The sequence below is a fragment of the Musca vetustissima genome, unplaced genomic scaffold (assembly GCF_032173495.1).
Source record: "Musca vetustissima isolate MV318-11 ecotype Yass unplaced genomic scaffold, APGP_CSIRO_Mvet_v1 utg25509, whole genome shotgun sequence".
Classification (NCBI taxonomy): Eukaryota; Metazoa; Arthropoda; class Insecta; order Diptera; family Muscidae; genus Musca; species Musca vetustissima.
In genome coordinates, this window is record NW_026885149.1 from 167,911 (window position 1) to 239,999 (window position 72,089).

A 72,089-nucleotide genomic window follows, 5' to 3' on the forward strand; every position below is an offset into this window, starting at 1 on the left:
AAAAATTCAAATGAAAAACAAACAAAAAATTACGGCAACGAAGTTAAACTTATATCAAACTCGTTCTTATATAATGAGTCGTTATAATATCAACTCCCCCTATTGTATATCAAACAAATATCGCCTAATTATAGTAAGTAAAATATTTACGGTTGGATAGTGTAAATAGGCCCAGATATTTTTGAGAGTATAGCCGATTTTCACATGTTTAACATGTGTTGTTGTGGCTGGCTCTCCACACGCCATGTGAATATAAGCACGCTCCCTCACTTCTGAAATTTTGGACTGAATTTCATTATCTTTTCTTAAATATTGTCTGCCGGAAAATAGAAAAAATAAATAAATTAAACACATGGTATTTAATGTTTTCGTTTTTTTTTCTCTTACTCAAATTGTTTGTATAATTAACTATTGCTACCTGAGTTTCATGACAAATTTTTATTTTGTTCATTTTTTTTTTCTTGCGCTTCTAAATATTGTATTGTTTGCACATTTCGTGTCGTCACAGTCCCATCCAGCACTAAAAATAAAATAATTAAAAACAGAAAAACAAAAATCCGTACACTACTAAAAGATATAAAAACAATATGAAAGATATAGATATAAAAACAATATAAAAACAATATGAAAGTAATCCAAAAATAAAAAACATACATATATTTTTTAATTTGTCTCTGTTTTCATTTTTTACATTTTGAATTTTGATTTCCTTTGTGTCAATAAAAATTCCTCCAAGTAAGGTGATATTTTTTATCAATTTAATTATGGCCTGTTATCAACTTGTGGCTTGGAAGGAATATACAACGTTTAAAGGTTGTTTTTTTTTTCTCTACTTGTTCGATATAAAGATATCGACTGAAATAAATATTTGTCAAGTGGTCAAACGACCACCGCCGACCAACAACAAAGAGTGGATAATGATGTCCAAAGTATAAAGTGGGTGTGTCCGAATTTCAATGTACAATTGGTGATTGCAACCAAACTCAGATAATTTCTATAACGCCGATAACACTCTGCAACATTATTGAGGTGATCGAATGCAAAGACATACCTTTGTATATTTTTCAAATTTATATACATACATATATTTTATTTGCAAAAAAATTCTACAAATAAATGATTTGACATTTGTTAATAAATATACACACAACTATACATGGAATTTGATTATCTGGTATATTTCCAAAAAAAATATAGTGATCTAACTTTTTTACCAGTCCTGATTCAGATATTTATAAATATTACAGTTTTCTTTTCTAAATATTTTTTTTTACAAATACACTTTTCTTTACAACATTTATTAATCTTCATATAATCATCAAAATCGGAAAAAAATTCCCCAAGTCCTTAAGATACGTACAAATATTCGGAACTGATTTAAATAGTGTATCTACTTTCATTTTTAATAATATATCCTGATGTGGTCAATGCTTCATTCCTTAAATACTTTTATTAATTCTGTTGTTGTTATTAAAAATCATTTAAATGTTAGTAGAAAATTAAGATTAGGTACGTGTGACATTGTTTTCCCACCACGATAAGAACCCAATAATTAGCCAATTCAATTTTATTAGCATCATAAATGCCCAATTGTAATAGAACAAAACAACCACGAACGATGTCAGGCCGCTGGTCATCTGTCGGAGTTTTCTTTGCGGCCACCATCGTCGTTAACATTTAGTCGAGTGTTTGTTGTCATTCGACATTTAACTACAATTTCAACAACAAATAAAACAAAGGCAATAACATATGTTTAGCAAAACATATCTGAGAACATCGGGTAGATAACATTTATCGCATCGAACTATAATCTCTGCAAATTACGTTATACAACTACATACCAGTTCACAAATATACAGATATATATATATATAGATATATACGAGTACATATACAAACAAGATCATTAACGAAAACACAACTGATAACAACAATGTTGGTGGTGCTTTTGTATTGAGGGTCGTAATCGTAAATGTCATATTTTACCGATTTTTAATTACGCATCACAGAAATAAAGCCCAGTCCATGGTATCCATAAAGATCGACTGAGGGACGGTAGGAATTTTCCGCTTTCGTTCACGTTAACACAAATTCACTTTAGCTTTGGGAATGGTCAGCTCAACCACTATTTATACTGGCTAATAACTGTAATAAGTAATATTAGGAGCAGCAATTGACAACTGTCATAAGTCTCCTAAATGGGGACTAGATATTGAATATTCGACTTGTTCTAAAAAATAAGAACAATATGATCTATTACATCACGCTATGAAAATATTCATCATCAATGGGCAAAGTGCAGTTTTTAACATTTGTAGAAGTAAAAATTCTGTTATTCGCTTAGTGCCTTGATAACAAAGTCCACCATGTACTGGACATTCAAAATAGATAAAAACGGATGGGACTCTTATATGGAGACGATGTCAAACATTTTACCGTTTGCATTTAAGCATACCGGAAATTGACGGCTTTGAGCAATGGACGAAGGCTTTTATAACTTACCCATATAGAAACACCTAAATCAATAAAATCAAACATTTCAAAATGTTATCTCTTGTAGCGATTGAATATCACAACCAGAAGTATATTTTATTATATTTCGTTTCATACATCCACTGTTAATGACATCGCTTAGCATACTTTTAGGAGTAAAACTCACATTTATAATTATTAAAAAATGAAATAGATGGCGCTAGTAATAGTTCACCGATACATATTAAAATACATACATATTTATTTATATAAAAAATCGTATCATAAGCTGGTCGGAATATATCTGATTAAAGTAAGAGGCTTTTATTAAACTGATTTATTAATAAATAATTTTCTTAACAACTTAACCGACTTATTTGGACTTTATTGTATTTCAATCCATGTACAATTTTATGATTGAGAGAATTCTATTATATTATCATCATACGGAAAACTGAGCATATACAATACACAAAAACCTGAAATGAAAAATAAAATACAAATTAAAAATATATTTTTTAAGATAAGGAAGATGTTATAATTTTAAGTAAATATTTAACTAATATCGGTCGAACATATTTTAAACTATGCCGGAATAGCTTCATTTTAGCATTTATTTGTCGAGATGTAAGTGGATTAGGATTTGTTTGTATACCCGTTTGTCATTCCGTTTACTACACCTCGAAATATTCACTGAAAACCCCATAAAGTATACACTGGTGGCCATAAATAAACATATCGTGCTGATTTCTTCATTTTTAAATCATTTAAGAACAAAAATGCAAAATTCATTTTTAATTAAAGAATAATGTGTGAAAAACGAAATTGACCCAATTTTTGTATGGACAAGCAACTCTACTGTACAAAAACAGATGAGCTCTAAAAAATATTAATATATATATATATGTATATATAGAGGAAGTGATGCAAATGTGGTATAGGTTGGTAATGTAGTATAGTCACTTTTTTGTAAACTGAAAATTTTAGAATAACTGAAACATGTTCTATAGTTTGCTGTTCTCAAAAAAAATAAGATAGCAATGATCTGTTTAATTTATTTAACTCACGTTGGGAATCAGTATCAAAAATGAAAATTTTCATGAAATTGACTTTTTTCGGTTGAAGTTTAAAAATAATTTTTTGTTTTACAAATGTATTTTAATATTTATTATTAAAGCATTAAAACAATTAGTAAGTACTAAAAGTTAAATAATATGCGCGATTGCACCACATATTTACCAATTTAGGGGAAAAAACTACACGTTTATTCGGTAAACACAAGTGCAGGTAATGTGGTATACCTTGAGTCTGCATGAACAAAAGCCAGCACAAGACAAAATATCATTACTATTTGAAACATTTGTACTCTACGAGAGCCTACCATAAATCACAAGGATGAAAAACAATGGCTATGAGTTTTAACGACTTGCCCATACAAAAATTCAATATTGTCATGTGTAGACATTATTATATAATAAAATTAAAGTTCTACTCAACGTATCCGTCAAAAATCTCAACAGACATAAATCTCGAGCTAAATTGCATTCATTAAAAACAATAAATTATATAAGATATCAATTGGGAATGATAATTATACTATACCACATCAACATCATATGGTATACCACATTACCTGCACTTTTTTTTAAATCACTTTTTATGGAATTTCAAATATTTTCTCAAATATCTCTTAAATTGTTAGAATAATATTATTTTCAAATTGATACATGGAAAGACAACACACGTAGCATGTTAAGTGTAAAATTTCATTTTAATCGGGTAAAAAATAAAAATTTGGCAATCTAAAAACAAATGGGTATACCACATTTGCATCACCTCCTATATATATATATATATATATATATGGGTAGAAACAAATACAGTGCACCTATATAGCCGACAATTTTCATTGATTATAAAAATAATTTATCACAGAAAATTATTTCCGAGAAATATTCCCTGACTAAATCAGTGATTTCTCGAGTTATAAGTCGGTTTTATGCATCTAGATCAGTAGCGACAGTTCATCACGAAGGAAGGCTGCAAAGGTACATCAGAACGTACTAAACATCACATTGTCAGAGAAGTAAAAAAAAATACATTTATAAGTTCAACGGAATTGGTGTTTGATATAACCTTAGGAACAGAGCATCGACGAAGGAATCCGACTCAGTGGAGAAATATTATATTCTCGGTTGAATTAAAGTTTAATATTTAAGGCTCGACACGAACATTTTTTTCAGTGAGAAAGCTAAACGGCATATACATTAGAACTGTCGGTATTTTGGGGAGTTTGGGCACGTTTACAACCGAATTAAATGTATTTTGAATTCCACACACTCGGTAAAATTTTTCTAATGTAAATTTGAAATCAGAATATTTGTACGTACAAATGTTTAAAATTTCTACATCCAAAATTTGAGGGGAATTAACAATCCCACAAACTAAATACAATTTTATAATAAGCTGGTAGCATTGTTTGTCAAATCGATGTATTGGTAAAATTGACTGGTTCTCTTCTCTGAGCCATAAATAATTAAGAGACGAACCAACTAACGAAAATGCAGAGAGAAAACAACAACATAACAGCCATTGAAGAATGTTTATCTTAATATTGTTTACGAACAGTTCTGTGCGTATGTCTGTCTGTATGTTTGTTTGTTCGCTCGTTGTGTCGGTCGGATGGCTTGGCGTGCACCCAGAGTCCATATGTTTGGCGGAAGATAAAATAACAACCAGCTGGTTCTTTTCAAACAAAGTGAACACACCAGTAAATGTCTCTCGCAGCACCTAACATTCGATGTTTATAGAAGTGTGACTGTGTGCGAGTGGTTGTGTGTGCGTGGTTGTTGTTTTTGTTTTGTATCTACATTTGCTCATTTCGCTTTCCTTACTGCATTTTCACATTTCGATACATTTATTGTTGGTTCTTATAGAACGTTTGTGTAGATGTGTGTGTGAGGATGTGAGAATGGGTGGTGATGGTGGTGGGTAATCGTATGTGCCAGAGTGTGTGTATGTGTATAAATCTATGTGTTCAAGTGTTTTAAAGTATTTTTTAGCACTCTTCTGCTTTTGTTTGGTGGTTACTTTTCAATTATTTCAGTACAATTTTGCGCGTCGAAAGAGCTTAACAACAGGTGGTTGGTTGCTTTTTGTGTTTCAATACTGGTCGCTGTTCGTTCCTTTTATATTTTTGCACGAATTATTTAATTAAAGCAACAACAACAACGGACACAATAGATTTATTTTAGAAATTAGGCAAAAGTGAACAGTATAAGGAAAGGTCTGGATACTGCAGTCCTTTCATCACAATCTACCCCAAGTGACCAAATGTTATAACCAAAGTACAAAATTAAGGTGCCTCCTACAAACAAGTACAAACACAACAGCAGCAACAAGAAAAACAAAACCCGTTCTGGAAGTCAGTCAGCTGTTGGCTATTTTAGCAAAAAAAAACAAGACCCACACACACTCACACGCTTACGAGGAAGACGAAGAATCATTGACATTGATTTGTTGTTGGCTGTTGGTGCTACTGAAAATTTACTTGTGCGAAAGTGTATCCCAATACAAATATTTATTTGCCTGTCGACCTGGCTGAATTTGGCTTTTCCTAGCAGCGGGAAAAAAAGAAGTTACTCTCGCGCTCTCTTCTGTTTACTTTTGGACGATTGCCTGCCTGAATGGCTGTCTCTTCGTTGTGTTCTCATAGCCCCTTGCTGCTGCTGCTGCCGTTCCGACTTAATCGAATGTAAAGAAGTGTGAACGTGCGGATCGCCATCATATCAGCTGGTTGTTTGCCTGGTTTGCTGAACTCACTCTGCTCTGCAGTCTTGTTTGGAACCGTGACCATCGCGCACAATTTCACACTGGCACACGAAACGGGTTGTAAGCGAATTTTGAAGAACTGAAATAACAAATTTTGATGTAAAGAAGAACAAGTAAAACTAAAAAAACGAGAACAAGTATTTTTCCAAATAAAAATAATAAGTGATAAATTAACGAAAAAAAAAAAATATAAAAATATTCCATAAACCAAATATGGCTGCAAAAAATATTCATTTTAAATTGTCATAAAGAAATTAGCTGTGTTAGTTGTTTTTTTTTAAGAAAATTGAATTCTGACGTCATCGATCGCTGTATTAATTTAAAGTGTTGGAGTCACAAAGCCAGTAATGGCCAAATATGCCTTACGGAAGTAGACACTGAAGTGACACACGTCTCAACACCCGAAATCACAAAGAAAAAAAAAATAAATAAAAAATAAAAACCAAAGTCAACAAGAAATCCGATCGTTGTACAACCGACATCAATCAATACCGGAACACCGCCAGTAATTCCCCCCGCCGTCTAATTGTTAACAAATCCAAACAAATCCGATGAAAATGTAAATAAATGAAACGCAACAAAAACATTGGAATCAAATCGAAATGAAAATAATGTGTATACCAAGTGAAATTGTGTAAACGGCAATAGAACGACAACTGAAACAAAAGAACCAATCGACAGAGAACAAAAGTCGATATATTCATTTATTTTTTTCAAAACACTTCTAATATCAGTTCAAGTGCGTGAGTGCGGCTGTGAATTAATCGTTAATAGTAGTAGTACAACATAACAAAAACAACAACACGAACAAGAACAAGAAGAACAACTACAATCATTGTCTAATAATGAAGCCACAATCGACAACTAAGAAGGTAGCCCCCGATGGCGGCTGGGGATGGGTAGCCTGTTTTGGCGTAAGTTTGGTCAATGTAAGTAATCCACGTCTATCTCTCTCCCCCTCTCTTTCTGTCTGAAACGAAGCGAGAACAAAGAACAGCAAATCGCTTTGTCTGCGTTTTTTTTCTGTCATTTATGTATGTCTGCTACCGGTTCTTTCTCACCTAGTTATTGTTGCAATCACCATCGTCAGCAACAACAACAATGTTGCTTACCATGTTACCTGTCGCTCCTGGGTGATGGCAGCACAAGGGATTTCTTCTTCCAGTCTGTAATTGGGAAAGGGTGTCATTTCTCTTGAAGCAGTTATGATGATCACGCTCGTGAAACGTGATTTCAAAAATCAAATGGAAAAATTCCATTCTGTGTTTTGCTTTGTTCATTTATCCAAATTCATTTCAGTTTGTTCTTTCGTGTCTTCTTTGTATGAGGAACAATGATGAAAAAAGAACACAAATGAAACAAAACATTTGTATCCGTCATACAATAGCCAGAACCACCCAGTAAACATTTCCTCCAGCATATCGCATGTTCATAGAATTTTGGGAGTAATCCAATTCAGAATTGGTGTGATATACATACATATATTCTGCAAAAGATGTGTTTTATTTATGGCTGTTTTTGGTTTCATAGATTTATCCGTTTTTTGAAATGGAATGTGCAATTAAATATCCAAGAGATCGTGGATGCTCCATATAGAGGATGCACACGCAAATTGATGAAACATGCAGAAAAGAATGTCTGTCCGTGGGTCTGCAGCACATTGTTGTTTTAACTCAAATGTTAACAGGAAATCAAAAGTGAAACAATGGATTGCTTACGATTTTTTTATTTTTGTTTTGTTTTGACGACGTAGGTAACAATACACATATTTATATTTACACTTTCATACGAATTCTTTCAAGGACAATTCACCATCGAGTCTTTCTGCAATGTGCATCGATTTATTAGTCCCTATTCACTAATTGCTAAGCGAGAGAGTTCTTCTACCTACTTAAATGTTGTAAGAAATTCTAATAGACACTGTTGGAAATTTCAAAAAATGAATGCTAATGACAAATAAATTTGTAGTATTTGGAAAATAATTACAAAAGTGTTTTGTAGAAAAGATCCTAAAAATAATTTTCAGAGTGCGTCTATGTTTTAATTGTGCACATACATGGTAATCAAAGGGTTAAGGCCTATTAACTAAACGTTAGTCGCTCATTTATACGTTGCAGGATAATTCAATTGAGCTCTTGAAAAATCGATGGATATAACCTCAAGAACAGAGCGTAGACAAGCTATGGTAGCAGGCCTACATGCCCGAAAGCTATCAAGAAAGTCCTTTTATTCCTGAAAATAATCGAAAGGCGTATTGCCTCTCGCAAAAGCTCATATTCGACTCGGTGGGGAAATATTATGCTAAAATTAAATATTAAAAACTCTGAGAGGAAAAAATTGCCGTGAGAAACTCAAAAATTGAAAGGATCAAGCCACAGTATTGCAAGGGTACTGGGAAGCTTGTAGAAGGGCAATGGTGGTATTGGATTGTTCTTCATACTATGGAGTTCGATATATTTACAAGATTTAAAGGTAAAGGTTCGGATTGTTTATACAAATGTGTTGGAAAACGCTATGGTTCCCTTCGCTGAAGAAAATGTACCGTTTGATTTGGAAGGTTGTGGGAGTCATTTCTAAAAAAAAAACTTTCACTATATGTTTATTTTCAGTTTTTCAATTTCAGTTGTTTTAGCTTTGGCCACCAGTGTATATGTGTTTATGTATATTTATATATAATATGAACACAAAATTGATCTTAATATTTCAAAAGCTCCCTCGAACAAGTAATTACACTATGGAAAAGTTTCTGAATTTAATGACGTTGGCGATACCTATCTATTTTTTTTTTTCAATTTGGAAACATTTTATTAATTTATTCCTATTTCAGTTGGTGTTTTAATATTCCATTATTTAATAATAACACTGTGCTACAAAATAACAAAAAAAAATTTCAGGGGTTCTATTGTACCAATTCTGTTTAGTTGGAGTCCCTGGATCACGAAAATACCTTTGTTTTTTCTGGGTCACTTCGAAAATTAATTTTATAACGGTAAATATAGAGAAAAACGTGGTTTCATGGATTTTCCATTTGAAACTTGAATAACTTATTTACTTTATAACGGATTTATATTATTCTTTTTTTCTTTCGAAGAGTACAAATTTTCCTTTCAAACAAGATATATATTTGGTAAATCGGTTGAGGATTGGCTGAATTACAGCGCTTGACTGAGTTACAGCGGTTGAAATGTGAAAAAATACGCATAAAATGACAAAATTTATTTTTCTTCGGACTGTACGATGAAATTGTGATATCAAGCCATATAAGTTTTATTATATTGCGGGGAAGAAAATTAAATTAGCTTTCGAAAATGATAAAAATCAAAAAAAATCGGTTAAAAATGGATGACTTATACACATTTTTGTATTGATTATATGCATATTCTCTAAAGGAACTATGGGTCTATCTCGTTTCCTTTTGCCTGTTGCAAACATAACGGTTTCTAACAGGAGACGATAAAGACACATATTTCCTTTGAGAATATGCATAGAATCAATACAAAAATGTGTATAAGTCATCCATTTTTTAACCGATTTTTTTGATTTTTATCATTTTCGAAAGCTAATTTAATTTTCTTCCCCGCAATATAATAAAACTTATATGGCTTGATATCATAATTTCATCGTACAGTCCGAAGAAAAATAAATTTTGTCATTTTATGCGTATTTTTTCACATTTCAACCGCTGTAACTCAGTCAATCCTCAACCGATTTACCAAATATATATATTGTTTGAAAGGAAAAATTGTACTCTTCGAAAGAAAAAAAGAGTTATATAAATCCGTTATAAAGTAAATAAGTTATTCAAGTTTCAAATGGAAAATCCATGAAACCACGTTTTTCTCTATATTTACTAAAGGTATTTTCGTGGTCCAGGGACTCCAACTAAACAGAATTGGTACATTAGAACCCCTGAAAAATTTTCGTGTCGCACAGTGTAATAATAATAAAAAATGTTCGTATTTACCACAACACGTTTTTTTACCGATTTAAATGATTTCATCATCAATGTTTGACAATATCCCATAAGCACATTTGAAAAACGTGAGATTCTAAGATTTAAACCGGTCTTTTAATGGTAAATCAATAACAGTCTGGTATGCAGAAGTCCAAAATTTAAATGTCTGAAAACAAATAAAAAATACAATTAAATAAAAAAGTATGAATTTTAAATTGTATACCATTTTTATTTAGCAAAATTTGCGCGGAAAGCGAACAGTTATTTCAGTGGTTAATGCCCTTGATGCTTTCCAGCAGAATTTTGCAAACAAACTTCTTATTCATTCATTCTGTTTGCATTAAATTTAGGTCGATTATTCTAGTTTGTTTTCTTTTCGTTATTTGTTCTAAATCGTTGGGTTTATCAGAAAAACAAACACGTATTTGGTTCGAAATCGACGTCTTGAATCTTAAAATTGTCGCTGATTGTACGTTCAATGTCAATTAACTGAAGTACCTACCTCTGGCTACTTGCGATACAAATGTTGATAGCATGGTATTTGCCAGAGCCGTATTAATATTTGTAGAACTGTTTTGTTTATCTTTCTTAAAGAATGAAAATAAAACGAAACAAATTCAATGTTTTTGAGAGCTCTGAACTGTAGATAAATAACATGACAAACACGATCAATTACTTGTCATGATATTTATAATAGATATAATCAAACAGATTATTTGGTTTAATAAAATTAAATTATTGCAAATTTTATTTATTTTTTTGTTTTTGACTACAATTACAAGAAAGTGTATTCGGAATGGTGCATTTTTAATGGGGAATATTTATTGGCAAATTCCATATGTTGTTTTTGGGACACTGAACTTGTTTGTATGTTCTCAGAATTGATATTCATTGCGGCACTTCAGTAAATTTATTTGAAAGTAAATCTACACGTAAGAACAAAATTATGCAGACTACTAATATGTATGGTTACATAGAGTATTCTATTGATACTACAACATTGCTCAGATTTGCAGACCTGGCAACTTCTAATTCAAAGATTTTTTATTAGAACTGTTATATGTCAATTTCTTTAGTTTGAGTTACATTTAATAAGACAGATAACATATTTACATTCCAGAAACTAATATTACGAAATTTTGAAAACAAAACAGCTTTGTCAAAAAATGCATAATGGAAACAAAGACGACTGTCTAAAACATCGTACCTTTGGCCAATTTTAAGATATTTTTTTTTCAACCCTCTTGTGTGGACGAATTTCTAGTTTTAGCGTCCAGTTTTAATTGGAATATAAACAAGGACAAGGACTTATTAAAAATATATATAAAAATCTATGAATGAATATGTATAGACATACAATTCAGTGTTGCATTGTGTAATTGCACACACCATTTCTTATTTTTCATTTCTTTCTGTTCTCTCTTTTTCGTTATATTCTTATGTTCAAAATTCACTTAAGTAAATGCTGACATTGAAATAACTAAAATCAAATGAAAAAAGCGACGACGACAACCTAAAAAAAATCTTCTAACATTTATTGCGTCGTACAGCGAATAAAATTTGGATTTTAACAGAACGACCAACCCCACGAGAAAATACAGCGGTATTAAAATTTTGGGTACAGCAGATCTTCAATGTATTGCCAAAATTTAGTAATAGCGGCGAATGACGAGTCAGTCTGCTGGCATTCATGACAGGCCGTCAGCCAACTGCTGCATCCCAAGTAAATCATTTTATGGTTGTTGTTCCGTTTTTTTTTTTTTGCATTGAAATAACTAAATGTGGACACCAGGCATGGTTGGCTGCTTTCTTTGTGTCTGCTAACTTTTTTAGTCATCTGAGACTCGAATAAAAAATATAGAAATGTTGTTGGCGGTATATTTCGGTACACATACATAAATGACAATAATTTTTACCAATAATTGCAGTAGTGAATTTTAAGTCTTTACGAGGGCAGCTATGTATAGTTGCAACGGTTTTGAAATATTATTATAGTTTCTGATATCCCATTTTGGATAGTTGACGCATTATATGAACTGATGAAAACTTGCTATGTCCACCTTGCCCTTTTAATTGCTTACAATTCTCCCACTGTGTCTCTCAAAAATTGTCTATTGTAGGTAGCATTGTTGCCAGACAAATATACGAGTGTGTTTATTGAATGCACGTGTATATCAGACACTCATATATTTATTTATTTACGCTTTTGTCTATCTGTTTATTATTATACAGCCATTTCTTATCATCCAACCTAACATTGGCTGGATTCATTTTTTCCTGCCTTCTGCGTTTTTTTATGTCAATTTCATGAGACCATGTGGATCAAGGCGAAACCACTTTGCTAATATTTAACTTAGCAACATAACCAAGCAACCGACGACCAACCAACCAACAGCGGTCAGAAAATAAATGCCTCGATAATCTAATTTATGTCAATATTTCTTGTTGTTTCCTCACCTATGGTAGCTACTTTTCGAGTGTTGGCACGCATGCATCATGCCAAGCTACCCTCATGGAAAAGTGCATGTAAATATATGTTCTCCATTTGAATGTCCAAAACAAAATTGCCCAAAAAATAGTTATTGTTTTAGGCAATATCTCTCCTTCACATATATATATATATATATATATATAAATTACGTGTATGATCGCTAAACTCAAAAACTACTGCACCGATTTTTACCAAACTTTATTTATTGTTTTAGGCAATATCTCTCCTTCACATATATATATATATATATATATATTACGTGTATGGTCGTTGTTCAAAAACTCTCTACTGCTGAGACGAAAATAAATTAATTTTGACAGCTTGAAAATATTTTAAAATTTTCAAACTTTTTTAGTAATATTGAAAAACTTTAGTTTTTATATATATAAATTTTGTTATCTACATAATGCAATGTGGGCTAATTAGCGTACAAAACAAGAAACAAATTTGGGGACACTCAAACAGAAAATTCTCCAAATTTTTATATGTGACATTTGAATTTAGAAAATATAAAAATGCACGAAAATAACAATATTTTCAGAAAAAATGGAAAACATGAATTAAAAGTAAATAGAACTACTATATCAGGAGAAAGAGAATTAATTTTTCTATCCATATGTGATTCATGAAAAATTTGGTGTAAAAGGAAACAAAAAGTTTGAAATAAAAAACTCTGATAACATGAATTAAGAATAGTGTTGTATGAACGGGTTAACAACGAGAGCGAACTACGTTGTTCGATTGCCCGTCAGAACATGGCATAAGGCAAGACAACGTTTGCCGGGTCAGCTAGTTATATTAAAAAAATGGATTGTGAATATTATGAATCTTAATTTGAAAGTAGATTGCATATATTAGCAAACATAATAAAGAATGTGTTATGAACATAACAAAATATAATCAATCCCAAAGAACGTGTTTCAAAAAAATTATTGTTTTTTAAAAAACTACGTAAAACCACATCGTCCTCATTTTTGGCAACAAAAAAAATAATAAAACAAATTCCTATTCCTATTTCAGTAGAATCGACATATTATGGGCAAATTGTTTAAAGGGAGTTGTAGGGGCCCGGAATTCAACACTATAATTATTTTATTTGAATTTCACAGTTTGTGTTATAATCAATCTTATAAGAAAGGCAATAAAAAGCTTGGAAAGAAAACAATTTTATATTATTATTAATTCCAATAAATGTCCTCAACTTCGTTATCATCTCCCTGGTTACAGATTAGGCATTCTATAAGTGTTTGTCTTAAATTTTATGACTGGCAAAAATAACCAAAATTTACCAACAAATCCTCGAGTAATTAAAAACTAATAAACGTATATTTTGATAATGTTCAGAGCAGGGGAATGGTTTTACACGAACACAATCTGTTTTTGGTTTTATACGTTTTTCCAATTCTCAAATCTTAATTTGTTTTCTTTTTTGCTTTGTTTGAATATGGACTTTGTTATCAGGTAGAAAACACTAAAAAATTAAAATTGAATTTGTTCTTGTAATCCTGGGCACGTGAAAGGTAATTATAAATTAGCCCCGTCATAGGTCGACATTGAACCTAGGTCAACTAGTTTAAAAGAAGCGATAACAGTGTTAGAATAACACCACAAATATACTGACTTATTTCGTCGAGTGTATTGTTTGTTAGTTTGCTTTGGCTCCGAGATTTGTTCAGACATTACCGTTTCCATTGAATTCAGATAATTTCTAATTGAACATTATTACGAAACCGAAATATTTGCACATCTCGGTTTCTTATCAGTTTTGTTTTGTTTTTCCGTTTCTATTATTATTATTTTGTTTTCGTTTCGTTTGGTTTTTTATTTTTAATTGTTCACTTTTTTTTTTGCCTCCGCCCCCATGCTATCGACACGGCAAGAGATAAACGATTGCAAAAATATCACGTGAATGGATTTTCAGAGCAAAGTATTACCTCGTATTTCGATTTGTTTTTATTGGCATTCTATGTATGCCGATAGCTAACAACAAAGACTACTTAGATGCATGCATATGGACAATTCGTTGTCGATCTATTACTATTGGCAAAACAACTGTACATTCAAGTTAATAACAAAATATACTAAATAACATAAAATTTGAAATTTTTGTACGGTGTAAAATCCAATATGCAATTGTCCTCTAATATCTAAGGATTAAACTGCAATAATAACATTTAATAAATTGTTACGGATATTTTTTCGGAAAATATAGTAATATTCCTCCTCAAAATATGATCCAATTCAAGGTGTATTTAATAAGGTGTATGCATCAGATACAACAACAAATATTTTACAAAAACAACATTGTTGTTATAGAAATTAAATTGTCATGCTGACAATAAGTTTTTGACAAAAATAAACAAAAACAATTATTAATTTATTTTTGTCAAGAACTATTCTTTGAGGAATAATTAATAAATTTGTGTATTCTTGGGTTATTAGCGGTTTTAGGTCAGAGAAAAATAAAGTTTAAGACCTGGTCGCGATTAATTTTAAGTTTCCCACATGCAGCCCATGGCCCTTTTTGATGTTGTTTATATTGTGAATTACAATCTATTTTTTCTATGGAGTGGCTTCAAATCTTGCCTTCTTAAAGAAAATTTAAGAACATAAATCCCCGGCCAAAGACTAAATCATGGAAATTGTGTTGACCGTATAAAATCTTTCCATATGCGTATTTAACCTCCGCCGAGGATTGTGACAAGCACCAAGGGCCGATTCCAATATAGGCTAACATAAACTCCTCGATTTTATTAGTAGCTGGGATTTATGGACAGATTTCCACACATAACATAAAATATGTGGACCAATCGGTGAACGGGGTTATAACTGATTTAATCCTAGGTTTCCTTTCTGTCGGCTTATATGAATGTAGTTTTCTTGAATTTTTATTATTAAAAAGCCTAAATTTAAAGACCATTTTTGAAATCGAAATGTTATTGAAAATGTTTTTGACAATTTACTTTACAAACAGAATAGGAAAAAGTTTCAAACCATATGATTGTCACTTACACCTTATTAACCCTTTGAGCCCCGAATTTTTTTCCGTAATCATAGAACAATTTTCTGTTCACAGATTTAATGCAACTATCCTAGATAGGATATGGACAAATTTTGACATTGCTACATCCTTGCATTCGGGAGATACAGTAATTTTTTTTCTAAAAATAAAAGCCTAATATCAAGAAAACCAAATGCAAAATCGACGAAAAAATCATTTTAAATTATTCTCTATATTCTGTTTTACAAGAATCAAAAATAATTCTGACGGCAGAGTTCGTATATTTCAAATAAGCGATTTAAATAATTTGGACTGTATACACAAATTAGTACTGTACACATTTTTGCCCTCTTCTCCATATTAAAAAGCTCATAACTTTACCAAAAATTTGAATTTTTTAGATTTTTCTTATGATATATGTCGTCCATAATCAGGCCTTGACGTATGCAATCCAAAGAATATATATCTACTAGCAGTATATTAAATATTAGCTCTAAAACATTTTGTTGCCTGTGGGCAACATTGGGCCACAAAGGGTTAAATACGCCTTGATCCAATTATTTTATTCAATAGAATAATTCAAAAATGAAATGGATCAAAAATGATGGATTTATATACAGGATATTTAATCCTCTGAGTTTCCAATTTTCCTATATACATAATTATTGTAACTGTCATAGTTAAATTTTGACGTTGCCACACCCCTTTCAGTGAGGGAGATACAGTACAATTTCAAGTTGTTAGTCAATCATAGATCATTTTTTATTCCCCATTTTTTTATTTTGAAAATTATAACTGTTATATTGTTTTGTTATTTACAATCATAAAAACTTTCGCTTTCAAAAGTCTACATCAATTTAATCGAGGTCAATCTGTAATTCATTCTCAACATACATACGAGTATATTTGTATTCAATTGTCTCCCGGTAATAAATGCATAATATTTGTCTACTCATATTTCATACCCAAATGGAATTCCAAATATAAAATTCGGAATTCTATAGTAATCTTTTGAAATCATCAAAAATAAATTAAAGAAAGAAAAAAACACACAATATTGATTAATAGACTGTTCAATAACAAATTGTTTACCAAATATGGGGATCATGCAATACGTGCATGAGAAATACTTCCATGTGCTGCTTCTCTCATTGGCGCTCGCAATCTCCACCAGATAAGAGATGGAGTAGCGATTGTTGCATTGAGATTCGTAAGTGTTTATTTAGCAACGATTGAATTGTTTTGGCGGGGTAATGATTAGAAGCTCAACATTCAAGAGGAAGTGCTCGCTTCGTATGTTCTCAATTCGGCCATCGGTATTGTATTCCCCATATCGTAGCGGCTTGAGTATGGACACAAACATATCTTGGGTGTAAATTATTTATATTTCCATTGTTTCCTTTATCGTATTGAATGCATACGAGTACAGCTCGAGTTCAACAACTCTTTGGTTGGATGTTGCAATTGAAGTCACGAGACTATGTTATCTGCACACTGCAGATATCGGGCAATATTGTTGTACAGATGTATGTGTATACATATGTATACGAATCTATATTCCAATAATGGTAGATTACACAGTAAGAACATAACGACACGAATTATAATTAATCACAAAACATTCACTTGTTTATTGTATTTTTACGATATGTTCATTTCTGCTTTATAATCATCACTTTTGTAAGTGATTTGATTCGATTATAAAATATAATGATTTCATCCCAGAAAAGGCACTGTCATGTCTAATTGTCAGTAATAATACATATCGATTTTTCTTGATGTTAATTGGAAACTTCTAGTCGTATTATTCATAATTCATTGATGATCACGCGTCTCATAACTGAATCCAATTGACACTATGGACAACAGAGTGACAGTCACCATTCAAATGGATACAAATGTTCCATTATAAATGAGCGCATTTTAATCGAAATTAATTAAAAATAATCGTAACTTTCCCATTCTGGGAACAAACAATGTATATATTCACATAACAGCAACGCCTGGTTAATAGGGTGTAACTCAATAAATTGACATTTCAATTACAGCTTATACATGAGTAACATTGTTGATGATTTTATGCAGCCCCAATGGATATTGCAAAGAGAACCCAGATTTTTTTGTTTGGTTTTTGATTGTTTATTTTGTTTGGCTATTTCCGTTCCACCCGTATATACAACACTCGCAGTGCTTTTTTATATTTACTCATAACTTCACTTTATTATTTTGTTGTGGGTAAAATGAAGGAAGTCGTCTAATTGATAGGCTAATAAAATTAATTTTAAAATTCCTTTATTGGAATGGATTTTGCTAGAAAATTATATCCATACGTAATTTCAGATAGCACACGCCGGCGGTATATTTGTCAAAATAAAGAAAAAATGAAAATATCAATGATTTATTATCGCAAATATGTATGTGTGTTTATCTATTTGAATTTTTGATAGTGATATCATAATAATAATAATTTGATGAAGTGATTTATTTATTTATTTTTTTTTTCGTTTTTTAATTCAAAACATAAAACAGTGTTATGGTTTATTTATGTTGGTGCTCTATTAAATTTAATAATATTTACAATATTATAAAAAGTGGAAATTTTCTAAAGTGGTGTTTATTATAGGTTTGTTCAATATTTGTGGGATGTCAAAAAATTAGATCAGATTGTTTTCAACTTCCTTGACGTAGGTTTGGAAAAAATGTTATAATTTATTATAATATTATATCCAATATATTATAATATATCCAATGCGGATCATAATCAGCATTGCAAGTCTCCAACTGTCCCATCATTTTAATAAATTAACACAAACTACTCAATCAATCAATCAGAACTACTAGTATTCATTTTTAAATATATTTTGTGAATTTTGCCACTTACGTTATAATTATGTTCATCGTGTTATTTTTTATTTATTTATTTCTTATTTGTGCAAAATATATTAATTTTTTTTCGATTTACATATTATATATTCGCCCACTTAATTAGCAACAGTAGATATTTATTTTGAGTTGCTAGATATCTCCGCTTAGCATGGGTATTCTGTTTATAATGTGTTAATCATTCAAATAAATTCAATTAGGCTAGGGCTTTGTATGTGTTTGTCATTTCTCTTGGTGTCTGTTGTTGACGCTTCAGTGTCGGCCTCTCTCCACTTTGTAACGAAAGAAAATAATATTAATTTCCAAATTAGCACTAAATAAATTTTACAACATTCGATTTGTTTACAATATAATTTTCCACTAGAATAACGGCATATGTCGTCGCCACAGTGGGCTATTAGTATTCATAATGTAAATCAGATGTATTTCGTTGTGTGTGATTCTAACATTTGAAATAATGTGGACCCACATACCCATTTTTTCGTGCACAGTATTATTGCAGTAGGATTGTTCATATCCTACCTAAATTGGTGGCATAGATTCTTATTGGACATTTAATTATTCTTTAAGCATTTATTCTATAAAAATCGAAGGTTGTATTCATACAATTTGAATACATAATGGTGTACAGATTGATTTCTTGACTGGGTTAATCGTTATACTATTACTTTTTTGTATTGACTCCACTGTCATCAACACGCATTTCTATGCTACTTATATACTTATCAACATATATATGTGAATCGTGTGAAAATCGTGTAGTAAATATTGTTTATAATTCAAAACTTGTTTTGTATATTTTTCATATTTGGATGTCGGTACATACAAACACACACACACACACCTGCAAATAAGCAAATTAAAATAAATCGACAATGAACTGTTTGTTATTTCTACACATGTTAGTCTTATGTTAAAATTAGCATATTTTTTACTTATATTAAATGTTATTGGAAAGAATTTGGGAACAGGCTTCCATTTTTATACCAGTTGCCTTACGGCTAACGAGTACATATAAACTTTGCAACGGCAAAAATGTGCCTCACCACGTTTCTTGGGACCAAATCCGTTTTAAACAACTTGTAGTCGATTCACAAATGTCCGTTCTGATACCTCAACATTTTTTTTCTTATATCATATGTATTATATTTGTATTGCCAATATAGAATAAAACCTTAGAATTTCCTAGAACCATTTTTGCAAATTTCATTTCCCTCGCTAATAGTTTTATTACAAGAATTTTTTGCTGGTCATAGTAATATAAACTATTTACGCTTTCATATGACATCAGTTTCGTAATAATGCGAATATCTGCTCAAAAATTATACGTTTTTTGATGATGGGCTTAAAAGAACGATGTGTCTGATTTGAATTATGTCCATCAATTTGTGGTTTTTCATTTCCAGACAATAGGTGACCAGCAGTAAATGTATTTCGGAACATCGTTGAACTCAGCGGTTATTTAAACACTTTTCATAAATTTTGCACAAATGGGTGAGGGCATTCTAAAGTTTTATTCCATATATAAATTTATGTTATATATCAAAAAATTGGCATTATGCAAAAATTCAAAAATGTAGAGTAACTTCGAGTAATGTGGACTATGCGTCTAATGTGGATCACCCCCATAATGAAAACAAATATCAAACTTGATTTTTAATAAATAATTGCAATTTTGAAAATGTAGTAATAAAAAATGTAGCTCTGATTGTAAAAGTGTGATTTGAGCATTTTTAGCACAATAGTCGAACATTTTTGCAAAATAGTCGAACACTTGGTTTTTCTCGAATATATAGAAGTTATGTGGTGTTTCTTGTTTTCTTTAATAAAAATATACGTTTAGCTGTAATTACAATAGCTGATTTTTAATTTTTATTCATTTTTGAAGCCGATAATTTTTTTTAAATAAAAATATTCAATGTCGGGTAATGTGGACCACTATAAAAATTGGGACATTTTCATGAGGAAGAGTTCCAAACATGGGCGCATTTAATATGCAAGGAAATATTCTATCCTCTGAAAAGTCGATATGCGAAATTTCAGGTGCTGCGGTTGGATAATGAAGCAAGGGCCTTCAAAATACCGCAAATGGGGCGGTACCCTTAAATTCTATTCCAAAACATGAACCCATATATTTTTGCATTCATTGTTACACAAGAGTACAATAAATTGAAATTTATCACAACCAATCCACAACCTACCTTTAACTTACTGATCCTCATTACCCACACATACTGGTCCACATTACCCGCCAAGTTTAGAGTTTTTTGAAATATAATGCAATAACATTTTTATAGACAAATATATACATATAATGTTTGACCTGGAATATATTTAGCCAACAAATCAACTATGTTGTGAAAACAAGTTGTTTTTATTTTTTACCGTTGATCGGCCATGTTTTTATACGATCATCTTTAGGGTATATATATTTGCAACGCAAAATGTTTCTTCGGACCGTTTCAAATCCGTATCATATAAATTTCTTCCAAACTTAAATAAAATTCGGTCCACTGCTTTTGGTACCTCCCACAAAAAATTGTGTAATTTGCTTCAAATTTATTTTGTAATATTACGCGAATGGACTATCCGATTTAATCCTGAACTTTGTACAACCTAATATTTTACCAAGCCAGTATATTGTTAGAAGATGAGACTTATCGGTTCACACCTTCTAGTACCTCCACTACCTGCGTACCTGGTTCGATGGGCATTATATAGCTCCTAGATTTCAGATTTGTTCGTTTGCCAAATAATGTTTACAAAAAGTTTTATTATTGCTATAATTAGAGCGAAAAATTAGTATTTACTGAAAACAACGCAAACAACAAACACACTTATTATTATCCTATACGCACGTGTGTATTATTCAGGTTTCACTGTTAATTCAAAACACGAGAAAGCACGTATTCGCACATAACAACCAAATCCGTGCAAAGGTAAAATTTTGGCATATTTATTCGTCCTAATGGAAACTAATTTATTCGGCCATTTAAGTGATTGCACACAACAAACATCCCGCCATCACACGATGAGATTGCGATAATCAAACCTTCAATTAACACCTATAAAATGTTGTTTTCATGCAATTGCTTCAATTAGATGGCGATAACTTTAAGAAGGTTTGTTTTTGTTCTTCTTCTTCTGGCCAATCAAACCATAATGGGCAGATGTTATGATTTCCCTTTCGTTTTAATTATATCAATAAAGGCGGTTCATATAATAATTTATAATATCATTGATTTTCAACAAGGAAAATAATTGAAATAAAAATGTTTATTAGACAAATAAATGTCTTTTTTGGTTTATATTGTAATTCCGATTTGAAATTCAGAGTAGCCATTCAAATGCAAAGCTCAAAGGAAAACCAGAACTTAGATTTGTCAAATGTTTCAACATCGACCGTGGATCTACATCGAAAACAACACAAATTGAATTAATCCTAAGCTAATGGCTTATCCCATTTTGAAACGTTTTGAAAAATCTTATCTTCATAACAACTACAATTCATTGGTGCTATTGTAAAGAAAACATTTAATGGAAATTGTTTGTCAATAACAATAATGTACGTCGGTAGAAGTTGTTGTTGTAGTACAATATAAACTAAACCGCATCGACGACAATAAATACTAGTTGTATCTTTATATAGAACGAACTACAGATTTGATTAATAAGTGTTGCTTGGCAACAGCGAACTGCCACATTCGATGATTGAATTTGTTTATTGGCTTTTGTTGTTAACGGTTTGCTTTTTTTGTCACATTTGCTGTCACTTGTTATTTCATAAACGTTTAAATATTTTTCCGCTTAATTGTTGTTCCGATTATTTTTGTTTAGAACATGATATATTGATATACACACTTCTGTATAATGAAAGAAAAAAATAAATTGTAAACATTGCATGTAAACTTTAAATACGATGAGACAGACAACAAACCCTGTCTGACATATAATCTACATCAACTATGAAGGGTAGAACAATTGACACATGCTACTTATGCACACAATGTGACAATTCACTTTTGATTCATTTTTTCGAAATTCATAATTTCACGTCGATAATATATAGAGTAATTTCAGGTAATGTGGACTATGCGTCTAATGTTGACCACCTGCATATTTTTGAAAATAACAACAATGTTATGTTCTGCTTGTAAATTTCTGATTTGAACATTTTTTACCTCAAGAGTTGAACTCTTGGTTTTCACAAATATAACGTTTTTAACAGGATCATTATTTTTTACAACAAAAATATACGTTTGGCTTTTTATAAGACAAACAATTAAAAAACTCAAAGTCTGCTAATGTGGACCACTATAAAAACATTTAAATATATAGAAAGCAACACCCAACCAGTTTTTTTTTTTTACTTAATGGCCTACATTACCGCACATCTGGTCCACACTACATTCTAAGACATTTATTTCGTCGTTTTGAGATTCTTTTATAGAAAAATACATATATAGTTGGCATTACATTTAAAGGGACTAAGTTCGTATTTTACAATTTTACAGGAGAGACAAAAAAGCCAGAGACTGGGATAAATTAGACTTAGCCTCTTTACTTTTAGATTTTTATTAAATCGATGTATTTTTATTATTGAACATGTTTATATGAAAATCTTAATTTCTAGAAAAAGTGGAGTTATTGTCACGTTAAACCGGCGATAAATAATAATTGATCTGGAATATGTTTAGACTACATATCTGATATGTTATTGAAACTGTTTGCTTTTATTTTTTACCGATGTCACACCTGCAATATCAGAAAATGATAGTCCACATTACCTGAAGTTCATCTATATCCTACATTTTTGGCTATATCCAAAGATTCATATTATAACCCTTAAAAGTTCTTTTAGAAGAATATTTTTAAAATAATAAATTTTAAGAATAATACACTGTTTATTTCTTACTAGCCCAAATCTACCTAGTAAAATTCCGGTATGTTCTCAATATAGGACTCTCTCACTTCGCACTCATTTGCTGGACTTTGCTGACAATTGTTACTAAATATGCGAAAACGGCATACCGTAGACGTCAGTATTTGTATATCTTTTCTCAAGCTCAATATTGTTTATTAAAAAATTTACACATATTTTCAATATTCAACTGATTTATAGTATCACAGTTCATCCTTAATTCCAATTTTTTTAAATTCTATTGTTTTCTTGCAAGGAAATCTTCACATTTTAATACAAATATTATTATGCATCGATTATACAAATTCGTAGATTCTCGATAACATGACTCCACCAAGCAGGTCTATATTGCATTCATTGCAATCAATCACAACAGATAGAGATACAGATAATGGCTACCAACTTATTGAGGAAATGGACAACAAATTCTACTTCTCCAAAAAAATAATTGATCAATCACTTGGCTGGCCAGTCATATCAAAGAAAAACGGTCTATTCTCCCAGAAGCAAACGAAATTATTGAAATTGTCATTCGTTTTGTCACGACCATCGATTGGTGAATATTAACCTTTCATTGCGCAATGGGTGTGTTCGTCAAAATTTATGACACGATTATAAATTAAGGCCAGTCGAAAGTTGTTTACAGTGCCTGAGCACTTTTTGCCATTTTGATTGTGAATATTCTATCTGCAAGCACTCGTACATACAAACATCATCTACAGAAATTTGTTAGTATGTAGGAATCTACTTGTCAACGAATTCATGATAAGAATTGTCCAAAAAATGTTCACACTGTGTTTGGGAAGTGAAGTGTTTACTAATGTCTGGTTGATTTGTGTAAACCCAAACATACATATGTATGTATGTTTTTTTTGTCAAAGCATTTCTACGCAATCACAACAAGAGTTTCTAAGTTTGGTGAAAGAATGGACGTTGTGACGTCATCGGTCGATGACATAGTGTCACAAAGTGAGCGATTGAGATAAGTAACTGAAAACTTAGCCATATTGATTGTCCATAGTTATAGAAATACATTAGAGAAAATACATTAGAAAATACATTAGAGTGCTCGAAAACTGGCATCAATCGGTAGTAAATTAGACCAATGTTCAGGGTTATGGTAACCTAGATATGGCCAGAATATTTTTCTGTCATATATTGTCTTCAAAATCTATATATCTGTTAACGAATTTAAAAAATTGGAATATATTTTTAAAACTATTCTCTCAAAAGGACAGTGCCACTAAATGAGTTCATTTAAATGTGTAGTAATTAAATAGGATAAGAGAAAACGTATATTCATTATTGGCAAGCTGCAATAAATATATGCAATTTTGAAATGATACTTGCACATTTTTCAAATCTAACGAAATGTGTGATAGGAATTCAATTCAATCTCATATATGTATTGTGATTCAGAAGCCTATTTTTACTGCATACTTTCGGGGGCTATGCATGAATTTAACACTGTGAAGAAATAGATCGATCTTATAATTAAAATAAAGAAATGACAATTAAATTAAAATAAACAAAGTTTACATTAGTCTGCTAGTATCTACAGTTCAAAGATAATATCACTTTTGTTTTCAAATGGCAATGCCTTATCTTTGAAATGTTCACATATTTTTCAATCAATATTTTTACTCTCATAAAACGCGTTTAGTGATATGTTTTATCATCATTGCGGTTATAGGTTTGCTCAAATAATCAAAGTTATCCAAATCAATCATAAATCGTTAAAGCTATAAAAATATGTTTTTTTTTTATTTTCTAGTTTTGCTGAAAATGCTCTTTTTATTGCTAATCGAATTGTTCGTGAATATTTTATGACACATTTTGCAATACAAATTTGCTGGGGGTACATTTATTTCTTTGATAAGAATTATTTTTAATAAAAGTTTTTTCTCTTTTTTGCAGTTGGCCACACGATCCATAGAGCCTTCATTTGGATTACTTTTTGGAGATTTATTACGTGATCTCGATGTAGGAACCACTGGAGCAGCTGTCATTATCAGTACTCTGGATGTGTGCATGAACTTTTCAGGCCTATTTGTGGGACCTTTGCTGAAGGAGTTTTCATATCGCAAGGTCGCCATAGCCGGGTCAATACTTTGTGCTTTGGGTTTGGCATGTACAAGCCCTGCATCCAGCATGGCCCATATTATTAGCACATATGGCGTCCTCAATGGCATTGGTGTGGGTTTGGCCACTTCAGCTGCTTTTGTAGCCCTCAATCACTACTTTAAACATAAACGAGGCCAAGCGGTGGGTCTATCTATGGCTGGCACTGCAATGGGCATGTTAATCATGCCTCAGCTGGTGCGAATTCTACTCGAGGCTTTCGGATTTAGAGGAGCTGTCCTCTTACTGGCTGGCATTGCTTTAAACGCCACTGTCGGTTCAGTTCTGTTACAGCCGGCTAAATGGCATATGAAGGAGGAAAAGGTTGACGAGGAAATGATGGCCATTGCTCCCATACCAGAATTCAAAGTCATTCAAGAGGATGGAACAGAAGAAGATGCTCTGCCCGAAATGAATACGCTGCTCTTCCACAAACATAACCAACTACAAAATTCGATGCGTAAAAATTATTCGGAAATAGCTATGAATACAATGAATGGTTCACGCATGGGTTTACCCAAACGACCTACCTTCCCACGAATTATGTCCTTGGCCGGTGTCCAATCGGCCGAAAGTGCATACATGTCCAATCACGATGTGAGCATGCAACTGAGGCACCGCAAACAATCTGTAACATCTAACTTATCATATATGGACTTCACCGGATCAATCCTACAAGTCCATATGAATGTGGGTGATGACGAATTCGAACAGAATGATCGCGAGCTGAAGCGGGTCAGCACTGCAACGGGAACCATTATGAGTGGCCATCGCGACTCCTTTATCAAAATGAAACCCACCGAAATGGAAAAGGCTGCTGATAATGCGGCACAGAACGAGAAAAAGCCAGGATTTTGGGTTCGATTTGCTGATCTCATGGATGTAGATTTGCTCAAAGACAAAATGTTTCTCAACATCCTGTTTGGCCTTTCGATTTTCTACGTGGCGGAAATGAACTTTAAAATGGTGACACCCTTCTTCTTCGCCGATTTGGGCTATGACAAAAAGGATGTGGCCTTTTGCCTTTCCATTACCGCCATTACAGATATTGCTGCCCGTATTGTTTTGCCACCAATCTTTGATCGCACTAACATTAAAAAACGTACCGTATTCCTTGTGTCCATTATATTTGTTGCCATCACCCGGTCAAGTAAGTATAGAAACCATTTTTGCCTGATGCAATATGTGAGAAAATAACTAAATGTTTTGTTTCCTTTTCCATTTGCAGTCATGGCCGAACAGACAGACTGGACCCAGCTGATGATATGGCTGTCGATATGCGGTTTCTTTAGAGGATCAGCACTCAGTAATTTTACGCTAACGGTTTCTGAGTACTGTTCCCTGGAGAAACTGCCGTCAGCTTTTGGTTGGCATTTGGTGGGCAAAGCTGTTTTTGTTATATGCTTTGGTCCCTTGATAGGTAAGCATTCCATTGACTGGAATATTCAGAATCAATTCTAACGATTTCCATTTGTAGGTCTCATTCGTGATGTTACTCAAAGCTATCCTATTTGCATTCATGCACAAAGTGTTTGCATTTTCCTATGTGGTATTGCCTGGGGCATAGAATACATTATAGATTACTCACGTCGCAGGAAGGTTCAAAATGGGGCGAACGGCGATGTCACCGATGCTCCAACCACAGACAACAAACAATAGTATAAATATACTGGTCCAGTAATGAGAGTCCTATTTATTTCAAAATTATTATTAGTTGTAGCATTAGACAAATTTGTAATTTTGTGTGTGTGTGTGCTAAGCCTTAACACACAATATACAACCTAAAATTCTCCACGTTCATTCTCATATAAGGAGTAAATATTACGAAAAGGCACGATCATCTCATTCACAAATAACATTTCAAAGTCAAATTACCGAATTTGAAATGAAGTAGTACTATTTCCATGTGGATATTTTCAGAATTAAGAAACGAAATATTTCGAGGTTTACACACGAATGTGTAAATAGTGCCCTGAACCTACTCGTTTATTTATAAAAATGTTGTTAACAATATATTATTAACAGTTTGTTACAGTATTTTTTGTAATAAATGAATGACTAAAATTTACACATTAATAATAAGATTAATATTTTAGCTTGTATGTGATAGTTCAAAATATAATAAATACTTGTAAGTGAATAAAAAAATTTAACTCTCACTTTAAAACATTCTATAAACATAAAACGAGCCTAACATCTGATTTATCGGCGGCGAACATGTGTATTAAAAACAAAAGCTACACTATATATAGGACATAAGTTTATTTTGATATGATATTAATGGCTGTTTGACTTAATTTGAATTTCAACAATACAAAAACATTTTATTAACAAAAAATGATCCAAGGAAGTGTGCCGCATAGAAATTGTCAGCAATTTGCGTAAATTATCGATAGTTAACTAACAATTTCTGTTCAATTTATTACTATGAATTAGCTAAACATTCCTGATAACTTTTTAGTTTAACCGATTTTAGATAACTGTTTAGTGGACACATCATCAATATGTAATTCTAGAATATGATATTATTTTATTTGTACTTTTCATTGCAGTAACCGTGGCAAAATATTTCGGTCATAGTACCAGTTCTATTAAAATGTTATAGTTCCATTCTAAAATCGTTTAATGTAATTTTAATAAATATCAAATCGAGGAAAATAACCACTACAAGCCATTGGCAAGGACCAATATACCCACATATTTTTGATAACTCTATATAATGTAATAAAGCGAAGCCTATTTAAACTTATTTTTACGAATAGAGTACTTACATTAACATAGTTTTTACAAACTATAAAATTACTTACTAATACGAAACCCAACAAACACATGTACATATATAGTGATGTTCATGTATTTAGTTATTAGTTCATTGAGATAAAATATTGCCAGTACTTATATTACAAGTAATGTTTCATTTAAGTTTGTCTGTATTTTCTAATTTATGCCTTACTTAACTAATTCGAAATTCAATAGGCAGAACGCAATGTATGTGTCTTATATATATATATGTATGTATGTACGTCTGTATCATATTAAAATGTGTGCAAACCATGTTAAAAAACATTATTATAAGAAAAGTTAAAATTGACAATTAAAAAACGACATAACCAAAGTATTTATTTGTGTTTTTCTTTTTTACATGGTCAAAGGTATGATGGTTATTATATGTTTATCATTATGAAACATAAATATATATACTCAAAATTACATGAGACATTGGAAATCGTTTTAATAGAACCCTCTGTGTAGTTATTATTTGTCACGCAAACATAAACAGTCTCCAAGAAAACCCGTTGATAAATGTCTGAAATTGTTAACCGTTAAATAAAACATAATTTTTATGAAATACTGGCAAGAAATAAGTAATTCATCTACCAAATATTAACGAAAAAATGTTCACACATCAGTGACTGTCACGTCATAGCAGTTGATAAATTCGTCAACTAAACCACGGTTCATTAGATATCTTAGAGGAGGCAAGGCCCCTTATTTACATAAAGACGTTATATTAACTTGTCTCTTAGTGGTCTTGTTTATAACTCGTTATAAAGGTGATGTATACCGTTCAGTCTTATCATTGTTATCTATTGCCACCCTCTTTACAGTCTACATAGATTATGGTAAAAACTCCCACCACAAATGACAGTTATTAGAGCTTGTCCAAGCAGATAAATGATTCCTCTAATCATTTGTAGTTAAACGTTGATGCTGTTAGCAAGGAACTAAAATGAAATCGGGAACACGTCTGGAGGCACCTGATGGCGGTTGGGGCATACTTGTCTGCATTGGCATGGCAATGCCTTTCGTATGTACTTTGCATAAAACTTTTATAGAATTTTGTTTTACCGACATTTGCATATAGGTCAGCGGGCTGGCGGCACTGCCCTCATTTGGGCTGGTATTTGGAGATTTTCTCAAAAGCATTGGAGCCGAAACGAGTGCCATTGGATTTATAACAAGCGCCTTTTTCTTTTCATTCAGCTTTGCCGGACTCTTTTCAGGGTCTCTATTCAATCGTTTTGGAGTAAGAAATGTGGGCCTATGTGGTGGCATTCTGTATTTTGCTGGTTCACTGATACAAATTTTTGTCACATCAACTATCGGATTAATTTTTGCCTTCAGTTTGATACAAGGAATTGGTTTTGGTCTCATTGTGCCCACGTCATATACAACATTCAATAACTACTTTGTCAAAAAACGTATAATGTGGATGAGTTTCTCACAATCATTGATTGGATTGGGTTCAATGTTTTACCCCGTTTTGATGCAGAAATTTCTGGAATGGTACGGCTTCCGAGGTTGTCTAATGGTACTAGCTGCCATCAACTCGCATGCTATTTTAGGAATGCTCTTGATGCAACCTGTAGAATGGCATATGCGAGAAGTACCTTGTGCCGATGAAGAAATGCAACCTCTGGACCAAAACAGTCAACAACCTGAAAAATGTTCTGAAATTGGAAAGGCCTCCATCGAAGTAGGCCAAGGCAGGAACCATTTATCTGTTTCAACATCAAGCATAGGTCCCAGAAAATTATCGATTCAAATGATGGAAAAAATATCGAGCCGTTGTTCCAGCATTGCCAGTTTAGGTAATTGGTCTGGTGCGATGGTTGTCAGCGACGCATCGCCTGAAATGCTGAACGTTATAGGATCCCGACGAGCATCCACTGTTGTATCTGCCAAAACGCACACTACTGTAGACAAAAGCCAAACGCGGAAGTCAATGTGGCAAATTGTAGTAGATTTTTTGGATTTGACCCTATTGAAAAAGCCCATTTATGTTAACATTGTTATGGGTATATCATTTGCATTATATTCGGATATAGCTTTTTTCACCCTCCAGCCATTGTACATGTTCGAACTGGGTTTTAATAAGGTATGCAAAAATTAATTTCCCGATACAAATACCGAGTTAAATAAATGTGTTTAATTTTTTAGCCCGATACAGCAAGTATTATAGCAATCGGAGCAGCAGCAGATTTAGGTTCAAGAATATTTCTTGCCTTCCTAGCCGTTTTCATACAAGTCCCATCCAGGTATATATATTTGGCTGGATCATTCTTTACAGTATTGTCACGTTTTGGTAAGTGATACTGAGGTTCAAATTCCGAAAATTTAGCAATATCTTAGAAATCAACAACACAACTTTTCACCCATATCATTTTAAAGGCAGTCTATTGATAATATGCAACAATGAACACATTTTAATAATTTAGTAATCATTCTTATTACACAATTGAAAACGTCACTACCCCAGAAAAGCATCTACCGAATGTAATTGCTTGTCCATAGTAGATCCGACGGTAAATATTTTTGTTTTTAATCTCTTTACCACATACGTGCATCAAAACATCACAATCTCCATGATCTAATTGTGTGTTGCTAAGACTACCTCATTTACCCGCTTTTTATCTTCATAGGTGCAAGCAAATAGCGATCGTAAAATGTAATCACCTAAATAACAAATATAATTATAGTTTTAGAATTCCATGAAACTTAAAAAACAAAATGTAGCCAATGAGTAATGATGTTTGTAGAGATCTACCACGAAAATAAAATCATAAACTATTCCATTTTTTTTTTTTTTTTTTTTTTTTGTAATATTTAACTTTTATATTTCCATAGTTTTCCTCAACGTATACGACTTCAAAGGAATGGCCATTATTACAGCGGTTATGGGATTCCTACGAACATGGATCCATGTTCCACTGCCGTTGATATTTGCAGAGTATCTTCCTAAAGAAAGGTAAACAGGAAAAAACTTAACTGTAACTGTGTTCCCGTTGCTACTAATGTATTAAACATATGTAATTTCTTACAGATTTGCAACGGGATATGGTCTATTCATGTTTATGCAAGGAAATGTTATGTTCGCTATTGGACCATTTGTTGGTTACTTGCGAGATATGACGAAGGATTACATTCTGACGTTTCATTGTCTGAACTTCTTTATGGGACTATGTGCATTTCCCTGGATAATTGAGATTGTATTTTTAAAATTCCGTAGGAGGGGAAAGATACAAACCAATTGTAGCTAAACGATCATTTAAATTAAAATAAATGTTACTAAATGAAACTAATTGATTGGATTTTATAAATTTCATACGTCTTCTACGATTCGGATTAAATATTTATATGCTCTCTTATCACGGTTGTGGTAGTTGTGTCGATTTTGATGTGTATTTAAAAAAGAGTACGGTGCACGATAAAAATGCAACGCAGTATTTTCCACCTATTACAAATATAAGTAAACCCGAAATCAGAAACGCTTTAAAGTGATACTCACATTGCCTTTGTGAATTTTAAAAATCATTAGAAAATACCAGGATCCAGGCGTAACTTTGGAAGCCCATATCTCCGGAAATACGTACTTCAATAAACAATAATTTATACCGTTGCACTATAGGCTATTTGTCTGTTGTTGAGGCAAAAATGAATAACGGCTGTGTTATAAGATTTTTAAGTTTTTATATAAATAAAAATAATAATATAAAAATTTAATACGCCTTTAAGTTGTTAATACGAAAAAGCGAGATACAAAAATATTACTACAAGCGTTCTTTAATGTTTTCTTTTTCAATGACAAAAAATATTATTTTCAAAAGTTGGAAAATTGACTGTAGTTAGCATAAACAAAACCATGAACAAAACTTTGTAAGACTTGTCCCCAATAATAACTGAGCTTGAAAAATATATAATTATGTGCACATACATGGCATAATTACAGAAGGAAGTCTCATTTGAGAAATTAATATTGGCAACCCTTTTTTGTTTTGAAAACTAAATTCCATAAAATGTTATGCATGTCGAATGGCATATTTTTTAAAAAATTAAAAATGTATACTTTCTTTAAATAAATATCTTAATTTTTTGATCAATATTGCTTTCTAAGATATAAACATAGATGTTACAAATTATATTTATAGATTATAGAGGCTGGAATCATCAAGATGTTAAAAAATTTGTACTTATTGCCACTGAACACGTGTTGTTCGTACATTTTGGTATATTTCATTTAAATTTCAGGATATTTCCATTTAAATTTTGAAAGCTGAATGTTGTCAAAGGTAAAATTATGAAAAAATTGGAATTATACACCTGCTTGAGACTACCTTGTGTAATTATGGCGAATATGAAAATGACTCCTGCTGAATATTAAAACAAGTTTAATTTAAAATATAACAACAAAATATACAGCATTCTGTAACAATAATCGATGTATGTAAAATATGACTATTTTATTGTTGTTTATCATCATCTTATTTTGAAAAATGTCTAATCAAAAAGAGCATGCAAATGTTTGACAAGTGATTATAATTGTGTATTCTCTGATCACATTTTACACAGATGGGTGTTTAAAAACTGTTACTTTTGTTTTCTTATGTGTATAACGGGAATTTTTTGCATTTGCTGGAGTAAATATTAATCATGTTAATAAAAATGTGTATTTCCTATGAGATGAACCTGTTCAAAAGGTGTTCACAGATAACTAAACAATATAACTGGAGGGGGCCTGTTTTAAGCCTAGCGCTGAAAATGCTTTATACTAAGGGCTATCATAAGTTCACATTTATAAGATAAATATGTTTTTTATTAAGAAAAATATATATTCCGTTTCAGATATTTGTCGCCTTAGAAAACGAACGGGCTAGATTAATTTTATAAGTATTATTATTAATAATATGTTTAATAAAAATAAGAACATTAATTAATTTTATTAATTATATAGACGTCCGTATTACCCAAATACACAAGGACTTTATTTGCAAACGGCGAAAATGGATGAAAATAGTTTTTAATTGATTGAAAAATGTTTACTTTTACAGAAATACGAAAAATTTCAACTTTATATTTTGATACGCAATGCGTATTTGGGTAATGGAGCGTTTAGATTATAGCCTTTATCGTGGTTATGTGCATTATTCGATTTATTTGCTAAATCCAGCTCGAATTACCTCGATTTACCATACAAAATTAAATCCACTCAATCAGCCTTATTCTGGATATTTGCTGGGAGATATCTCGCATGTACAAAAATTTTCGCTTTCACATTTTCGCCTTATTCTGAATGAATAGGGAGACGCAAGGTATATTTAATAAGGTAGCCGCATCGGCCCAGCTGTTGGACAAATAAATGTCAAAAATGTTGTTGTAATGTTGAACCAAAAAATTAAAAAACAAAATTATAAATGAAAATCTCCGAATTTCGAAGAGCTTTTTTGGCAATACTTCTATTAACATTTTCTACAAGAATTTGTGTAAAAAAATCTTGTCAATCTGTTTGTTTTGGCAAAATATTTTTGACATATCAAAATACAACAACCGATGTTTGTTGTAGAAATTCGCCGATGCGGCTACCTTGTATATCTACCTTGGGGAGACGCAAAAAATGCGAGATGCGGATTCGAGTTTTCGAAAATGGTGGTTGAAAAAAAGATTCGTGTTGCCATATTATAATTTAAGTTGTAATGTGTGTGTTGCCATATTGTAATTTAAGTTGTAATTTGCCCGTTGTAATTTAATTGTGTAATATTTTTCAATATTTTATTTATTCATTATTTTATTAAAAATTGTTACTTGTTATTGTGGTTTAAACTTTATAACAATACAAATGTGAAATATCAAGAATCCGCTTTATAAATGCTTTGTAATTAAAAGAAAATTAATTAACGTTTGAAAATATGGCAACCTACAATATGACATGTGAAACAGCTGTTCATTGTTTTGATGCAATTTGGTACAACAACTACAATAGATTACAAATAAAAGAACATTTTTTATGATGGCAAAAACACAGGCACATAATTGTGTGCCTTTTTATATAATTTCGATATTTTATCTCACCAAATTCTTAAAGTGGCCTGTTATGCTCCTACTCCTTTATTTCTTCCTTCAAATAATGCAAACGATAATTTGGAAAAAAAATATATTTTTTGTATTTTTTTTTTGTTTTGTTTTTATTTCATAATTTTTCCTTAAGTTTTTCACTGTTAACCGGCTCATTAGGCAAATTTGGTTTTTCCATAATTTTTTTTTCTTGAGAGTCAGATCCTCACGAAAAATGTCTTTTTTTCGCCTCCAAAATACATCAAACTCGACTTAAATATTCATTATTACCTTTATACACTCCTTTGCAATATTTGGCACAATGCATCATTATCAATAGGATTTCCAAAGGCATTTTATTTGCTGTTTTCCAGATAAATATTTGCTTACTATCATTTATAATATTCTAAATCGTCATAGAATAAGTATTGTGTTAATATTTTTCATAAAAATATTTATTACTTATGTTTTTGTAGTCAACTCACTTTGAATTTATTAGCGAAAAATTTCGCACAAAATTTCATCTCATTCTCCTACTCAGAATAAGGCGAAAGCGAGAATGCGAAAAAATTCACACAAAAATGTTGTTCAGAATAAGACGAAGGGGAGAGCGAGTAAATTCACGTGGAATTGACATCCAGAATAAGGCTGAATATCTCGATTTGCTCTAAAGCCTATGCTAAATCGAGATAATTTCAAATACAACCCTGCTTTTTTCCCAAAAAATAATCGTATCTCCTTAGAGTATGCTTTAAAATTAGTTAATATTCAAAATTACTGTCTGACATAAAATATGTCGACTGCTGAAAATTCATTTTTTTTTTGCATTCATAATAAATATTACCATAATTTAGAAGGACAAAGGTTTTTATGCATTTCTGACCTAATAGCGCACAACAAAAATAATTATAAATATTAAATTCAAGTAAAAATTATTCTGTTCCCGTACTGCATGAATGTAGTACTTTTTACTACAGTAACGAATTTTCCATTATGATGTAGAAGAAAATAGTAAAATCGAGAAGATTCTTGTAGTACGGTAAACAGCCAAATTTGAGTTACAATCTTATTTTTTATTTTAAAAATCGTGGTAATTTTTGTTTTCCTTTTTTGTAAACAAGTGTGAGTGTGTGTCAGCTGGTATTTGTTTACATATGCACATATGTAAACAAATACCGGCTGACTTCACACAGCTCATAGAAAATTCTTGATTTAGGTATGTTTCGTCATTTATTTCCTAAAACCGGCCCAATTTTGCGTCTTTTACCATCCAGCGTCATTTATTTACAATGCCGCTTTTATGCCAAAAAGTTGCAACTGTTCCCATTAAATGTGTCGCTGAGTGCACATAGATTAACTCACTTTTTGTAAAGTATAAAATTTAAATATCAAAGTTCTTGGTATAGTCACAACTTTTTATACATAAAATAACCTTTCTGCCCAATATAAATTATCGTCATTATGCATTCTACATTATATACTTGAATTCATATTATTAAATTAATTTAAAAACTAAAATGTATTATCGGATATCTGAACTTTTCATTTTATATGTGCTCTGAGCGGTGGAAATTATAATATTTTGAGTTAAAATCTTATTTTTTATTATAAAATTCGTGATAATTTTTTTTCTTTTTGTAAACAAGCTGACAGTCATTTAAAATAATCTGAAATTTAAAATTGTCTCCAGTGTAAATAAGTCTGCTTTTCCACAGGCAAATTTTTATGTGGCAAATACTGAGTTTGTTGGCGAGAGGGGTGCGAGAAAAACAAAAATTTGCCTGTTCAGAATTTGCCGTACACGCAAATTCATTTCCTTTTGAACATATTCGCTTTACTGACACACAGCCGGCCTTTGTTTACAAACCTGTTGCTTTAATTTGTGCAAGTGAAATTTAATTTTTTGCAATTTATATAAAAAATAAATAAGATATTAAAAAAAAACCTTTAAAATGCAAACACTTTTGACGTTTTTTTTTTCTTTCTTTTGTATTTTGATTCGTAAATTTGACAAAGAAAAATTTGCTAATGGAAAAGCAAGCGAAAATTTCAAAAGAGAAAGCAAAAAATTTGCCGAATAAAAATCTGCCTGTGGAAAAGCGGACTAACTTTAATGTATTTTCAGGATTTTGTAAATCCACATCATAAAAAGTGCCTATGTAAATGCGCTATTGGTCAACATTTGGGAACGAGAAAAAAAATATTGGCAACACTGTTTTTGAGCTTCATGCATCACATTCATTCGTAAACAATAGTCTTCTCGCCCTTTTTGCTTCGTTTCGTTTTTATCGGCCATTCCCTCTTCGTAGCATGAGACAACCCCACTAAAGTCGTCGAACGTCGTATACTTACATTACAATTGTTATTCTATTTTAATGGTTTTCCAGCAGATAAAAATCCTCTTCTTGAGTATATTCGGTCTATTTAGAAGGGCATTATGTTGCTTTTCACGGAAAAGGAAACCCAGCTATTCTGAGCCAATGAATAATGTTGTTGTCGTACAGGCCAATTACGCTGTTCCCCAAACTTCTTCAAACATTTCGGTAAGTATTTAATCCTTTATACAGAGCGTTTTTAATGATTTTCCAATGTTTCCTGAAGACGGCTCCTGAGCGAGATTGGAACTCATGGGATGATAGTCCTCGGTCAGTACAAGAACACATTGAGCAATACAGACAACAAATTGCTAAACCACCTACCCCACAAACTGAAGTGGCTGAGCCCGACTTCTTTAAGGTAAATAAATGTTTTGTAATCGGTTCATATTGTCTGTTGTTAATTTGCCTACTTTTATAGGAACTAACTCCTGTAATTAAGCCACAGCCAAAATATTATTTGGCAGATGACACTCAAGAGCAACAAGACTTCTCCCGACTGCAGGCTGCAAAAACAGATGTACCCATAGCTATGAATGTAACTTCTGAAACAATCTCAGCCGAAGTATGTATTTTATAATTGTGTGTTTTTTTTTTATAATAGGCCGATTTGGAGGATTGGGAGGATGAAGACACCGGTGACTGGGAGGAAATGGATAACGAACAAACCAAACAGTTGATTCGGGAAAAACGTCGCGAGATGAGAAATATGCGTCAAAAGTCCCATAAATACAAACAAATGGCAAACAACATTCCTGCTAATGGCCACAATGCGTCCACAGTGATTTCATAGTAATGGTTTAAGACAATTACAATATTTTTGTACCTTATTTGTTTTTCGTGTATTCCTTTTAAATGCGACCCCATATTTTCAAAATGTTTTTGTATAGTATGTATGGAATTTGGAAATGATGGATTTGAAATATTTAGTTCCAAGAAATAAAATATATATACATATATATTTCTTAGTAAATAACATAGTAAAATGTAATATGCGTTGAACACACTCCCTCTTGCGTTTATCCCCAATTATTTGTTTGCAGATAATATTAGAATGGCCAATACATTAACATAATAGTTGATATAGCTGATTACAAAGTATGCGATTAGAGTCTACACTACGAATTAGGACAGTTTTGTTAGAGAATGAAGTACGTCGGAATTTCTCCTATAATGGAAATTTGTTTACTTAGTCCGCATAGTAAAATAAGTGTTATTATTTTAATCAATTCATTTATTATTTACATTAAATTATTACATTAGAAAAGTAACAGCCAGAATAATCAACCGTTTCCCCACTCATAGGCCTTTGCTGCACTTGGTTGGACAAGATTAGGTGTGAATGCTAAGCCAGGCAATGGTGGTAAATTTTGTGTGCACAACTGCATAGAATCCATTGGTGTTGCAGAAAGCAACATTAAGCCATGATCTGAGGAGCATTCGAACACTGTTGTTCGCTCTTAGAATTACGTACGGAATTGACATCCAGAATAAGGCTGTAGGTTTTTTCAAAAAGTGATGATTTTATTGATCCAATTAATTAAAAAAGTTTTTTTAATTAATAAAAATTAATTTTTTTAATAGATTTTTTCTATATAATTTTAATGTGGTGATATATCGTTCTAGATGTTCAATATCCATCCCTTTTACAATTAAGCTGCTTTACAATGATACAATTTATATTTAATTGTGAAATGTAGTTTACGGGATTAAGGACGGAAGGAAATATAAATAAAGGAAAACGCAAGTTTGGGAGCGTTCATGATACCTACTTTTTCAATTGAGGATTAATATCCTTGCTGATTTTTTGTTGATGATAGAAGGAAAATAAAAACATAAAATTCTTAGCGGATGTGGTATTCATGATTAGGCTGATATCCATCCTTATTACTGTAGGCTTTGCCATAGTACGCCATAGGTGTTGTCGTAGTAGTTTTTGGTCGGCCAAATTCACATAAATTTATTCCCTGGTAAGTAACAATTAATTGGTAAATATTGTTAAGGTAAAATTGTTTGTAATCTGTCTTAAACAGAATCTTTGATTTGTCGTATAACTACGACAGCGCACAATTTTTCGACACTCCTACGCCAACCGTAATTAGGGTGAATATACTCACATTAAATTCTATTAAATTGAAGATTATAATTTTCTTTTGCATTGTTTATAACGGAATTTCGCAAATATTCTCTGCATTTCCGCTGTTGACCAAAAATCAATCAAAACCTCTATAAGAGTGTTGCGGTTTCTTTGATTATTGGTTTACGTTATGCTCCATCGAAAATATAGCGAGACGAATAAGGTTTATATACGCCACAGTTGTCTTAATTTCATTCAGTAACATAGACAACGACATGGTGATAGTGAAGGGACTGATTTTTGTAACTGCATGTCTTGCTCATGGAGTTGCTTCAGGGAAAACACCAAATGAGAACGTTTTAGATTGGAAGAATATAAAGCCTGGCGATCTGTTGTATTCATTGGACACTTTTATTGCTGGTCAGAAACTGGCCAATCTGCAAATACACAAAGAAAACCAAGATAGCGGCGCTCCTACAAATGCCACTCAAAAATCGAAAATACCCTTACGAAGACAAGCTGATGATGTGTCCTCAGAAGAGCATGCCTATGACTATGATAATGCGTATGAGGCATTTGTTCAAAAATATTTCAGCGACTCTAAAAAAGCCGATTCGGATAGTTCCAGCACTGAAGATTTAAATAATACCAACGACAATGACACAGAAACGTCCTCGGCAGCAGAATATCAAGAGGAAGAAAAAGAAATTCCATCAACAGAGGAATCAAGATTGCATAGAAAGGCTGAACATTGTAAAAACGTAATAAGAAATGGTAGCAACTGTAGAATTTGCCAGGGTAAAAGTGGGGAGACATCGGAAAACTGTTCTTACAATAGGGAATCTACGCCGAAAAGTTTTGCAATAAAAATTGAAAATAAATATCGCAAACAAAGAAAGCTCTTGCCCAGTGAAAGCGAGGAAAACGTTTCCTCCGACAACACCCCCAGGAGATCGGATGATATATCATTCCCAAGGTGTATTCAGAAATACAGTCGACAGCGTGTCTGTTACCACTGCGAAACAACGCTGGGCGACAAAACCGTTCAATGTTACCTTGACGCTAAAGAGCCAAATACAGATTCAAGACAGAAGCGGAAAGTTAGCAAAAACACGCATCGACGCATTTCCAAACGGACTGTAATGTACTCGTATAAAAATGTAACACCACAACCTTTATCGACGACGTCGAAATCCAATATTGATAAGCATGATTAATGGTTTAAGGAGAAACGCAAAAGCAAATTATGTTGAATCATTTGTTGTTTATTATATGTTTCAGTTTATAATCTTTATACATAATACAGATACTTGTGGGTTTTGTTTTCAATCTATTTGTTTTTCTTATGACCTTTAGACTTATTTAAAATAAAATTTAAAATAAAACTTAAATTATGTAGTGATTTTTGTTTTTATACAACTCGTTTCGTGCCTCAAGGGGTTAAGCTTAGACATTCGACAAAAATTCGTTTATATATTTTTAGGTAGATGGTTTCTATTGCACATTATGCGCACATGTAAAGTGGTGTGCGCATAAAATAATGCTTGTCTCCTGTAAGTTGCTCCACAATTTTACGTAATGGCACTGAGGCGGATCCGTTGTTATTACATCGTTAAATCATAATGTGCGTAAAGTAGAACGTTGATTCTTGTGCTAAATGTTTATTCAAACTGTAAAGGAACTGAATGACATAATGGTTGCAAGGTGTCTGTCGAATCGAACAATCTATATATATATATATATATATTACATATTTGTCACTCCTTAATAGCAAATGTACCTTTCAATTCGTGTGTATTATTGAATGCACTGCTCTCATTAGTTTTTTTTCGCTTTTTATTTGTATAGCTTAACTTTAAATATTTGTCAAATTGTAAATTTTTTCTTTCTTTTAGGCTTTTAATTTCAATGTAAAGTGTACTGTACGAATTTTTGGTAATTTTGATAGATTTTACAGATTTTTTCAAAAAATTTTATCAGTAAATTATTTTATCGGTGCTTAGTTTACATAATTTAACTAAATTAAAGAGCTTTTTTAAAAATATTTTCAAAAAATGCAGTAAAGTAAAAAAATCACACAATGTTTTAATTATATGGCCACTTCAAAGTCGATGCATTTTCATAAAAACCGTTATTTATGGAAAAATTGCATCCCATAATTTTCCATTTTCACACTAAATCTCCTAAGTGCAGTATATCGAAGTGTTCTGAATTAAAAAAATTTCAAAAATACTTCAAACGAATCGAGGGCTGATCAAAAAATGTTTACCACAGTAAATGTTTTAATTCTGTGACCACCACTGTATATATATTACATATTTGTCACTCCTTAATAGCTTTCGTGTGTATTATTGAATGCACTGCTCTCATTAGTTTTTTTCGCTTTTTATTTGTATAGCTTAACCTTTATTTATAAAATAAGGTTTTTGGAAACAAAGTCTTTCTACGTAAAACGCAATCGAAATTCAACAAAATAAAAGATTTACTTTAAAATCATATCGGTACGTATTTTTATAATAGATGTATATAAAAAGTAAGTCAAAACAAGCTTACAAATGGCGTTGAAATTTAAATTAAGGGATCATCACTAAATTCCAACGCTTTACATTTGTAAAAAAAAAAAAAATACGTAAATCTAAAAAATATATATAAATACATAATTACTTAATTGGCGTGATTTGTGTGTATGTGTCTGGAAGGCTGTGATCCATCATATGAATCGTTGAACAATAAAGCGGCGTTGGCTTGACAATATTGCCAGATTCGAACCATACACCGTGGACATCCTTCCGTTTAATACCCATTCCTATTTGTTACTTCTTATTTCAATTCACATTTTCTTTCTCTCATTAAATCAATCAGTTGTTATTAAAAATATTTGTTGTGGAGGTGGATTAATTCTCGATGTTTAGGTTGGTTTCTTGTTGCATTTGGCATCTTGGCATGTCGTTTAGTTGCTATTGTTAATGTTGTTTTGATTCTCGACACTGTCCATGTTGGGAATGTAGTCCAAAGCCATCATACATGCAAACACGGTCATAACCATTTTGGGTTTGACTTCAGTAATGTCTTCGGGTAGCGCATAGACTCGGGCACCAATTTTGCGTGCCATTGAAATGGCATATTTGGCATTGGCCAGATTGTCCTAGAAAACGATAATTTATGATTAAATGATACACTTTCAAATTTAATTTAAAGACGTACCTCTTCGGTTCCACCGGTTCGCACCAAATCGTAGTTAATACTGCCTGCCTTGATGGAATCAATCAGATCAATAACTATTTTGCCGTCAGCAATGGCTGGATCATTGAAATTCTTAAGAGATGTTTCTTTGCCGGCCTCGGAAAGTTTGCTGTTGACCCATTGTACGATTTCCTTTTCAACAATTGGATTGCCAGAGTTGGCCAATCGTGACAGAATGGATAGAGTATAGGCACGCATCAGTTGCCAAATTAAAGCTGAAATAATCTCAGTTTTTGAATACCTTGTGCATTAAAAATGTTGGTATTAGTTACCTAGAGTTAAGGTTGCATTTCCATCATTCAAATCCTGACCGGCAATACCAACTAAGGAGAATTTAAGCTGTTTACCCAACTCCACAGCGTAATTGCAGTTTTCTAATTTCTCCATAAATTTGCGCAAGGGTGTAAACCGTTTGTGGACACGACTCCAGTTCACAATACCCGGTTTAATGATGTCACACAATTGGAAGATTATCAAACCATCGGCCAAATCGGAATACAACCAGTTAACATGAGGACTTACACCCATGGAGTTCATCCAGTTGCGGTAAGCTAGAAATGAGTATTTAGTATTAGATTAAAGAATAGAAAATAAATTAGTAGTAATCTTACTTTTCTCTTCGCGTGTTTCCTCAATGGACTCTAGACCCTCAACTTGTTCTGGTTGATCTAGACCAGGGTGATTATTGAATAGATTAGCAACAAAAGCCAAATTTAACTTGTAGACCCCATTGACGACGTCCTGTGGTGTCAAGAAGCTGCGACAGTTCAATTTGGCTGCTTGTTGCAACATAATTTCGGCACGGGATACCAAATCCTTCTCATGCAAAGCATCCAGGTTGACATCGACGTCGTTACCAGCGATTTGCTTTAGCAAATGGGAATAGATTTCAGAATCAACAATATCCGATTGGAAGTTGGTGCAGCGACGAGAAATACCGGCACGTTCCAGGTGATGATTTACCCAACGAAGCAAAATAGCTTCTGGCGACATTTTCATTAGATCTTCCAGACGTTCATTGTCGAACAACAGACCTGCCAAGCCAGGGCAGCTATCCAAAGTAATGTGACTGAAGAGACCAATGCGAATAATCTGCCACAGCAAACCCAAAACCAAGTGAGGTTTACCCTTGGCCAGATCATGGGCATCAATATTCACAATGTTGCAGCCAATGGCTTGCGAGGAAACCAATGCCAGTGTCAAGTTCTCAAATTCACGGTAAACGGTGAGATTTTTCTTGTTAATGGCTCTCTCATCAATTGTGTCGGGGCAGGAGTGATTAATGATTTTGCACAATAAAATACCATCCTTAATCGATTGGTACAAACGTTTGCCTTCGGCATCAATGGGCAGCAGATGTTTCAAATCCTGATCGTGACCCAAGTTGGAGTTGATCCAATCGGAGAAAGCTAGCTGTTCTTCCAAGCGCACAGAATGTGTGGTACCTTCGGATGAGATGCTGGACATACCGCCCAAAGTTTCCAAATTCTCTTTTTTGGAGACAACGGTCTTGAATGTGCTGGCTACATCCTTTGACTTGAGATCCAGACACAAATTCTCAAACTCTTCTAAATTCAGTTTACCTTGGTGGGACGTGCGTTGCTTATTTTGGAATTCATCGATCATTTCACGCACTTGATATCCTGGTAATTTAAACCCAACCTGGTCCAGTGCGGATTTAAGCTCGCTGAGGTCAATGAAGCCATCTTTGTTGGCATCAATCTGAAATAAAAAAGATAAATATATTAAAATGTATACATATATTTATAGTGATAAGCTGTGAATGAGTTCGTGCATAAATTATCGACACGGTGTTGTTAGTCATCTAGTAGCTATTACAAGGGTTTCTTACTGGCGTATGACTCATTCCATTTTGGAATTTCATTCATTGTCTTATATTCAAACGAAGGCGAGATATAAACACTGTCCATCTATTTACAGTTTTAACATTAAAAGCAATTGATAGCGGGTGACACAACGATCGGCTATTCGCATTGGCATATTCATCATCGACGAAATGAAACCTGTTTTCGAAATTAACGAACTAAACACAACCTACGTTAGTTTTTTTTTTTTTTTTTTTTGTATTCCAATTTTCTTCAACTAACACTTAACAGTTGGATTTGAATAGACACAGCACCAACACAGAAACTGAGTAGAATGTCATACAGAGGCATAGATAGATAGATATTCGATGACTACAACATTAAATGCTAATACCAATTCGCACAGTCATTTGTATGTCTTCTTCTTGAATTGAATTATTACTTCATATGTTTATTCTAGAATTTATTGCCGCTTTCGATTCAATTTCCAATGAATTACTAATCAGCAAATTGGAAAAATTATTCATTCGCACGCAGTTGCAGATAAGATAAAACCATGGTGTCGTGGTGTTGGTTCAGCAATTTCTTTATTATTTCGCTCTTTGCTGAATAGTAAAATTTGTCAGTTTATGGTATTTATAATTATTTTGCAGTTGTTGTAAAATATTGAAACTCATGTAGATGAAGTTGGGTTACAAAAAGACACGTACTGTTGGCAGAATCTCCTCGAGATTTTGTTTGTACTCCTCCAAAATATGATGATGCTCCAAATCAATAATGTCGGCCATGTTTTGAGTTTTTTTTTATTTACTACAAAATTTCTCACAATAAGAAAGACTAGTTAGCGCAAATTTCTGACAATCCTTTACCCAACCAAATACGATGTGGCCTATCGCGACAAAATGCAAAACTCAACTGATCGCCGTGGGGTGTTCAATTGAAAAGCTCCAATATATGGGCGAAAAAATATTTACAAATCAGTCAGTCAGGTGTGAATCGTACCCAGATATGTTTTATCAATACCCATACAGGTATAAATAGTTCTCCTTATCGCTTGACGTTCGTTAACAATTCCATCATTGCACAGTGCACTCTTTCAGGTTCCATCATTTTATATTTAATACATATCAATGTGAAATCTATTTATGAATACGTAAAACTTGTACACACCTAATTTTAATTATTCGCATAGAAAGAATTGATTTTTATTATTTGTTTGTAGTTTCTGACCTTCCATGAAAGTTTGACGAAGAAAATGATATAATGAAATTAATAGTAATGGATTTGTATTACTCTTGAAGATCAACAAATACACTGTGCACATTACCCACCATAAATAAAATCAAAGTTTTTTCCTTGTGGCCATAACTAACACCATTGAACAGTTTGATGTGAGACTCAAGTTTTTCGGCATACCTAAAAAGTTCTCTTAATTATCTTCCAATGTTGCGCATTTCATATTTTAGATTGAAATATTGGATACATGGTACATTATTGCATCGTTATAACCATCATCTTTGCGACATATACGGGGTTCTATATTTGGCACTTTATTAAAATTGGAAGACAACAATTGTAGTGCCAATGACAAATTACAGTTAGAGATATGGATGCCTGTGTTATAAATACTATATGAAAAGAGGTCTGGGGTTATTGATAAGATTATAGAAATTTTGACACAGTGACATCAAGGTTAGTTTCCAGTTAATATCAAATTATTTCTTAATGCTTTTGGCCGTAATTTTATTTTCCCGAGCTGATTGGTAAATACTTTTAAGGAACCAATAACACTAATTTATTTCTCGTTAGACTTTTTCTAACTTCTTCAGGACATTTTTCGTTGCTATTTCCCATAGTATTACCTATCATTAGTTGTTTGAAAAGTACACAGAACTTTGTTTATATCACGAAATGTGTGTTTTTTAATTTTAATTCCAAAGCAAAGTGTTAATCGCCGCATTTAAGAGTTCTTGTTTGGAATGTGCCCACCATTGACGGCAAGAAATGATATACACGACAGTCAAATGTCAACGACATCCACGAGAACCGTAAAATAACAAGTCACAATAAATGCGTGTCTGTGTATGTGTGTTGTGTAGAGAATACACGGAAAATGTCTTTGGTGACACCACTAACAATTATGGGTCAACACGACAAAAACGATGTCTTTTTTATGATTTAACGCATGGCCAAATTTGCATGTCGTTGTCACACAACAACAATAACACAATGAACGAAATATATAATAACCCACGAACTACCAAATGCATGAAGCGGATAGACCCCATTTCTATTTTAAAAACCAAAACGATTGACCACCACACTTTTTTTTGGTGGGGAAATTTGTTGTATACGGAAACTCCAATAAAAACAAACTGTAAACAGAATATACCAATAGAATACGAAAGCAACAAAAAAAAAACTATTCAAATCGACAGTCCGAAGAAGGTTAGAAAGTTAGAAAGAAACTAAACGAAACGCCACACAAAACATTGTGATGTTCAATATAGACGCATTAACCGGCTTCTTTGTCGTGTATTTGTTGCGAAATAGTTTTGGTTTTTCATTACAATAGGCATGAGTGTGACTCACTAAAACTATGTCATTCCAACTCTCATTAACACATTAATTCTAGGACATAGAACATTTTTTTATTGGGATTACCAAGCATACCATATTTCATTAATAACAAAACTGCAATATTCCTATCAAGTCATTGTTCGAATACATTAAATATACCTATAAGAAGTTGCAATCGTATGACATAATGTGTATGTGTGATTGTTGCTACGCATTCGCTGAATTGTCTGTATATTTTTCAGAACGAATTAAAAAAATTTCCAGCAGACACCATTTGAGCAGGTAGGTAACAATGTCAAAATATTTAGACAGGGGGGTAAATTAATGAGCATATGTAGTTTGTCTAAATTTTAATAGCTACCACTTAACACAAGTGTTTATATAACGCACTTATTGTGAGGAAAATTAAATGTTAATTTAAGTGCTATTAAGTGTAGTATAATTAGAGGATATAACGCAAACTTATTATTTATTACTTTCAAGGAGAATGGTGGCTGACTTTCACTGAACTAAAATAAAACTATTATATATATATATATATTGCAACTTCAAATTTGACGTTTCCAATATAATGAATCTATATTCTACAGATAATCATTATCAATATGAATTGTAAAGATAAAACAAGTCTAGATATATGGTTGGAGGGGGAAACCATTTTTAATTACTGTTTAATGTTGTTGTCAAAACAAGTGTTGTTGTTGTCATCCGGCCATATAATGTTAAGATTGTTTCCATACCGGCATTGGTATTGGTTATACGCGGCAATTGAAATAGAACACATGATAGCACATGAACTGTGAATGTCAGCACAATGAGAAAGATCTTAATAATTACCTACTTATCATATTTTCATTAATTGGGAATAGTTATATCAGTAGTAATAGTCTCCTCAATATTTTAATATCACAAATCGAAAATTGAAAACAGCGTAACAATTAACAACTTCCGCAAAAAATGTGATAAATTCGAAAGACATACAACTGATGAATTTTGAATGTCAATAAACTTACTCCGTCATTATGGAAAGAAAGTAAAAGTCAAAAAGATCTTGCTTTAAATTAAACGGATTGACAGATATGGCACATAGCGGAAAACCACATTGCATATTGCATTCCCTTGAAGAAAATTGCAGCGATTTAATGACACAACAAAATGTAGCAATACAACCAATATAGTGTTTGCAAATATTGTACATTGCAATGGGAATTTGCTTCGATAATACGTTTTAAATGAATTCAACGTCTTCACGTAGTATACATATACTAGATTATGCAACATAGACAAGCTAATTGAAAATTCCATACACACTTGAATCCAACTATGCGTTATATCTGTGCCAAAAACGTTCACTCTTATACTGTTTCATCAAAACATTGAACAGTATCGATATGACGAAGTGAGAAGACTGTCAACTAGCCTCAATTGCCTAAGCGTGTATAGATGTTTAATTATTTCGGTATGTATGTCTGGGTTAATAAATGCAAAAAAATGTAATCAAAACAAAACCAAAGTGTAGTGAAATGAAATGGAAACCGCAATACAACAAGTTGTGGAAACCCCCCGACAAAGATAAGACCTAGGCAAATAAGGAAAGACGGGCGGAATTCAACATACTACTGTGAAACGCAGTAAATAAAGTTGTATTAACAACAACAAAAATGACAAGGCACTCTTAAGCGAAACCTTTTAAAAGTGAGTCTTGTCGCTTCCCAATGGTCTGCACATTATTCCGAGGAAAGAAACGGCAATTAGTAGCAATTATATTTATACAACATGAACATAACGTGATAACAAATATGACTCAAGTAAGTTGATGGGCGTAGTTCCAACATGGACAACTGGGACCAACAACAAACTTCTCTCACGCAGTCCACCCTAAGTGAACATTATGTAAATCCCAAGATTAGCTTATTTTTAGGAACTGGTACCAATAATATGACTATGATATTTATTATTTGTTTTTTGTTTTCGCCAACAAATGTCGTAAAAGTGTGCATTTGTGTATAAGCAGAAGGTGTGTCATGCTCGAATGCCATTCAGCCAACCCGCATATATGGTATATTCACAATTGGTTCGAATGTCTAAACAAAAAACCTTCATTGTTAATGATTAGTAAAATGGATATTACTGTAAACTGTGGCGTTAAGTTAAATATAGATAAATCTTACGTGTCTATGATGTGGAAATTTCTGTAAGTCAGGACAAGAATTAATAACATACAGGATTTTGAGGGATGGCTAGACCATTGATCAATTAAAGAAGTTTATATGATTTTATTCATATGCTGAATGTTTTGATTATGTACATCACAATATGTGGGTGACAATGAGATCTTTATCAGTGTTTTTTATTGTACGTCTGGTTCATAGGTTTATCGGAAGGGAGTACCACACAGAATTTTAATAATTTTGCGTTCGCTGAATTTTTTTATTCTTGAATTGGGACAACAAGCCACATCATGGTCATTCAATGCTCTCTAAAATTGTTCTGAATGTTCTTCATGTGGATATGATTTTATTATCCCAAATACATTTGCGCACACATCGCAATAAACGATAAGGAATGGTTTGTAAACATTTAAATAAATATAGGTGGGTATTCATATGGGTTCGTCGTCTGTACAGTAACAACAACATACTATATTCACCATTCACACTGAAAGTGATCTGTTATGAAAGTGTTCTTGTTGTTGTTGTCGTCACTATAATTAACTTGACACTGCATCAAAGTGATGTCATGTTGTCGTCGCCGCTGTCGTCTTCTTTTAAATGCACACAACTGCAACATTTAATAGTGAGCGCACTATAGCAATGTGCTATCACATCAACAATCATTCAATAATTGCCCATTTGGGTCAGTATAGTATCACAAAGAAAGTGCACATCACATTAAACAGCCAACAAAGACTCGATGTGCAGGTGTTTTACGAGAAAAAGTGAATAATTTCATAGGATGAATGCATTCATTTCAAACTGATGAATGCATTCCATTTTAAAATAGCATTGCTGATCAAATTTTGTCTAAGACAAAGTAACTATGTCATTATGTGCACAATGCCGTGTTAATATTATTATTCAGAATAGAACCGCATGAATGACTTTAATCTTATAGCTAAACCAGCTATAGAAAAAAGGTCATACGAAATAGAATTAAAGTGTTTGGAATACCATCCGAAGTCTTATTTGGCGGTCAAAATAAAATAAGACTGGCTTAAATCGAAATGCGATTTAAGATTTCAATTGATTCACACTTTACAATTCTACTGCGTCGCAATCAGTGTGATATTCATCTGAATTTTTTACACAAGATGAATTCTGATATGGCGAATAATTCTGCATCATTAACTAAAAAGTAAGGATTTATGGCTGTCTTGCAGCAAATGAGCGATAGTCCACAGTAATCTGCACATATTCTGAAGGAAAATTCAGAATACAAGACAGTAAACGGAAGTCAAAGCAGATCTTTGCATTCAAAGCTTTTTTATGTAAATATGTCGCAGTTTTTACTAAATAATTGTAATTTTTTTACAAAACATCGAAAGAGTACGCAGACATATATTTTACTACACATATTATAATTTTATAAATATTTTTTGTTTAATTAACATTTAATTTACATATCATAACATTTTAATTATATAATTAAGTTAAACAAGTCATATATTAAAACACGTTGTATGTATGCTGTGTGTGGTCCCCAGTATAACAAAATAATCACTTGTGATTTTTTTTTTTATAATTTTCACTTTATTTCCTGATTTACGAACTCTTCAATAAAATCTCTTTTTAAAACACAATCGACATTGTGTATAATCCGAACAACCCCCGCAAAGGCTTAATACCTTATTTCGAGACTTTATCAGCCAGTGGTGTCACCCTCCTCGAAACTAAGCCCGACATTCAAGCAATGAAAACACAGTCCACACAATCGTATTTAGCGAGTGTATGCATTGTTGGTTTGGATGTATGAGGAGGATTGTGGATGGACTTGTATTTCTTCTTTCATGCCAAATGCCTTTCTCCTTATTCTGATGCTGCGCCTGCTTGTTGTATGCGAAAAAAAAAAAACAAAACATATGCCGGCAACACCCATGTGGCCATGTTGGCTGAATGAATGCATTGCCTTGTTGTTGCTGTTAGTAGATATTTATTTATTTGTTACTACTCTGTAGTTGCTATTCCTCCAACTCATCCTCCCCATAAACGCGCGCACACACACACACTAATGGGCAAACGCACCCTTTTGCATTGTAACGAGTCGTCAAAAGCGACGAGGGGAGGACTGCATGTTAGGCCTTGAATTGAACAAGCAAACAAAGGAATCGTCCTCGATTTGGGGTTGAATACTGTAAACACATGTAGTTTTTTCTCGTCAGCCTGCTCACTGCCAGCTATAAAGCTACCAATATTACAACATGACGGTGGGGCAGGACCAGGGGAGAGTACCGGGGTATTTGATTTAAGCAAAACAACCAAAGCCGTATGTTACCGAGTAATTAATTTCCTTGCCGCTCACCCACCTTTATTCGCTGCTACGCCACACTCACCTCCCTCCGAGATGTGAACTTTATTTGATTATATGAGACTTAAGTGACTCATCCTAAAGGCATTCAAATGTTATTCTTGTTGTTTTTGTTGTTAGCTTCTTTAAGCCACATTTTTAATTATTCATTATGGAGGAGCGTGTGAGTACTCTACTATACCTCTTACCTCTGTGAATTTCTCCTGAATCTCTGCTTTTTCGTCCGCTGAAAGGCCTTTTGTGAATTTGTTTATGGACATTGTAATGTTGAGTTTTCCTCTTTTTGCAAACAATAACTGTTGTTGTTAGAAATGGAATCTGTTTGCCGTTTACTCTTCTTCTTAAGGACAAATGAATAATTTTTTTCTTATACTTTTTTAATTTTTATGCACACTATTTGATTTTGATATTCGAACTTCTCAACTCTTTGGAGATTTTGCTCTTTGTCACTCACTAACACTTTCGCTGGTTTGGCTTCTTTGTGACGTTTGACTTTCTCGATTTAAATGGTATTTCTTTTTTTAATATTTGTATTTTTTCCCCTCTTTGCTTTGTGTTTTTGAAAGACTAATAAACAAAAATTAAATAAATAAGTTACTCATAGATTCGTTAATCACTTAATCCGCAAAGAAAAATCGAAACAAGTCTACGTTAAATAAAAGAAGGAATATGTATGGCTCAAACTTAGTCTCAGACTGAGGGAAAACGTTCAAAGACAAAATAGGGATACGCAAGTCGATATATGGGCCATCAAGTGACAGTGTTGCCAGTTTAAGGGAATTTTCTCCGAAGTGGGAATACAGAAAAACACAGCCTGGAAATAAAATAAAATTAATCTGTTCCCATATTGCAAGAATTAACACGATTTTTAAAAATGATTAAATATGTTGTGGAAGTTATAACCTTTCTCCTCAAATGAAATAACATTTTAATACTAAAAATATGTAATGATGAACTTATGATTTGGATTTTTTTTATAAATTTCTTTGTCCCAAAATTGAATGAATGAATTACCGTTGGCTACTTTATCGATTTATACCAATAATCGAAAAAGGTTTTGCCAATTAATGGTGTTTCTACACGATATGTATTTTACATATGTGCTGTCACTTTTTTACATATGGAAATCGAACTCGTCATGTGAAACATACGGAAAAATATGTCAAAACGATATGCAATTACATATGTATTTTTTTCCGAATGCTCGTATGTGAAACATAAGGAAATCAGCTGTTTGAATGAAACACATTGTTGGAAGAAAATATTTCAATTGCAATTCAAAGAAAAGGATGAAAAGGCAACAATTACGAATTATTATTTCGTTTGTAGGTGTTTAATAAAAAAATGATGTTGATTTAAGAAAAAATAAAAGTGTTTTTTTGTTTATAGGTTATGTCATATGTAAAATACATATGCCGATTTGAACACAAAAATAAATGTTTTGTGTACACTGCTAATTTTGACATATGGATGAAATAAGTGACAGCACATATGTAAAATACATATCGTGTAAAAACACCATAAGGAAGAGTATTAAAAACAGAATCAAGAAGAAAATATTAACGTTGTTATTTGCTCTCAAGGGCTCAGCACAATGATAGCGTTACGTGTTTTTTTTATGACGCTAACGCGAACAAAAAGTTAAAATGCATTTAACAAATAACGCGAGGGATGACTCAACTTAAAGCGGTGTACACACTATCACTTTTGAATGACAGTTTTTTATCGATTACTGAATGTCCAACAACCATGAATATATTTGTGGTTGCCTAATGAATGACAATCATGAGAGGCCACACTATCAAACAAGCAAAATTTGGGCAAGAGTGTCATTCAAAAATGCTATGGTTGCCCGATAAATGACAAAAAAAGAAGCAAAATTTGGACAAGAGTGTCATTCAAAAGTGATAGTGTGTACACCGCTTAACACTTTTCAATGTCGATTAATCGATTAGTTTAAAATCGATTTGCGTATCCATGCCCTGCACACTATTTGTAAAATGCGGTTTACTGGTTTATTATTCCATTGAAAAACTGAAATAGAAAAAAAACATGAAAGAAACTCCATTATCGACGTGCGAAAAGAATTTTATAATTCAAGCAATTAAACAGAACCAGGTACTTCGGCTGTATGCTCTCCGGATCAATCCCTAACTTTATTAAGTGATATGTTTTTCTTTACTATTTTAGCGTTTGGACGGACGAAAGAATGATGAATTTAGGAGTATAAAAATTAATTACGGTGCCGAATGGGGTAGTGTTTTAGTTGCTTTGGGTGAAACCAAAGTACTTGCACAAGTGTCCAGTGAACTTGGAGAACCTAAGGCGACTCGTCCCAATGAGGGTATTTTCCACATAAATGTCGAGCTGGGTCCAATGGCTGCTCCTCATTTTGAAGCTGGTCGCAATTGCGAGTTGACCGTACAGCTCAACAGGACCTTGGAAAGGACATTCAAGGACTCGAAATGTCTAGACTTGGAATCTTTGTGTATAACAGCTGAAGAACGTGTCTGGATTTTGCGGGTAGACTTGAACGTTCTTAATCATGAAGGAAATTTAATTGACTGTTGCTCTATTGCCACTCTTTGTGCTCTAATGCATTTTAGAAGACCAGAAGTGAGTATAGTTGAAGACGATGTAATAATACACACCGCCGCCGAAAAGGAGCCACAGCCTATGGTCATGCATCACTATCCAGTCTGCGTTAGTTATTGTACATTCGATGAAGGCTCAATCGCTGTGGCAGACCCTACAGTTATAGAAGAGCGCACTAGTGAATCACAAATGATTTTTGGAATCAATTCATTCCGAGAATTGTGTTGTTTAAATTTAGGCGGCTCTTCCCTGACTAGCTCGGCGTTGTTACTGCAATGCTCAAAGAGGGCGGCGAAACATGCAAAGTATGTTGTGGAACTGGTGAAGCAGACTTTAGAAACCGACATAGCAGCCAGAGAGTCCCGATCAAATGTAGGTTTTACGGAATGCCTTAAGCAAAATGCCATAACCAGCTTAGCTGAAGATCGTTTGGTCTTAAAATTAAGACATTTTACTTTTGATGATGGAGATAAAAGTCGCATCGATGAAAGCAAATGTAATGAAATTGATTTTGAGAACGATAGAATGGAGAGTGGTAAGATATTATTTTTATTTTACTACACAAATTGTGAACTTCATCACTTGTAACTTAGATGGCGCTGACAAAGTCCCGACGGCTTCAAACGACAAATGGACCGTAGAAGACAAGGAGGATTGCAACATGGATAGCGAGGATAACGCGCCAGACCAAGAAGAATACACGAACCACCAAGAACAAGTCACTAAAATTTCAAGCAAAGTACAAAACAAAATTCCTAGTAAGGTTTATGTCATAAGCATTATATAATAACGATAATAAATCGCAAATTTAACTTTCATTTTAGGAGACCCACAAAGTGATTCTGAGGAGGAAGAAAAAATTACCATATAAGACTATTTTTGTTTTTATAATAAAATTAGGTTTTCCTCAGTACATATTCAATATGATGTGTTTTATTACATTCGAAAAGAGAATTCTGTAATGTATTTTAAAGTATCTGTGACAGAATATACCATTTTACAGATTATAATTGTATCTCGAATTAATGCAAAATGTAAATTCAAGTTTAACAACAACTTAGGGTAGCAAATTATTCTTCAATGTGTGCAGTCTTCACAATTCCGGGCTGAGCATGTTCACGAAAACTACTATGACAGTATGAATACCAATTGGTCACTAATACACACTCAAAATCTTACACATATACAAAAGCTCTCACGACTATGTACCACATGTCGCTTTGCGCTGGGACGCTTAAGCAATGTAATCGAAGGTCCACAAAATAAATAACAACAATAAATTTGGATTGACGCATTTTGTGTGTTTTCACTAAATGCACGTTTTGCTAATGTTATGCTTTTTTAATCGATTTAATTTAGATGTTTAAATATATGTATACGTATTGTTAAAAAAAATATTACACAAATGTGAGTGACTTAAACGGTAACAATTGCTTAAAATCTACAGCTAATAGAATTAATTTTAGATTTAATGCGAATGGAGCACCAGCACACTAAATGTACGCCTGATTTCGTCTGTCCATTCAAGTGGTGTCATTACTAATGCCATTTTTAAGGTCTAATTTGTTGGAATTTGATTTCACCATGTACACGAAGTATGTAATAATTTCCTTTTCTTTAACATTTATCGTTTTGAAGTGTTTCATAATTGTCTGTAAGAATAAAACGATACAAATTAATATGACAACGACTTTTCATTGTTAAACATCCCAAATGTCCCTTTTTATAATTTGTTGGGGACTTAAGAATGTTTACAACAATATGAAAGACATTAATTAAAGTGACTTGGAATACCGAATACCTCGTTTCGTCCATTAACTTCGAGCCATTTATATAAAAAACATCGAAGAAGATACAACAGCAATATCGATTCAATAATTTTGTTTGTAATCAACATAATTATCATCGATTATGTAATAAATTGGCAAGGCGAATTTGGGACAACTAATGCGTTTATATTTTTTCGTGCTATACTTACATCTGCTAACTGCGCTCTTTTCATTCCGGGTCGTGTTTGCAATTTGTAATGTCTCTTGTATCGCCTTAATGTATTCACTTGCAGCTGATAAAGATCTGGCACTTCTGGTAGGTCAATGTCTGTATCATTACTGTCATCTTCAGATTCTTTTCGTCGTCTTTTGGAACGGGCCGATTGAATTCGGTCTTTGTGGTAGTCGCATATGTAAATGTGCTGGGATGTTGGATCGCTACTCAATTTAAGACGTTTGTCTTTCACCTGCAAACGGACGATGCTGTAATCAATTTGCCACAAAGATAAACATTTTTTGAGACGTGTACTTACGGTCTTTTGTATACGTTTACTGTAGCTAGCGTTTCCAGCTGGATTTCTGCATCTCTCGTTCTCATCTATCAAACAACATGTTTGGTCGGCATGCCCCCCTCTCGAATCCTCTTCCGTACTAAAGCCGTTGTTCATTGTCCCCAATAATTATGTCGTGCAGATGATTTTTCCAGTGGATTCGTTGTTAGAATGTAACATCTAGAGCTTGAAGCTTAGATGTTTTTGCGAATGAGTATTCTTGTTTCTTTCCGAGTTTCACAACAAACGACGTCGTTGTCAGTGGCTGCAGTTGGCTTCACCTTTTCTTTATTTGATATTTTTTTGATCCGCTTAAAATTGCTGTATTATTATTTCGCTTTCTTTCGCCGGCCACTAATCACTCATTTGTATTTTGTTTTTTATTTATTGCAGCTGTTGTTCTCTACTTACGTTTTACGTGCTATATTTTGTTTAAATCAATAGAGAACTTATTTTTCTTTACGTGATGATGTAGTGATGCCTAGGAAAAATTAAAAACGTTCCATCAACTTCAGAAGGGGGGAAAGAAGAAATGACCGATAAAGGAAAAACTCAAAGAGGGAAATGGAAAATTTACGAATGAGGTGTGATAGACACCGTTTAAGAGCGTATTGTTGCGAAAAAGGCATGCGGAGAATTGCCGATTAGGGATACCGCAAGTCGTTGATAACGGCAGCACGACCGATAACATATGTTATTTTCGAATCACTAAGTAATACCATGTCCTCATGGCGAATTATGCACACAAATATTAACGTTTCAATACGATATTATTCTTAAATTCCTTTAATAATACCATATTTTTCTTAATTTTGTTTATCTCAGTAGGGTAACGTAGTTCGACTTTCTACTATTCGACTAGTTCCGCTCTGTCTTCATTCATATTTTCTTTCTGCTTCCGCTTTAACTTTCATTTTTATTTTTCAGTTCCGTTTTGTCATCGATTTTCTTTTTTTATTTGGCTTGACGTTTTCTTCTTGAGTTTTTTGTGTTTGAAAATTGACATTTCATCCTAATGGTACTTCAGACTATGAGTTCTATTTTAAGGCTCGAACATAAAACACATTTACATACAACAGAATGTTGCGTCATTTATTTCCTAAAACCGGCACAATTTTGAGTCATTTACCATACAAAAATAAATAACGATTCCAGCGTCTTTTATTTTAAACAACGCACGAAAACACCATACTATGCTATAGGGTAAATACAACTAATTCCGGCATTAACCAATAGTCGGTTTCAAATAACTAAAAATTCCCGCCCTTACTCGGGGTTTACACATGCAACTTTTGCGTACTAAAATACCCACCTCCTCTTCTCATGTATTAGGTAGTCGCGCCGGCGAATTACCACACACAGCAAATGTTCATGGCCAAATAAAGGACCTTGGCAACATTATTGGTCTATTCCCGTACTGCAAGAATCTACGAGTTTTTACTATTTTTTCCGATATCATAAAGGAAAAAAGTGTTATCGTAGTAAAAAATAGTAGATTCTTGCAGTACGGGAACAGACCATATATGTCAAAATTTGTAAAAAAGCAAATGAAATGGAATACATTAGAACTTTTTACCAGATTAACCTACTTTATGAGGATTTACTTGACATATATGCAAAGGAATTGACAATTGAAACCCACTGGGTTAACAAAATCCGGTTATATGTAAACGTACTATAAGTCCCCCTTTCCACCTATTTTCCCTTTCCCTTTAACCTATTCGTTTTACTCAGCCGGCTTTTGTTTACAAACTTGTTGCTTTAAAATGTGCAAGTAAAATTTAATTTTTGCAATTTATATAATAAAATATATAAAAAAATAAATAAAATATAAAAAATTCTTTAAAATCTACACACTTTAGACGTTTCTTTCTTTTGTACTTTGATTCTCAAATTTGGCAAAGAAAAATTTGCTAGTTGAAAAGCAAAAGAGAAAACAAAAAATTTGCCAAATAACAATTTGCCTGTGGAAAAGGGGACTAAGGGAAATTTGATTCAACCAAGGTGTATGCATGAATTACAACATCTAATGAAGTTACAAAAAAACACATTATTGTTTTTTACCGGGTTAACCTATTTTATGAGGAATTCTCAAAGGAATTGATCATTTAAACCCACTGGGTTAAATAAATCCGGTACGTTTACATTGTACCGGATTTCGTTAACCCAGTGGGTTTCAATTGTCAATTCCATTGCATACATGTCAAATAAATCCTCATAGAATAGGTTAACCCGGTAAAAAGCTCTAATGTAAATGCCGTATAAGAAATTAATAAAATAAATCGTCAATGTCTGTACTTGAATATTAGGGGTGGACATATATTTTTCCGGAAAATACATCCGTTTTGACTTACCTGCACTAGCAACACTTGCAATTATTTGTGTGCAGGAAAGTCAAATGCGCTTAATTTGCAAGTAAGTGAATTCACTGCACGTAAATGTATTAATGTCGGAGAAAAAATAAGAACTGTAATTTGAAATGCAGCTAAATCAAAACATCTGTATAAAAAACATTAAGCAATCACCTAAATAAGCATACTGTTGAATTACCGCGTCAAAATGTCACTATTTAAAATTTATCTCTTATTTTTTTTGGTACGATTTGGGAGCAATATGGAATATGTTCATTGAAAATATTCTTTGAAGTGTAGATCCTAAAACATTCTGGTAATTTATTTTACAAAAAATCACAACCACATGTTTTAACCACATTTTTCAATCAAAGGGACGACAGCTCTAAATGCCCTAAATGAGCCACTACCATAACAGGTCTTGCAAGAAGCGAATATTATCGGCCATTGTAGTCATATATATATATATATATATATAAATATGAAAATGAATTACATACGGATGAAAAGAGTGACAGCACATATGTTAACAACATATTGTGTATGAAATCGTATTTTGCATACAACATTTAATCTTGATTAGAAGCTTAATCACGGTTTATTTTCTTAATCAGGCTGAATTTACCATGATTTATCATACAAATTTAAATCACCATGCGGCAGGGTTATTTTAAATCATGATCGAAATCGTGATACTAATGAGAACTCTCTCACAATGTACCAAAATATGCAACCTTTTTCGCAAGTTGTTTGTTTTTATATTTAACGGTTGCCAAATGCAAAAATGAAAAAATCAGAGGAGAATTTTTGTGTTTGTCATTCACAAACATTCACAGCATTGCAAAATAATTTCCATTGTTGTAATTATTCTTTTCATATACTAACAAATATCAGCTGATTGACATGTTGATCATGATTAAAGGTACGTGTAAACAATTAGGGTGTATTTCTTTATTTCGTTAATAGTACGTTTACATTTAACCAGATTTCGTTAACCCAGTTGGTTTCAAGTGTCATTTCCTTTGCATATATATCAAATAAATCCTCATAAAGTAGGTTAACCCGTTAAAAAATTCTAATGTACAAGGAGTTTAATAGAGTCGATTTGCAACCGTATATGTAAATGTACTTTAAGCACCTTTACAGATATAATGTTACTTCAAAAGTAACCAGACACAACTAGTTTGTCATATTTGTCACGAGCATTGCGTTGGAATCAAATCGGTTGGGTTTGTAGTTACCTTTTACAATTGTAACATGTCACAAGGTGTGAAAATATATTCATATATACACCTAAGTCTGTTTTTACACGGTTTTGATATAACACGGTTTGAAAATTGAATATTTTTAATTTTTTTAGTCTGCTTTTCCACAGGCAAATTTTTATTTGGCAAATACTGAGTTTGTAGGCGAGAGGGGTGCGAGGAAGAAAAACAAAAATTTGCCTGTTCAGAATTTGCCGTACACGCAAATTCTGCTTTGCTCTGTTCGTTGAAAACAATTTTGTTGACATTTCCTTTTGAACCTATTCGCTTTACTGACACACAGCCGGCTTTTGTTTACAAACCTGTTGCTTTAATTTGTGCAAGTGAAATTTAATTTTTAATTTTTGCAATTTATATAAAAAATAAATAAAATATTAAAAAATCTTTAAAATGCAAACACCTTTGACATTGTTTTTTCTTTCTTTTGTATTTTGATTCGCAAATTTGGCAAAGAAAAATTTGCTAATGGAAAAGCAAGCGAGAATTTCAAAAGAGAAAACAAAAAATTTGCCAAATAAAAATCTGCCTGTGGGATAGCGGACTTAGACGATTTTATTCCATTTAGCATGATTTGAAATTTTATGTACTTAAATTTTTTTGTCAAATTTAATTTTTGCAAAGTATGTTCATATCACAAAAAAGTACTTATGAAAGAAAAAAGTCTGAAACCATCGATAGTTTGCGAACACTAGCTAAAAGATTTAAGTGAATTCCCCTTTAGCGCGTACAAACAATTTTTATTGGTCAAAGCAAATGTGAATAGCACTAATTTAGGGAATTCCCTTTATGTATAAGATCAATGTCTTTTTTACACGGCTTCTTCTGGAACCAATCTGCCGTGTAAAAACAGACTTAGGTGTATATTTTTTTGATAGATAATAAAATCAGATAATTGGCCGCACATAACAAATGATTTTTTTTTAATTCAAAGTAATAGCTGAAATTATGCGCTTTTCAATTAATATTTGAAAGCAAAATCCAGCAAAAAAGTCATTCCGTTTGTCCTTGTGGATTCTTTATGTATACGCTAAGGGCTTTCATCATCATAAGGACTTTTTCAACACAAAACCTTGAGCTCCATATTGCCGCATGGTGTTATATGTATGTCTTACGCTAGATTTCAATTTATAACTGAATTGTAAAGGATTATAATCCTAAGTTTGATTATGGCAAAAGATGCACCAAAAAAATTAAACAATTTCTCAACAACACACTATGTCGCGAACTCATATTAACAGCGGCCAAAAATAGGAGTTATTATAGGCGGATGCCTACATTGAAATCTGAGATCGTGCCTACATTGAGATCGTTAATATAAACCAGATTTCAATGAAAATTGATAGTTTACATCAAGGTGTATTTAATAAGGTGTAATAGAGCGTTTACATTTAACCGGATTTCGTTAACCCAGTGGGTTTCAATTGTCAATTCCTTTGTATATATGTCAAATAAATACTCATAAAGTAGGTTAACCCGGTAAAAAGTTCTAATGTATATGCCGTTTAAGTGACAATAATATGGTTTTAAACTTTTTTCTTTATTATTTGTAAAGTAAATGGTCAAAAACATTTTCAATATTACATTTCGATTTCAAAAATGGTCTTTAAATGTAGGCTTTTTTAATAATAAAAATTCAAGAAAACTACATTCATGAGGCGGACGGAAAGGAAACCTAGGCTTAAATCACGACGAACCCCGTTCGTCGAATGGTCCACATATTTTATGTTATGTGTGGAAATCTGTCCCTAAATTGCTGATACTTATAAAATCGAGGAGATTATGTTATAATACGTTTACATTTAACCGGATTTTGTTAACCCAATAGGTTTCAATTGTCAATTCCTTTGCATATATGTCAAATAAATCCTCATAAATTAGGTTAACCCGGTAAAAAGTTCTAATGTATATGCGGTTTTAGCCTATATTGGAATCGGCCCCTTGGTGCTTGTCACAATTCTCGGCGAAGGTTAAATACGCCTATGGAAAGATTTTATACTGTCAACACAATTTCCGTGATTTAGTCTTTGGCCGGGGATTTATGTCTTTCAATTTTCTCGCCGAGAATTGTGACAAGCACCAAGGGGCCGATTCCAATATAGGCTAATAGCCTAGACAGACGACAGCCTTAATTTGCATTAACAGCCTTAATTCAAATTAACTTGTACATTATCCTCATTTTTATGTGTTGTTACATGGTATAATAATAAAAGGTAACAGCAAGTGTTGTTGTACAACAATCGAAACAACAACCACAAAGAAATTTTGTTTTTGTAAGTACTACTAGTGTCATCGACACATGAGTAGAAATGTAAACAAAAACAAATAAAAAATATTATACATACATACATATTTTGATGTTTAAATTTCAATTCAAATACTTTTTGCAAACGGACAATTCGATTTCAACGAAACTTCATACAACGTATTATCTTTACCAAGCATAGATCAAGTAAGAAGATGGGACCCGTTGGTCCATTCCTTCTAGTACCTCCTCCACAAACGGTCAACATCTTCATCATTTGAAAATCCAACATCAGGAGTATGGAACGTACGATGTGAACCAAGCGTTGCACAACCCATTTTCTTTACGAAGTCTAGATTATGTCCGAAGATGGGTCCCGTTGATCCACTTCTTCTGATACCTCCTCCTCAAATGGTCAACATCTTCAATATTTGTAAATCCAATATCAGGCGATTGGAATGTTCGATTTGAAACAAACTTTGCACTACCAAGCCTAGATCAAGTAGGAAGATGGGACCCATCGGTCCACTATTTCTCCACATTTCTCCACATATTTCTCCTCCCCCACAAAATGGTCAAAATTGTGCTAAAAATTAATTTTATAATAACATGCAAACGGACTATCCGATTTTAATGAAACTTTGTACAACCTATTATCTTTACCAAGCCTAGATCATGTAGTACCTCCCCAAAAAAATTGTAAAAATTTTCAATATTTATAAAGGCAAGAAGATGGGACCCGTTGATCCACGTCGTCTGGTACCTTTTCCACAAATGGTCAAAATTTTCAATATTTTTTTTTTTTGTATTTTTATATTATATTTATTTCATTTTTATTTTTTTGGAAAAAAAACGTTTGACAAAAACACAATACAATGACAAAATGTTGAATTTGACACTAATAGAACGTACGAACCAAATCATCTGGGACTTGCTGTTACCTTTTATTATTATACCATGGTGTTGTTAATGCACAAAATCAAACTGAATTTATACTGAATAAAGCAATTTCAATATGGCAATGCTGTAAAAAATAAATTGATTGTTGTTGAATTGGTTTACGTTTACGAAAATAAAAATTAGAAATAAAGGCAAAATTCAACATTTCTTCTAATTTGGAGCTGTTTTATCTCCATTATAGCTGTTAGTTTTCCTCCCTGTCATGTATCAACTTCAAAAAGATGTAATCCTAAAAAATATAGTAAACAAATGTCAATATTTTCTTCCTACACACAGACAAACAATAGTTTTGAAACAAAAAACTGGTCCATAACTGCAGAAACACTCGTCTGTCAGGGGTAAATTTCAATTCAAATTAAGGACTTTTTAATGCAAATTAAGGCTGTCGTCTGTCTATGGTATAACATAATCTCCATTCTACTCCATAGAAAAATAGATTGTAATTCACAATATAAACAACATCACAAGGAGCCATGGGCTGCATGTGGGAAACTTAAAATTAATCTCTTGATTTTTAATTTGATTTTTCACTGACCTAAACCGCCAATAACCCAAGAATACACTAATTCATTAATTATTCCTCAAAGAATACTTCTTGACAAAAATAAATTAATAATTGTTTTTGTTTATTTTTGTAAAAAACTGATTGTCAATATGTCATTTCATGACATATTTTTTATGGTGGTCACTCTGAGGAACACAATTTCCATAACCCACTTAAAAAATGGGGTATAACTTGTTGAACGTTGTATTTTGCTTTACAAATTAAATGAACCATGTTCTACAGGTGTGGATAACGGTAAACATCAGAAATAATGTATGCTTATGTCAAAAATAAGGAAAAAAGACCTTTTGCCAATAGATATCAACACTACTTGATGTTTCAATTCCAAATTTTATATTTATCCTAATTGGATCGTTTTCTATAAATTTTTCCTCCGAGGTATTCGGTTTTGGCCATTTTTGCCCGCGGTGGGGACACTGTGCAACGTAAGGGGCAACACAACACATACAATATCAATTTGTAGAAACATTTTCTTGACTAAACAAAAAAGTGAATAAAACTTTGGCGAGAAAGTGTACATTGGAGGGTACATATCGAATTTAATTGACCTCCCACCCACAGAATTCTTTCTTGGCTTTCCTTCGCAGTTGCTGTCATTTATTTCGTTTTTGCTTTCTGATCAATTTTGAAATCTCACATGCACCGCAAGACAATGGACAGTGGAACGTGTGTATGTGTGGGTTTTTGAGTGCAAAAGAGGGTGATCTCAATTGGCTTTCCAGGTTTCCTATTCGTATACAAAAAGTCCGTATGCACGCATGTAAATCTGTGTGTATCGTATTATGTTTGTATATGTTCTTATATTCATGAGTTTAGTAAGTAATAAAAGTGCATGGGTGTGTGTGCTTATGTGTACGTGCCTCTAATAGTTTATCTATAACACAGCCTGCTATCATCATCCCACTCACCCAAATGACTGGGTATGGCAAACAAAAATTAAAAAAAAAAAAAAAAACAAAAAAATAGAAATTAATAGTGAACGGAAAATTCAAATATTCTGATGAGAGCAAGGCGCACACAACTGGTGGTGAGCTGATTCTTTGCGAGCGATTGACTTGGAAAACAAAATTTTCATTCTCGATTTGTGCCTACACGTTTCCAAAAATAGTTTATGTGTCGAGATCCATTTGTTTTGTTTAAACGAAGAAGTTGCTACAACAAACGGAACGAATGATTAAGAGGAATTCAATATTCAACACATATTTGTTTTTCCCTATAAAATATAGTTTTACTCCATTTATTACTCTTACATTTGAATGCAGATAACGCAACATAACATTATGGAATGTGTCTGCCAATAGAAATGTGCAACGCCGATTCAAATATTATTTACTGGTGGAAATTATTTTTCCTTTTCATTAAAAAAAACCTTGAAAAGCTACATAGAAATATATGTTCAAGAGTAGGTGAATTGTTTATCATTTTCTTATTTCTTCGCCATCAGATTTCCATTCAGTTTTTGACTCGAATTTACCAAAATCTGGCCTAGCAAAAAAATATACTGCTCATAAACACAACTAAATGTGTGTGTGTGTGTGTTTTTTTTAACAAGAACTTATTTACTATTTCAAGGTTGTACATACGACGACTAATTTAAATTTTATCATATTTTAGAAACTTGTGATAGTCAATAAGTATGCCATCTACACGGATATGAATGTGTTAAAAATTAGAATGGTATCTAAATTAATTTGCTGATATGCGAGCGTCTATTCCATAGGACCAGAAACAAGATTGACTATAAATCCACTTAAAGCCATACAAAACCTTATAAACTGGTTAATTAGTTCATAAGTAAATCTCTATATCTATAAAGCCGCTATATTTCAGATAGAGCTTTGAAATTTTGCCTATTCTATTACGCTCCATTTTAGGTATTATGAAATTTAGCCACATTTTCAGAAGAAAATTATGACAATATGTATTCCTCAATATTTAATAACTTATTCCTAGACCCGTTTTTTTAAAATAGCCATACAATGGCCCTGCTTACTTACAACGACATAGTCACCATATAAATGTCTCGACGTTGACATTTGTAAGTTACTTTGGTCATATGTTAATAATGAACATTGTCCGAATTGAAAGTTCCTTCTTCAATTATGGTAAAAAATTGACATTTTAGAGTTTCCGTCATTCCCCGTATTCACATGTGCTAAATCGGTCATTTTGACCTCTTGTGAAATATTAAATAATCAAACTCTTTTATTATTGTATAAAGTAAATTTCTTATATGACCAGATCAGTACAACAATATCGAAAACCGTTTGCTACTCTAGAAACACAAACGAACACACAAATCAGGAAAAATAAATTTTTATATTTCCAGTCGATTTCACTCTTAGAGTAAACACTTACTCTTTTTCGAACAAAACAAATAATAACAACGTTTTGTATGATTGTAAATAATGTAAAAAATATTAAAAAATAAGTTATAAAATATTTCTTTACACAATAAAAATTCTTTCAGAATGAGGTCATTTTGACCGATTTTAGGCAATATAGGTATATACAAAATTCCCGTCTTTCTAGTGTTAAAGATCTAATATTGCATAGATAATATATCCAATATTGTTTTTTTTTTGAGTGTGTTATTTCCCATTTTAATGAAATAATTAGTTTCAATTAAATCAATCTAGTGAATGAGTTTGACTATTGTTTTTCTTACGGAATATTTTATAGGTTTGACATGTATATGTACGTTTTATTCCCAAGATTTATTGTTCTAAATGTTTTATTGGTTTACAGTCTTATCACGTTTCATAATTTTTAAAACACCATTCCCAAATTCGGTATTTTTTGATTTGCAGTTTAGAGAAAAAAATCGATAGTATTTTTAGTTTATAAAAAAATTAATTAGGCGGCTATATTTAGAATGTATTTGGTTGCAGGTTTGTTTATTTCATTTCATCATATTTGTTTACTCTGGCTTTACCATGTGTGGGGTTTTAAAGGGGTGGTTGTTAGAGTTTGAATTCAATTGTTTCACAACAACTCTACCTTGGGAATCATAGGAAGATGAGACTTTGTGACGAATCTCTTATGAACTGTTATAAAATCATGGTATTCATTGAAATGTTGGACTCGTTTCAAAAAAGATTTGATTTGTTCTGTGTCACAACAACTGACGAACTTGCATTTGCCACAGGGAACCAGTATTTTTTAATAAACCTGTTATTGTCGGCATAACATGTTCCTATAGTCGCCTACACTCTGCGTATGAATTTGAGCCACAAATAAAAATGGAAAAAAGAAAACATTTAAAATAAAAAGGTTCGATTGGATGGCATATTCATATTTAGCAAATGTGATTTTTGTAAAGTCTGCAACCACCAAGTCCCAAAATTACTTCTGTTGTATTTCACCTTGAAGGGATCGGTGCATAAAAATGCAAGATATCTGAGTCCCAGAACACCGAACACGTTAATAGAAATAATTGGAAAATACATACAGTAACATAAGTCTATGGTTGAAGAAGTGAAACGCGCTGTATTCTTTTCGGTTTCTGTGGATGAAACTACGGATATTTCCGGAAAAGAGCAGCTATCAATTCGATTTTTCGACAAGATATACGATAAAGTGAAAGAATTTTACCTTTGCTAAGTGGGAGTAGAACAACTAACAGGAAAAAAAGTACCGACCATCATAATAAAGACAATAATCAGGTTGGGTTTGGATCCAACATTTTTGAGAGGTCTAGGATATGACGGCACGTCTAACATGTCAGACATTTATAATGGGGTGCAGGCCAATATTACATCAAAATTCCCTTCTACAGAAGGTATTCATTGTTCCTCCCACATTTTAAATTTAAGTTTAAATGCATCTTCAAAGATTCGAGAAATTCGAAGAATATTTTCTACAATTTCTACTTTATGAAGAATATTTCGAGACGCAAATAAATATTTCAAACGAAATATTATTATATCGTGAAATACGATTTATATCGTGAAATACGACAATCATGCCGCTAATTGCGTACACTATTTAACGAATCTTTAGAAGAGATCATATAATCGTTGGAAAAAATAGGGAACAGTGTTAAAATTTAATTTGGATTTATATCTAATAAAAACGTAATGGATCTTAGATCAAATAATTCTTATTACATTCAGCTGTCTCATATTTTTTGAAGAACTAATCGAACAAATTTGACAAGCAGATTTCTGGAACATACCAAAAATGTCATATAAATAGAAATCATACAATTTTATGAAAATGATTTTGAAATTGAAAAGAAAAAGAGCCCTGGCCTCTAATACACTTGATGCGATTGTAGTGTGGGAATATGAATATAAATTATTGTATTTAGTTTAAATACATTTTCCGTCTGAAACTTGGGCCAATAATGTCTACCCTGAAACTTGGGCCAATAATAATCAATGAGAACCAAAAATACCAAATTACAGTCAATTCGGTAGAAATAAATTGTGCCCAAAATCCCTAGAATGCCGAATACTGGAGGTACCGTTATTTGGAGGATACACCAAAACGTTGACCGATATATGCCATTTGTAATACCAAATATCTGTGCAAAATTTGAGAGCTCTATCTTAAATATTGGGATCTCTATTGTGATTTCAACAGACGGGCAGACCGACAGACGAGATGCGTAAATCGATATAGAGTTTTCTCATCAAGAATATATGTATATACTTTATGAGATCTTCGGTGAATATTTCAAGGTGTTGTTTAAATGTTTAAATAACTCCTAAAAAATCTAAGGGTATTATTGATTAGAAATATTTAAAATATATTCAAAGAAACCATGACTTTTGTCGGAGTATTACAAAAAATATGAAATGGTTGTGCATATATTCATATGCATTTTAAGTACATGTTATTGGTTTTGTTTTTCTTTTCTCGATAATTAAGAATATAACATTGAATGAACTCAAGAACTCCTTATAGATAAGTAGTTTTCCAACATTAGCCATGCAGAACTTGTAGAAAATAAACAGTATTGAAAATCGATTAGCACCATTGAGTTTTTCAAAGTACACCGATATATTTGTGTAAGGACTGTAATTTTATGGTTTTTTATTTATGATTTATTGTTTGATTCAAAATTAATAATTAACGTATTTACTTTTTAAAATTAAAAATCTTGGTACAGCTTGAAAATAAAAAATCGAGCTGTTTTGTACCGAGATTTTTAATTTTAAAAAGAAAGTACCTTAATTATTAATTTTGAATTAAACAATAATACTGTTTAATTAAACAGAATTAACCATCAATACTGTTTATTTTCTACAAGTTCTGCAAGGAAAATGTTGGAAAACTAAATATCTAGAAAGAGTTCTTGAGTTCATTTAATGTTATATTCTTTATAAATTTAAATTTATTTTCCGGAGTATTGAAAACGGAATAGAAAATGTAAAGCAATGTTATTCACAAAAGCTTCATGAAATTCTGTATTATTTTTTTCGTTTGTTGTATTTTTCCTTAAATTTGTCAGTACTCTTTGATCATGTTTACAATTAATTTTGTAATAGAATTAAATAATTTTTGGCATTCTCCATAAAAACCGATTACAAAATATCAAAAACAAAAATGAATTCTCTATTCCTATTTTAAGAACGCATTTCTTTATTATAGATTTGTTAATACTGAATACGAATATTTATAAAAGCCAAGAAATATTTTGTTTACATACATACAGACATATCTATACAAAGGAGACGAACAAATAATTCGGGCAAAAATAAAAGAAACAGCAACAAAATATAATGAAATGATATAAATATCAAGAATATATATATATATGTATGTATATAAATGTTTATGAAACATCTGAAGCAAATAGACGGTCAAATCGACCGACATACATACGTGTGTGTTTTGGTTGCTAAAAATATGTGTACTCTCTCGATGTGCTCCTGTATGTGATCTCTAATACCCACACACATGCAACACCATTCATGTATGCATGTATGCGTTATGTACAGGGGCAAACTTACATATTTAATATGAAAACAATGTGTAGAACAAAAATAAATCCAGAGAATAAACACTGACCCCCCACCCGTCGCACTCCGTTCCCCGTATTTTGATGACCCTACTGCAGGAGTTGATTGCGCTGGCGTTCAATGGTGTGGGTGGAAATGGAATTTTTATAAAAAAAAGAAAATAATGAGGGTGGGGGTGAAGTCAGATATTGGTTTAGTTCAAAAACTTGGAAAAAGGTTCATCAGTTCTCCCCCTTCCACCATATTTACCTATATTGCCCATTTACAAACGTCTGTTTGTAAGACGGAAAGGAAGTCAATAAATGCATGCAATTTTTTTTGTTGGCCCAGTGCCCATTGATAAATATTTGTTTGGCATGTTTGTTGGTAAAGTGTTGTTGTTATTAATGTAATTATGTACGTATGAGTGTACATGCGTAGGAACGATCACAAATTGAAGGTGGTTGTAGAAAGTATGAGGCAACAATGGGCTCCCCATTCGTGACAATGATCGCCAACGTCATTACACCAAGTGGGTAGAATTTTGTTAAACAAAAGTCCATTTAAATGTGTCTATATTCCAAAATATAGAGAATGGAATGTGTGAAGGTGTTGGTAGATATGGCGAGAATCCGATCGACAAATTGAGTTAATCGTGTTAAACGATACTTGGCCATATTTGAAATGGACAACAACAACAAATTGGGGGGAAAACATAAGGAATTCACATCAATATTGAATGTTATAGGAAAAAAAGCACCGGGAAGAGAAAGGGGGAAATCTGGCCAATTCATTCTCTCACTCTCAACCACCCACGATCGTTATGCCCCACACTACCAATGAAAATATTCTAAACAGTTCAGGTATAGATTATGAATATATAAATAAATATGCATGGATTTATACACTGATACACACATACACTCATCTGCACACAGTCTCTACTTCTGTGTGTATGTGGGTGTGTAAGTTTCTATTTCAAAAATATGCTATGAGTTTTAATAACGAAATGTTTATGATAGAATGACCAATTTATCACATACACACACACAAACTCGTCTACAAATATATCAACATACACGATCAGTTTAGAACGCAAGCCAAGTGATTGTGGCCCCCTCCTCCACACCTCCGTACCATTCATTGGTTTATATCTCTTTTCACCTTGCATTCTTTCTCCTTGTCTGGCACAGAAGCATAAAGGAGCACGCAAAGCATAACGTCAGACAACGGCTCTCCCTAGGATGCCTGAGATACGACAACCCCCGAACAGCATTTGCACACAAACACTCTCCGATAAACACGTACATATGTATACACAGCCGCACGAATATAAGGTGCAAGAGCATGCAGCCACTATTCGGTGGAAAATACTCAATTGCCAGTGTAGTGGTGATGAAAAACTGAACATTCTATTTCCCAAAAAAATCTTTAACATAGCGTGTTGTTTCTTGATAGATCGTCAGTCTGTTTAGTCGAACCGCAGCATTCGCTCCAACGACGTCAGCTGCTCGGACAACAGTAGAGAGTTTAATTTGTTTCTTTTCCCGAAGTAAGTTCTGCCACAAATACAAATTATAAAAAAATAAATAATTTAATAAAAATATGAAAAAGACTTTATGAAAAAATATGAAAGTGATAATCCTTTAATGAAAACCAACCAACAAATTTAAATTTCAATAACAAAGCAAATGTAGTGCAACTTGATGAGGAACTTTTAAATGCAACTTTATGTGCCAATCAAAACGAGTTATATAACATTGGAATATCTCTGTATCTAAGAAAATACGGTGAATAAACGGCAACCCAGAGAAAGTATTTCGAAATCCAAACAGTAATTAAGTGAAATTAAGTTGAAAATTTAATTGTGTTAAATTTATTGGCCATCCTGTACCATTTTCGAAGACCAGATTCTTTTTTTGCAAGTTCTAAAAATAGGACATTCTTTAGAACTTGCAACCTCAAAGTGTTACATGATATATTTGTTGCCCAGTGCTCTCGGCTGGTGGCGAATTTTGCTTCCTATCCCACAAGCAAATGAAAACAAGAAAAAAATGAAAACAGATACAAATGAGAAAGAAAAATGTTGAATTGTCCCCGTGGCCCTTGCAAATGAAAATGAAAAACCTGTTGCCTGGGATATGAAAAATTAAAATAAGAAGAATATGTATTTGAAGTGTGCATGTGGAATAGTGTGAAAAGCTGGGATTAATAAATGCGAAGCTCAAAAATTCGATCAATATTTTGAAATAATTATGGATTTATGGAGTATTATGTAAATAGTAAAAGTATAAAACTATACTTCGCTAATGCAACATACAAATATACACTAACACATGCACACATAGAAAAGCACACATACACACACATTTTGAAGAGAAATGTTGAAATAATTGTAGATAGGAGTTGTGTGGCCACCACCCTCGCTTAATATTATAATTCAAAATACATTTCTATCACCTGTACACATACACACCCAAAGCTAGTGAAATAATATTTTAGTCTCCTCTCGATTTTTTCATGCCAAGGTAAAAAGTCTCATCTCCTCCTTGTTTGTCGAAAGAGACTAAAACGCTCTCATGGAAATTCAATACGATCTATTTTTAAAAATATATATTGATTCAATAGCCATCTGTGTGGTAATGGCCACTTTCTCTCCTTCACTCTCTCCAACACACAGGCACACACTCAACCAATCCCACACACACACACAC

General features: G+C 32.5%; 7 protein-coding genes across 23 annotated transcripts in view; 5 read left to right on the forward strand and 2 right to left on the reverse strand.

Moving 5' to 3' along the window:
- Positions 1 to 7,101: 7,101 nt before the first annotated feature.
- LOC133332273 (uncharacterized) lies at positions 7,102 to 27,334 on the forward strand. Its single transcript, XM_061540674.1, has 4 exons — positions 7,102 to 7,232; positions 25,472 to 26,825; positions 26,904 to 27,095; positions 27,153 to 27,334. Exons 1-4 carry the CDS (start codon positions 7,149 to 7,151, stop codon positions 27,332 to 27,334), a joined length of 1,812 nt encoding a protein of 603 aa, XP_061396658.1. The 5' UTR covers positions 7,102 to 7,148.
- A 2,034-nt stretch (positions 27,335 to 29,368) lies between these two features.
- On the forward strand, positions 29,369 to 31,716 carry LOC133332254 (monocarboxylate transporter 9). Its single transcript, XM_061540639.1, has 5 exons — positions 29,369 to 29,483; positions 29,541 to 30,554; positions 30,617 to 30,761; positions 31,304 to 31,424; positions 31,500 to 31,716. Exons 1-5 carry the CDS (start codon positions 29,406 to 29,408, stop codon positions 31,714 to 31,716), a joined length of 1,575 nt encoding a protein of 524 aa, XP_061396623.1. The 5' UTR covers positions 29,369 to 29,405.
- A 5,163-nt stretch (positions 31,717 to 36,879) lies between these two features.
- On the forward strand, positions 36,880 to 37,672 carry LOC133332255 (receptor-binding cancer antigen expressed on SiSo cells). Its single transcript, XM_061540640.1, has 4 exons — positions 36,880 to 37,047; positions 37,106 to 37,240; positions 37,301 to 37,417; positions 37,484 to 37,672. Exons 1-4 carry the CDS (start codon positions 36,880 to 36,882, stop codon positions 37,670 to 37,672), a joined length of 609 nt encoding a protein of 202 aa, XP_061396624.1.
- A 4,107-nt stretch (positions 37,673 to 41,779) lies between these two features.
- Positions 41,780 to 51,391, reverse strand: LOC133332267 (plastin-3). Of its 2 annotated transcripts, none has more exons than XM_061540653.1 (5): positions 51,318 to 51,391; positions 42,811 to 43,921; positions 42,472 to 42,750; positions 42,161 to 42,414; positions 41,780 to 42,101 (listed from the first exon to the last, which is right to left on the reverse strand). In XM_061540653.1, the coding sequence occupies exons 1-5, from the start codon at positions 51,387 to 51,389 to the stop codon at positions 41,907 to 41,909; spliced, it is 1,911 nt and encodes a 636-aa protein (XP_061396637.1). In that variant the 5' UTR covers positions 51,390 to 51,391; the 3' UTR covers positions 41,780 to 41,906. The 2 variants fall into 2 exon arrangements, with proteins under 2 accessions (XP_061396637.1, XP_061396636.1); XM_061540652.1 differs by lacking the exon at positions 51,318 to 51,391 and adding an exon at positions 44,736 to 44,827.
- A 1,790-nt stretch (positions 51,392 to 53,181) lies between these two features.
- LOC133332256 (exosome complex component RRP45) lies at positions 53,182 to 54,595 on the forward strand. The gene is made up of 4 exons (XM_061540641.1): positions 53,182 to 53,247; positions 53,320 to 54,259; positions 54,318 to 54,482; positions 54,549 to 54,595. The coding sequence occupies exons 1-4, from the start codon at positions 53,182 to 53,184 to the stop codon at positions 54,593 to 54,595; spliced, it is 1,218 nt and encodes a 405-aa protein (XP_061396625.1).
- A 511-nt stretch (positions 54,596 to 55,106) lies between these two features.
- Positions 55,107 to 56,207, reverse strand: LOC133332269 (histone deacetylase complex subunit SAP30 homolog). Its single transcript, XM_061540655.1, has 3 exons — positions 56,027 to 56,207; positions 55,703 to 55,960; positions 55,107 to 55,376 (listed from the first exon to the last, which is right to left on the reverse strand). The coding sequence occupies exons 1-3, from the start codon at positions 56,159 to 56,161 to the stop codon at positions 55,248 to 55,250; spliced, it is 522 nt and encodes a 173-aa protein (XP_061396639.1). The 5' UTR covers positions 56,162 to 56,207; the 3' UTR covers positions 55,107 to 55,247.
- Positions 56,208 to 70,775: 14,568 nt separating this feature from the next.
- The window catches only part of LOC133332270 (troponin T, skeletal muscle), an 8,766-nt gene continuing 7,452 nt past the window's right edge, over positions 70,776 to 72,089 (forward strand). For 9 of the 16 annotated variants that reach the window (XM_061540656.1, XM_061540659.1, XM_061540664.1 and 6 more), the window contains exon 1: positions 70,777 to 70,927. The gene's annotated coding sequence lies outside the window, so the exon portion shown is untranslated. Of the gene's footprint in view, positions 70,928 to 72,089 lie in introns of all 16 variants that reach the window. The other 7 variants (XM_061540657.1, XM_061540661.1, XM_061540660.1 and 4 more) reach the window with 1 other exon arrangement.

What these genes read in the sequence shown, in the direction of transcription:
- LOC133332269 (XM_061540655.1), bottom strand. Translation starts at nt 56,161, where the DNA reads ATGAACAACGGCTTTAGTACGGAAGAGGATTCGAGAGGGGGGCATGCC. An exon ending in GTAAACGTATACAAAAGACC is followed by an intron (nt 55,961 to 56,026) that starts GTAAGTACACGT and finishes GTCCGTTTGCAG; the next exon opens with GTGAAAGACAAACGTCTTAA. An exon ending in AAAGAGCGCAGTTAGCAGAT is followed by an intron (nt 55,377 to 55,702) that starts GTAAGTATAGCA and finishes TTATTCTTACAG; the next exon opens with ACAATTATGAAACACTTCAA.
- LOC133332254 (XM_061540639.1), top strand. Translation starts at nt 29,406, where the DNA reads ATGAAATCGGGAACACGTCTGGAGGCACCTGATGGCGGTTGGGGCATA. An exon ending in TTGGCATGGCAATGCCTTTC is followed by an intron (nt 29,484 to 29,540) that starts GTATGTACTTTG and finishes ATTTGCATATAG; the next exon opens with GTCAGCGGGCTGGCGGCACT. An exon ending in TACAGTATTGTCACGTTTTG is followed by an intron (nt 30,762 to 31,303) that starts GTAAGTGATACT and finishes ATATTTCCATAG; the next exon opens with TTTTCCTCAACGTATACGAC.
- LOC133332255 (XM_061540640.1), top strand. Translation starts at nt 36,880, where the DNA reads ATGGTTTTCCAGCAGATAAAAATCCTCTTCTTGAGTATATTCGGTCTA. An exon ending in AAACTTCTTCAAACATTTCG is followed by an intron (nt 37,048 to 37,105) that starts GTAAGTATTTAA and finishes TGTTTCCTGAAG; the next exon opens with ACGGCTCCTGAGCGAGATTG. An exon ending in CTGAGCCCGACTTCTTTAAG is followed by an intron (nt 37,241 to 37,300) that starts GTAAATAAATGT and finishes CTACTTTTATAG; the next exon opens with GAACTAACTCCTGTAATTAA.
- LOC133332256 (XM_061540641.1), top strand. Translation starts at nt 53,182, where the DNA reads ATGAAAGAAACTCCATTATCGACGTGCGAAAAGAATTTTATAATTCAA. An exon ending in GAACGATAGAATGGAGAGTG is followed by an intron (nt 54,260 to 54,317) that starts GTAAGATATTAT and finishes CTTGTAACTTAG; the next exon opens with ATGGCGCTGACAAAGTCCCG. An exon ending in AGTACAAAACAAAATTCCTA is followed by an intron (nt 54,483 to 54,548) that starts GTAAGGTTTATG and finishes CTTTCATTTTAG; the next exon opens with GAGACCCACAAAGTGATTCT.
- LOC133332267 (XM_061540652.1), bottom strand. Translation starts at nt 44,813, where the DNA reads ATGGCCGACATTATTGATTTGGAGCATCATCATATTTTGGAGGAGTAC. An exon ending in TCGAGGAGATTCTGCCAACA is followed by an intron (nt 43,922 to 44,735) that starts GTACGTGTCTTT and finishes TTTTTATTTCAG; the next exon opens with ATTGATGCCAACAAAGATGG. An exon ending in GAACCGGTGGAACCGAAGAG is followed by an intron (nt 42,102 to 42,160) that starts GTACGTCTTTAA and finishes ATCGTTTTCTAG; the next exon opens with GACAATCTGGCCAATGCCAA.
- LOC133332273 (XM_061540674.1), top strand. Translation starts at nt 7,149, where the DNA reads ATGAAGCCACAATCGACAACTAAGAAGGTAGCCCCCGATGGCGGCTGG. An exon ending in TTGGCGTAAGTTTGGTCAAT is followed by an intron (nt 7,233 to 25,471) that starts GTAAGTAATCCA and finishes TCTTTTTTGCAG; the next exon opens with TTGGCCACACGATCCATAGA. An exon ending in ATGCTTTGGTCCCTTGATAG is followed by an intron (nt 27,096 to 27,152) that starts GTAAGCATTCCA and finishes TTCCATTTGTAG; the next exon opens with GTCTCATTCGTGATGTTACT.